This window comes from Crinia signifera, chromosome 6 (genome assembly GCF_055691185.1).
Source record: "Crinia signifera chromosome 6, ASM5569118v1, whole genome shotgun sequence".
In the NCBI taxonomy this organism is placed as follows: Eukaryota; Metazoa; Chordata; class Amphibia; order Anura; family Myobatrachidae; genus Crinia; species Crinia signifera.
Genome location: NC_139222.1, coordinates 168,960,479 through 169,029,562, shown reverse-complemented (window position 1 = coordinate 169,029,562; position 69,084 = coordinate 168,960,479). Strand labels below are relative to the sequence as shown.

General features: G+C 44.4%; 1 protein-coding gene across 2 annotated transcripts; it reads right to left on the bottom strand.

The window, feature by feature from the left end:
* Positions 1 to 24,551: 24,551 nt before the first annotated feature.
* Positions 24,552 to 64,946, bottom strand: USH1G (USH1 protein network component sans). Of its 2 annotated transcripts, XM_083148054.1 has the most exons (4): positions 64,666 to 64,946; positions 38,132 to 38,515; positions 30,506 to 31,345; positions 24,552 to 26,535 (listed from the first exon to the last, which is right to left on the bottom strand). In XM_083148054.1, the coding sequence occupies exons 1-4, from the start codon at positions 64,827 to 64,829 to the stop codon at positions 26,532 to 26,534; spliced, it is 1,392 nt and encodes a 463-aa protein (XP_083004180.1). In that variant the 5' UTR covers positions 64,830 to 64,946; the 3' UTR covers positions 24,552 to 26,531. The 2 variants fall into 2 exon arrangements, with proteins under 2 accessions (XP_083004180.1, XP_083004181.1); XM_083148055.1 differs by lacking the exon at positions 24,552 to 26,535 and having other exon boundaries at positions 30,502 to 31,345.
* Between the last annotated feature and the right edge of the window lie 4,138 nt (positions 64,947 to 69,084).

The window sequence follows — 69,084 nt, the reverse complement described above, 5'->3', positions numbered from 1 at the left end:
AAATGAACTTTCTTCTTCTAAAGTGCCTTGCTGGCTCAAGTATTGTTTATCACTAACTGCCACTTTAAGAAAGTATTCAAGTGTGTATTGTTTCCATTTATGAATTCTATTATTAAACCTGCACGATTTAATCCTTCATCCTCTGGTCCGTCTCCAGTTGCTACACACCACACGACTTCATCCAGCCCTTCAGTTGTGACAATAATTACACTCCGAGACCCCCTTCCCTGTCTGGCTGAACTGCTGTAAGGTGCCAGGAGCAGGACTGTATGTCCCTGACTCCTCCTACCCACTGCATAGAGAGAGCCCATATAGCTCTGCCTCTCTCCATAGTTACACTCACGAGTTCCCTTTACCGCCTTGTATCAGTGCCGCTATGAGCCTAGTGTTTATGTGCAGTCAGAGGAGGGGAGACCCCATGAGCCTGCTCTATGCAGCGGGCTGGAGGAGGTGGGGCCACATGGGAACTTTGGATAACACATACAGCGGAGCAGAGGTGGTCGAAGCCAATGCATATGAGCATTTGGAGGGGGCGGGCCGCCACCCGGGGACATCAGCTGCTGCTGAGCTATATAATGAACTCATGTGTATTGTGTGGGCGGAGCAGGCTCACTACACCCGCCCCGAATCTTTTGGCCTCACTAAAGTCGGCCTCCAGGGAAACTTCCCGGTGAATATAATGACCAATCCGCCCCTGCTCCATGTACTATACTACCTCACTCATCACAGTTACCCAGGGTTGCCTACTTTGAGTCTCCTCTCTGGGAGAAGCCCGGAGAGGTGGACTGTTAGCGGCACTTTGGGGTGGGGGTTGATGTAGTCAAACAATGCGATTTGCATCTTTAGTAATTTACCGCTGTGGCCAGGCTGGATTCAGGGGGTTCTGGCGGTAACCGAGAGGGTTGCCTACCTTTCTGGGGGGCGGGAGAGGGACCTGATTTTCAGGGCATCTGGCCATTCCGGGAGGTTAGGAAACCCTGCAGTTACCGCCATATTATACAGAGCAATCAGAGTGGCCGCCATATAATAGAGATCATGCAGTACCCACCATATAATACAAGGATAATTGCAGTCATTGTCATAAAATACTGCAGACAACATCATAGTGACCAGCAGTGGCGTAACTAGCTTTTGGGCGCCCCCCTGCCGTTAAAGGGAGGGCGCCCACCCACGCACCCCGCCGCACCAACCCCCGCCGCAACAAACGCCGCCCATGCAAACCCCCATCCCCCGCAGTCTTACTTACGCTCAGTACGCGCTGGTCCCGGCTCCCTTCTTCTGCTATGAGGACCACCACAAAATGTCCGCCCCCATGCAGCAGACAGTTTCAGAGAACTGTCTCCTAAATGGGGGCGGACATTTTGTTGTGGTCCTCATAGCAGAAGAAGGGAGCCGGGACCAGCGCGTACTGAAGACACGGACAGGTAAAGACTGCGGGGGATGGTGGCGGGGTGTAACTATAGCACTGCAGCCCCCGGCGCCCGCACATGCACAGCGCCCCCCCCACCCCCCGTGGTCGCGGGGGCTGCGATGCTATAGTTACGCCCCTGGGGACCAGCATATATAACAGAGAGCATCATAGCGATCAGTACGTGGCAGCATTGCTGGGCTTGCAAAGCAGCAAAAAACCACTCCATTGCGAGTCAACCAGAATGTGGGCCAAAATACAGAAAGTATCACAGTGACCCCCATATGATGCAGTGAGAATCAGTAACCTCCATTTAATAGAGTGCATCAGTGACCACCATAGAGCATACATCAGTGTCTGTCATACAATCAGAGATAGCTGCAACACCTGAGCTGCAGAGCCGACTAAGTAATTAAGGGGGGGGTTTGTCAGAGAGCACATAGATTATATATATATATATATATATATATATATACTGTATATATACACACACACACACAAGCATGTTATCAAGCATGTAATATATATGCTGGAACGATGGCCTCATGTATGTATATATATGTGCTTTGTGATCACAACAGGACTCCTTGGTTAGCGCTGCAGCCGCCCATGGATACAATACATACAGTAACAGCACAATGCTACTGCCTTAGGCATTGGTTCATGTTGCACACACTACTTGACTTCAATTTTACAAATACTACAGCTCCAAGTCTCACAAAATTTGTAGTAAAGTGACCTGAAGTGAAACAAATAATAATCATCAAATGACTTACAGTATAACAATGCACATATAGCAGGGTTGCCTATCCTCCTGGAATGGGCGGGAGGGTCTGCTTATCTCCATTGAACTAGAACTATTGTTTGAGAAATGTACTATAGTATATTATGTATATGTACTGTATTATACTATGCACCTTACTGTGTGAAATTTAATTTATCTTTTTATTGTTAAAAAAAGAAGAAAATATAATAAAGAGAGATATGATAAAAAAAAATAACACTATGCCCTGCTCACCCCTAATTGAATTGACTCCTAAAGCTGGATGCACACCAGGTGATGTGTGTACCCATCTCCATCGTGGGTGATGGGTCCAGCCTAGGCAAGTACATACAGGCAGACATTGCAGATACCAGATGTAGCATGTTAGTTACGTTTTCCATTGGCTCCAACAGGGGAGGTCACTGAGGACATGTGGGAGAGTGCATCGTCAGTGACATAGCAGGTGCACACTAGACAATGTGCCCAGTATGTTGGGAAGATCACTAGATCAGATTATGTAGTGTGCATACAGTTTACATCTGTATTCCATAATCAGAGAGAACTTAGAAAACCATACCATTTAAAAAAAATCCTTATTCAAAGTATCAATAGATGGCTAGAACAGAAAAGGTAGGTGTTACTGGTAAACTTGGAAACCCCCCCTCTATAAATCCTGCGCCTGTCCGTGCAGTAGATAAGGATTAGGAAGACACAAGTGGTAATAGATGTAATAAGAAAGCCCCATTTTATTTCAGAATGGTCTCACGCAGTCTAAACTAGGAGATCAATTGATTTTAATATGAGATGACATAATTCTCTATCTCTGTGAAGTGTGAATTGCCTTAGGCTTTATTTAAATCAATTATTTAGCATATGTTACCTGCTTTCAAAACGCATATGACATACAATACTTGACCTGTATAAGTATTTTTAATAGCATGTTCTAATTAAAATCACAAACTGTCAGCTTTAACTCTATTTTAGCAAACGTTGCTGCAAAGCAGCCATTCTGTACCGATGCATGCTATACAGGGAACACTATCGGGAGTATTTACTAAGATAGGAGTTCTAATGAAGATGGGATGTTGCCCATACCAACGAATTAGATTCTACTCTTTTATGTAGCATCTTCTAGAAGATTATAGAATCTTATTGGTTTTCCATTGCAACATCCCATCTTAGTAAATAAACTCTTATAAGTACAACAGCTACTGACATATATGTTTCATCAGCTAATAATTTTTTGGTGTGAGCAACAACCCTGAATTTGATGATTCAGGTGTCATCCTATAGGGTGCGATAAGATGTACTGCTATGAAGGGTATGCACAAACCCCCTGTTGCGGACCCCTAACTGTCCTGGTAGACTCGTGAACTAAGGATTCACCAATAACAGCCACGTTTGAAGGGGAAGACTACATCCACCCTAACCTTGGTGACGCCTGGGCTTATGGGTGACAAGGCTGCTACAGGAGGCAGGGATACCAAAAGCGTAACTGGCTACACATGCCTTCAGTACAAAGGAGCAAATACAACAATGCAAGAAAATGATACCATAAAACACCAATAATAAGCGTAACAATACACAAGATGGAATAGTGGACAGATATGCCCACTGATAAATAAATGCAACAATGCAATAATGGTACAAGAAATAATAAATGCAATCAACCCCTGACTTATCTGGAAATGGAGATCACAAGAAGCACAGAAGCGGAGCAGGCTGACAAGTTGAGGCTGGAACCTGGAGCAAGCTGACTGAGGCACAGGCACAAGGCAGGACGCAGTATACAGGACCCTGGAACACTCTAATGCTGGAGAACCACACAAACAAAACTATAACTGGCATCTGTTCCCAGCAGACACAGGCCTTATATTAAAAGTGGCACCCTGCGGCGTGTGACATCTGCCACCACCACCTGCATTGCCCGGCCACAATGGACCCGACACTTCCGCCCGGGCTGATCGGCTGCTGCCGGAAAAACATGGCCACCGCCTGCAGTGTTCCAGAGCCTCTGGCACTGTCACTGATAGCAGCACTGCCGGAGGAGGGACACAAGCAGCGGCGGTGTATCGGCTGCCTAACATGTGCACTAACGTTGCAGAATTTTTATACGTAGTCAGGTTGTTGAGGAATAATTCATCAAAGTCATGATTCTTCACATAAAAACGCTTTTTCGTTTTAATGTGTAAATTGTGGCAAAGCCTTTGCCAAGATGTTTAGGCCCTAAACTCAGTTGATATAATGAATACTTTATAACACTTTTGGGATATACAGTAAAACTTTCAACACAATACCTTTTTTTGCTTGATTTCTGAACAACATTGCTGACTAGTAACTTGACTAGTAACTTGACTAGATGGGGGAAATTTACTAAGAATACGAATGAATACGACTGCATACATCGTATGCCAAGTCGTGTTCCGACTTGGCATACGAATACGAATGTCCAATCAATACGAATACGAATATTTGTATTTTTGGCATAGTAAATGCCAAAAATACGAATACACCCAAAAAATTTGTATTTTCGTAGGAAAATACGATTTTTTTCTACTAAATCATCTTAGTAAATTTCCCCCGCTACGTCCATTAATAATGTTAAATTCCCTTAAAGACGGAGAGGGTACTGACAAATGGTAGAGCGCCATTCTGACTCTTACATTTTTTAATATCCATCTTTGGGCCTTTATTCAGATCTGATCGCAGTACAAATTTGTTTGGAAAATGGTCAAAACCATGTGCACTGCAGGTAGGGCAGATGTAACATGTGCAGAAACCCCTGCTTTATATAGCAGTTGCTCTGACTCTTACATTTTTTAATATCCATCTTTGGGCCTTTATTCAGATCTGATCGCAGTACAAATTTGTTTGGAAAATGGTCAAAACCATGTGCACTGCAGGTAGGGCAGATGTAACATGTGCAGAAACCCCTGCTTTATATAGCAGTTGCTCATGTATACTTACCTACCAATGTATAGTTTCAATCTGTGTTTTTTTTTATACAGAATGTGTGTGCATAGGCAAAATCTGGGTGGCATAATGTGAATTTTGGCTCATAGGCCCTTATTCTGGTTGGTGCGGATATTCCCGCATTCTTACGGAGCGGTCCGCACGCTACGGTGTTTTGCCGCATGCGGCCATCGTCCGTAGAAACGCCCACGTGTCCTCCGCATTCGGACGGACTCACTCTTTAAGAACAGGGCGTGTTTACGGACGACATACAAACCATGCGTGTGCGGGAGAAACACTCCGATTCTGCACGGTATTACAGAGTATTACAGAGTATGCTCGGGAATACCGCATCCAAACGGGAGCCAAGCGGTGCTACCGCACGTAAGCGGAGTATTTACGCCAAACAACCCACTATTATGTATCTTCTGCAAGACATCACATGACCCACTTATTCAAATACCTATCCTCATAAAAAACTTCTTATTTGGAATTGGAATCAATTATATGCCAATATATCCTTACAAGCATGCCTAACACATGCATTGCACACATTAACCCTTACAGCAATTGAAGTGCAATGGTTTCAATTAAAGCACTGACAAGCGTCCTATTAGTGAGTAATGAGTAAAGGAGTCGATTCTATTGGGTTCAGGTGTTAATGCTTGTAGTCATTAGGCGTACGTTCGCCTACCGCATGAACGAGTGGTGTCCGCTAAGCAATAGTACACTTGTGGACACCGCACATTTCTGCCCTTTTTGATCGCGTGCATTCGGAGTGCTATCCGAATGTACGCCCCCCAACATAAGTGTACTCCCCCGTATCCGCCCATGTTTCCGCCCCGTTTTGCCCACTTTGAAACTACGCCCATGTGTCATTCCGCATGACGCCCATAATACGCCCATATTTCCCGACTGATTGCGGGGAACAGTTTTGGACGGGATTTGGCCGAACTGGTACGGAGTCAAGGCGTGGCACATGCGCGTTGCGTTCTCCACGCATGCGCAGACGCCGAAAACACGCGATCCGAAAGTATGCGGTAAAGTCCGCGTCAATCAGAATAAGGGCCATAGTGTGTGGCATAATGTGAATTTTGGCTCATACTGTGTGGCATAATGTGAATTTTGGCTTATACTGAATTTTGGATTTTAAAGTTTACGAAGATGGGAGTTCTGTTCAAGATGGGATGTTGCCCATAGCAACCAATCAGATTCTATTATCTTCTTGAAGGTGTTAAATAAATAGACATAAAATCTGATTGGTTGATATGGGCAGCATCACATCTTCAATAGAATTCCGATAAATTTACCCCTCCATGTGCCATAATATATAGTATAGATTTAGTAAAACATAGCTCAGAAGGGCCCTTTTGAGCAATAACTTTTACTATATTGCCTAGTGTGTATGGGGCTTAACCTGTTCCCATATTTATATTGTTGATGTAAAATTGATTTGCAAAAAAATAGAATGAGTATTATGCATGGGGTCGTGCACCACAGGACAAATGTATTAAGTCCTGTACACATTACGGGCCTTATTCTGGTTGGAGCGTCCGGGCCGTACGCGTACGTCCCGGGGTTTTTTACGATCTGCGCATGTGCAGATACGCTAATGCGCCGGCGGGAACACTCCACAACGCTTACGGCCGGTGTCTCAACGTGCGAAAAACCTGTACGCGAGCGTACGGGTAATGGGGCGGCATAGGGGCGTGTTGATGGGAGCGGCCGAAATAATGAGGGAAAATGGGCGTAAATATGGGCGTACACGGGGGTGTGCACCAGAAATGAGCGGTGCTACTACCGCACGATCGACTAAGGCACCGTTCGTTTCGGACACCAAACAGGCGGCCGCCAACCGCCAGCTAAAACCACCCCTACAGATACCGCATGCCAGCGTGCGCCTGAGTTGGCTAATTAACGCTGATTACTACTCAAACACATACACCTGAATGTAATAAGCAATGCTGCAGTCTATTAACTACAAACCATGATTTCACTGCCTGCAAGCCACACATGCAGCACGCAAACACATTGGAAGCTTATGTTTCTATACTTCTCCACATTTAAAGGTTTGTTTAATTTAAGGTAAGAATCTTTTTATACGCTAAGGTAGGTATTTGCTAAACAGACACATTCACTACCTGCTTTCATAGACTTTACGCAGTAGCACACTCAATCTACACAAGTCGACATGTGTCAACGTGTTCACTCTAATACTAACATAGGTTTTGTATTTAGGATACAATAACATAAACCACATCTAACACCTACAAAGGATGTTTCAGCAATGTTTGAAGCCCATGACCACTATTTTCCACACAATCTTTGTATAGTACCCAAAATAATGACCTGTACCACTATCTCATCTGCTATGATTTGGATTTGACTACACTCTGGATGTAAGATGCCACCAATCACATTATTGCACTCTCATCTCTCTAACAAAGGATTCCTACATCTGCTTATGACACTGTAAAATCATATATATTTAAAAAGTTAGGCATGTTTGTTCACAAGCTAATTTATCATGTTTGGCCCATTCACACATCTTTTTTTAGGGAGGACAAATATGCATTCCTACACAAATGTACCTTTTCACCCTTGTTTGTCTGCCTCACCCACTCCATGAGGAAAGCATTGTTCTGGACCTGCTTTTACCTACTACTGTAGGAGCTACCTCACCTGTACACAAACTGCTTTCTCACCTATTAAGTTGCTCTGCACATGTGCTGACACAAACTAATTAGCAGGGAAAAGTTGGATAGGAACATGGGAATGGCCATGGAGAGGGTTACACATGGGAAACTTCCACCACACTTCAACAAATGTTCAAAAATACCCTGGTCAGTAAGTACACATAAATCTAGTATTTGTTTCACACAAGAAATTACACATACCACAATTTTGTTTTAATTTGTAAAATAAATTTATTTGCTGTTCAGCATCACAGCTTGACACTTTAATGTGAGAAATCAAATAAACAAATAAAATAGACACACAAATAATAAAACAGCCAGAACAAGAGGTTGCATATCTCCAAACATGTGTTACCCTGCAAATGCAATGGTGAAAGAAATGGGGACACCAGAATACGTACTGCAACAACCAGGGTGAATACTAAGCAAGATACACACCACCAAAAAAAAAATATCCTGCATTTGTAGAGGTCAAAATACGAACTTTCATGCCCATGGCACGCAAATGGATCGATGGGCAACTCAGGAAGCGGATGTCCAGTGCAATTTAAACCTTTGGCCTCCAACCACAGAGGAAGTGAACCAGGTCTCATTTGGGCCCTTTTTTGCCCCTTTTAGATGGGGCCTTGGGGACAGGGGCCTTTGGGTCAGCTGGCTTTCGGCGTCTTCCCCTAGTCGACACAGGAGGGTCAGCCGAGGTGGAAGGTTGGGGAGCAGCTTGGGGTGGGGCAGCAGATGGGGGATTGTCCCTTAGGGACCTGGCGGTGGACAGCTGCTCCGCAATAAGTTCATTCTGGCGGCTGAGGTGTTGGCCAATGCTTAGCATGCCAGCCGCCAGAGTTTCATTAATGCGGTTCAACGCCTCAACCTGCAGCTGGTTTGTGGCCTTCCACTCCGCCAGAAAATCCGCCACCTGCTGCTGACGGATCGCAGCATCCACCCCTTGCTGCTCGATCCTGTCCAGCGTCACCAACAGGCTCTCACTCAATGTCTCCTGTGGCTGGGGCTGGGGGCGACGTCTTGCTGGAGGCTGGACCACCTGCTCCACCTGTGGCTCTGCAGAGGAAGATGCTGCCGGTACATCCTGACTTTCTGCTTCTGCTAGGATAAGAATTGAAAACAATGTCACCATCACATACGCAATAAAAAATATCTTTCTAAATACAATGCATTACTGTGACTTACCATCAAAAGCAGCAGCAAAGACCTCCGCCGGGAGCTCACTGTCCATATTGGAGATCCCCCTGATCTCCCCCACATCGATGACGTCACAGGAGTCCAGCTCCAGGGGGGTATACTCCAAATGGTCAGGCATAGGACCGCTCCCGGTGGACATGCTGTGGTTGTACCGGTCAGTCATCTTCCTCTTCAGGGCACTTTTGAAGTCAGTCCACCTACAAGTTTAAAAATACAAATATCACCATGAGATATGTGCACCACTGTGCTACGTGTAGGGTTACCACCTAGTCCCTTTAATTCCGGACACATGTTACTTACACAGGTTCTGTGGCAGTTTAAAATTAGGTGAAGTGGAGTCTTGAAGTCAGCCAGCCACAGAACCTGTGTAATTAATATGTGTCCGGAATTAAAGGGACTAGGTGGTACCCCTAGCTACGTGACATTTCCTAGTGTGGGTGATCTTATGTTTTTTTGCCATGTGTGGCCAAATATTTCTTTGATGGACAAAACCATGTGCACTGCAGGTGAGGCAGGTGTAAAACCCCACCCAAATCTGATTATCTCTGCACAAGTAACACCTGCCTCACCTGCAGTGCACATGGTTTTGTCCATCTAAGAAATATTTGGCCAGAAAGAGTGAACTAGAATAAGGGCCTCAGTTCCTGCTGGAGACTGCTGAAAAATTGACCTGACAAACACACTAACCTTTTCTTCACCGCGTCCCAAGTTCTGACCACTGGTGCCACCTGGTTCACTTCCTCTGTGATCTTGTCCCAAAGGTTTCTCCTTGCACTGGCACCCGGCTTCCTGGTTGCCAATTCAATCCATTCGCGTGCCCTGGGCACTAGAATTCGCATTTCGGCCTCTACAAATGCAGGGTTTCTCCTTCTGGTGGTGGTATCCTGCTCAGTCATCACCCTAGATGTTGCAGCACGTTTTCTGGTGGCCCCAGCTCTCTCACCATGCACCTGCTGGGTCACACCTGTTTGGAGAGATGCAACCTCTTGTTCTGGCTGGTTGCTTGGCCCTTGTGGAGCTGGTGGAGGTTCACCAGGGCCTGTTACTGAGGGGCCCGCTTGATCTTGCAGGCGACTCCTCTCTTGGGCCCTCCTTCTCCGCTCCTGTTCCCTCTTCTGTAATGCTTCAAGCAGGGATTCTGCTTGTGCTCTCTGCAGAGCGTCCTCTGCTGCTGAATCGTCAGAGTCAGACATGTTTGCAGCAATTGTGGGCTGCATCTGACTGAATATTTATATGTTAATCTCCCGCCACGAACAAGGGGGCGTATATTTTTCCCCGCAAGGTAGATGCAAATTTACGCCGATATTTCCCGCCGATAATTGCCGCTTAAATTACGCAGGTCTCAATGCACCTGATCAATCACCCGTATATGTATATACACAGGTTGTGGAGCATTGTGGGCTACATCGTGAAATGTGTGCACCTGTCATTCCAATGATGAGTGTTGTCAGCTGGTATCTGTTGGAGTTCGTGTATGCTTTGTGAGTCACATTTCAAAACATCACGTTATAATGCTTTCCTTACATATGTAATGTGTATGAAATTGTCATACAGCAACATGTTGCATTGTGGCCCTTTAGGCAGCGTAGTTATAAGTAGAGGGTTGCGTGTATTATTTTCCGCCTACTGTATATACAGTACTCCTCTCCATGCATATCGGTGTATCGTGCCCCCTTTAAGCAGCGTAGTTATAAGTAGAGGGTTGCGTTTATTATTTTCCGCACACTGTAAATACAGTACTTCTCTCTTCATTGAATGCATGCTGTTGGTTGTGGTGTGTGTATATCGGAACGGTCCGCGTAAGTTTCTATTCGCATCCAGTTTGTTAATGTAAGAAGGATTAATAAAGTTAATACCAAACAAACAATTTTTTCGACCAATCAGCAAGCACCAAAAGTGATATATGTACCTGCAATTAATAACTGCGCCATTGCCAATATGACTTGTCCAAGAGCTAGGCCCTTTTCCACCTCAGAGCTTTTGGCCCTGGTGGAAGTGATGGACCGTCACCTGGGGCCCAGGGGCCCATATGTCAGTAATGCCGACAAGCGGCGGGCGTATACTGCTGCCCGCCGCCTCATCTTCTCTACGACCGGCGTCCGCAGAAGCCTGGGGCAGGTTGAGCGGCGCTGGTCAGACCTGCGCCGGCGGCAGCCGGTTTTACTCAGCAGCCTTCGCCGCCATATTGCCCGATGTAAGTTTTGATTACTAGTATGTCAGCGTTTTTTAGCAATGTTTTGTGTACTTTTTATAAATATGTTCCTGAGTATGGGGGTGTATATGGGGTGTATATGGGGGGTATATGGGTGTATATGGGTGTATATGGGTGTATATGGGGTGTATATGGGGGGTATATGGGTGTATATGGGTGTATATGGGGTGTATATGGGGGGTATATGGGTGTATATGGGGGGTATATGGGGTGTATATGGGGGGTATATGGGTGTATATGGGGGGTATATGGGTGTATATGGGTGTATATGGGTGTATATGGGGGGTATATGGGTATATGGGTGTATATGGGTGTATATGGGGTGTATATGGGGGTATATGGGTGTATAGGGGGTGTATAGGGGGTGTATAGGGGGGGGTTTAAGTAGTTGATCAGTTTTTGGGTGTAGGATATCAAATAGTTTGCATGATAAATGTCTGAAATATCACAGCAATGATAATTTTGAAGGTTATGAGCATGACTAATGTGAATTTTTCTTTCCCCCTTTTTTATGAAACCCAATCTTCGATTTCTATGCCATCAACATGAACATTTCAGCACGGGCAAGGGCACGTATGGAAGCCCGGGAGCAGGCAGCCCGGGACCAGGCAGCCCGGGACCAGGCAGCCCTGGAGGAGGAAGAGGAGGAGGAGGAAGAAGAGGAGGAGGAAGAGGAGGAGGAGGAGGAGAAGAAAGAGGAGGAGGAAGAGGAGGAGGAGGAAGAAGAGGAGGAGGAAGAGGAGGAGGAGGAGGAGAAGAAAGAGGAGGAGGAAGAGGAGGAGGAGGAAGAAGAGGAGGAGGAAGAAGAGGAGGAGGAAGAAGAGGAGACACTGGGTGCAGTTTGGACCCACACCATTTCCCCATCCCCTTCCCCCTCCACAACCCCCACCCCCTCCACAACCCCCACCCCCTCCACAACCCCCACCCCCCCCCTCCCCACCCCATTTCCTACCCCCCTACACCTCTCCACCACCCACCCCCAAACCTCTCCACTCCCCACTCACACCCACTACCTCGGGCCAAAATCCAGGACCATCCTCCTTGCTCCTGCCCCCCCCAACCACTGCACAGCCAACCAGCGGCAACCAGTATGGCTCAAGTAGCCGTAAGTAAATAATGTGTCTAATGTTGACCTACACATTTCTACACATAAACAATCACAACAACCACATATGTGTATCCAACATCAACATTAGTTGCAACATATCACTGCAGGCCGACCATGAGGTGTGTCCTGTCCTTCTCCAGGAACAAGGCTCCCCTTGGTGGTTTTTTTGAGTGTGGCCATGCCTCACCCCTTGAATAATTGACATAACAGTACATCCAATGAGATATCCGACATTAGTGGTGTGGTAGTTATGTGGCTCCAGGTGTTGGGTAACTCCAGTTCCCAGCATGATGTGCAACACAGGGCCGGATTATAATGGAGGCGCAAGGGGTCAGTGCCCCTGGGCCCCCCTCTAGCTAGGGGCCCCCTGTGGTTGTCATGTATTTTTTAAAAATAAAATGTTTAAGTTATGTTTTTTTTTTTTTAGCTAAATGTTTTGTGCATGGGTGGGGTAGTGCTGCAGCTTGACCTATCTGCCAATGTGACAATGATTTATGGTGCTGAGCATCGGGAGCCAAGGCACACTGATTGCACAAGTGTGCAGTGCATTTCTGGGAGTTGACTAAGTCCCATGACACTTTGCACCAGAGGACAGAGGCTGAGAAGTTTGTGCTGAGCTCTGATTGGTGGAGCTCATTACATGCTTCTCAGGTCCATGGAGAACAGCAGCAGCAGCTTAGTCATAGGAGGGTTTTTAATCAGAGGCAGCACTAGGACTGTGAGGTCTCCTCCAGAGTAAGGGGCAGAGGGACAAACACAGGCTTTTCATGTGGTGTGTGTATATATATATATATATATATATATATGGGGTCTATTATTATTCCGAGTGCCGCCAACCCCCTGTCTATATATATATATATATATATATATATATATCCCCTGCAGGTAACCATTGACCAAGTTTATTCTGCCTTTACTCTATGTTTTGACAGTATAATATTCGCCCATGCAGTGTGCGGCCAGTAATGACAAGTGCAAGGGGACCCCCCGCTCTAAAGTACCCCGGGCCCCCCAAAGGCTTAATCTGCCACTGGTGCAACTTAAATGTAGAGATTGTTTTGGTAATAGTGTGTGAGGCCATGCGGATGCATGCTTTACAAACATAGCTGTAGGCCTATAATTTGTACAGCAATGTCCTAAATTTAAAATAGTAAGGAGTGCTTAAGCCACAACAATGTCATAACCCTTAAATAGCACAGGCTAATTGTGAGGTTAGAGGACAGTCCCCCAAAAACAAAGTACCAATTGGGATACAGCATACATTCATTGATGAAGGAGTAATTGAATTAATGTTATTTACTATGTACAGTATGTGTGTGTTAACATATTTTTTTTTAGTACTGTGTTTACAGCAGACCCATCTTCAATGTAGTTTCTAAATGTATGTGGCCTTCACACATAACTCTGAACTTTTTATTATGTACGAATACAACAAACATTTGTGTATGTTATATATTAATTTTTTGTTTTATCCCTTCATTACAGACACTGAACAGCAGCAGGAGGAGGTGGCAGCCCTCATGCGGGAAATCATGCTGACCCTGGTGTACCTCCAGCTCCTTTTTGGCCTTCTGGAGGCCCGCCTTTAATTTTTTATTTATCCCCCCCCCCTTTTTATTTTTGTATCCAATAAAAGTTTGATTACAGTTCGAAATTGCCTGTGTTTTTAATAATAAATATGTTAGAGGGCGTGTAAGGGTAGGTACATACAGATGTGTACTGTAAGTTATACTTGTAATTTGAGGTGAGGGGTAATGATTGATGTGTGAATGTGTGTGTTTTTGAGTAAAATAACACATAGTGAAAATGCATGAATGTTTAATGTTGTTCGATTAAAACATCACACATAACATCAGGGTAGGTATACATGTTACACATTTTGGACAAAGTAATTACGTACATAATTTAGTACATATACAGAAACACCAACATAACTTGATTTAAAAGTAACAGCAATATGGGGACACATAGATAGTGATTAAAATGACACATTAGAACATAACAAATATACATGTAATGTGGGTTCAAATGTTGTTTTATTAGGTCTTTATTAAGGTAGACAATTGAGTTAATAGAAAACAATAAGTGAATAACAAATAGATTAATTAATCAATTGTCAGATTAGTAGTTGAGAGGCAAGATTTGCAGGTCCATATATGTGAAGGGTATGCCAGCGTGCATGGACGTACGCTCACTCTCACGAGTGGTGACATAAGCTGAGTTTTCCATTGAAAACAATAGGGACCCGTCCGTGCAAACTGGCGTACGCTCAGATCTCCGCAAGAAGGCGGTGGGGAGACGGAGGAAAGACGGCCGTAGACGGCGCCGTACGCTCAGTTGTACGCCTGTTGTCGGAGTGCAAGGGCTGGCCCGTCCGCGTACGTTGCCGTACGCTCATTTGTACGCCACTCCCCTTCTACGGTATTTCTGGCCGTACGTAAGCGGCTGATTTGTGGGTGGACTTAACCCTAACGGCCGCGTACGGCTAGCGTGCGGTAATGGCGAACGTACGCACGTTTGGCCGCTCCGAGCAGAATAATGCCCTCCATGCTTTTTCTGAACTATATCGTTTTTGAAAAAAAAAAAAAACCCTGTGTAGTTGCATGCTCAATATTGTTAATATTGCTCAATTATTGAAGCTCCAGTTAACAATTCTGCTCACTCTACAAACCCCTCCCCTTCAACAGACCTCGCACCCATTATGGCTGCTTTGTGAAATTTCCCGGGCTGGTTTTCCATCCCAATCCGCCCGAGTCCACACAAGCCTGTACTGCACATGAGCAATACGGATTCAGTATTGAATCCCGGCGGTCGGGATCCCGGCGTTCAGAATCCCGACGCCGGAATCCCGACAGCCGAAATGCCGACAAGGGGGAGACGTGGATCGCCCCCCCTTGCGGGCTCGCTGCGCTCGCCACGCAGCGGGCCCGGGGCCTCGCTACGCTCGGCACGCTATTTTATTCTCCCTCCAGGGGTGTCGTGGACACCCCAGGAGGGAGAAAGTGTCGGCATTTCGGCGGTCGGGATTCCAGCGTCGGGATTCTGAACGCCGGGATCCCGACCGCCGGGATCTTAACTGCATCCTGAGCAATACAGCTCTGGAACGTGTGCAAAGTACCAAACACGGGTACTTTTTGACTTGTACCACAACACCATTGGGCAATGAATCAGGCCGTTGAGCCATCTAATGGTTTAACCTCTAGTTACAAATAATGCACATATACACATATTCATTCCTATCCTCTGGTTTATTCTTTGATGGCATACCTACATTAAGTTTTGCCCATTGTAGCTCTCATACTGGAAGTGGATGTATAGTACATTTATCAAGCACTTATAACTATAAGTAAACCACTAGTCCTCACTGAGCAAGCTGGACTGCTTTCCAACAAAATTAAAAATGGGTGATCTGCAACCTCAAGTAAGTGTCTCCCACTGTCCCGGAATCAGTGTCAACACAAACGAGGAGTGTAACTAATGGGACCTACAGACGTAGCGATTTAGGTGCATTTTCTAAGCGATCTCACTTGATCGCTCAGTATGTAGGGGTCATAGCGATGCGCTATCACCTGGCGATTAATATCAAGCATATACTGGATATTAAATCAGTCAGGGCCAGTGTTCTCACAGAGTGCTGCATGCCGAACGATCTAGCATCGCTCAGAAAATCTCTACGTGTGTAGGCCCCATAACTCTTCTACATGTGAGGTCTGCTGACTTATCTTGGTGCTTTACTGATATTGTCTTCCAGAAACATCATCCTATGATCAACCCAAACCACCCCCTAGATTTGCCCAAGCCACAACCAATATCCTTACCACCAAAATAGGAACTATAGTGTGATGTAGGATTTATTTAGTGACTCAGAAGTCTAGAGAGAATGCATTTGAAATTAAATGTCAAACAGAAATGAGTGAAAGACGGATCTTGATATTACTTACATGTCCGCTACATAAAGAGAAAAAAAATAAGTTTATTCGGTACTTATGTATTATCTGGGCTCCCATGTTAAATGCACCCCATTTTTTCATACCCCTACTATCCAACTACGCATGGAATTGATTTTATATAGTGTGGCGAGTGCAGCGAGCCCCCGTGCCCGAAGCGTGACGAGCGCAGCGAGTCCCGCGAGGGGACGCGGTCTCATAAGAAAAACGGGAGCCCAGATATTACATAAGTACCGTTTATTCTTTTAAACAAGTACTGTAGTTACTAAAAGTTCCATTTATGTTATCAGTTCCATCTTTAGAAGTGTACTGTACCTAGAGAGCACTGTCAACATTGTAGAAAGTAAAGAAATGAGGACTAAAGCAATTTTCACACCTCTGTGTCCCGCCTACAATGTAACTTCTCCACAGGATGCAAAATTGTCAGCACTGCCCAAGTTTCTGTCATCCCTACCGTCCCTCCCTGTCTCAGTGTCTCACCAGACAGACAAGTAGAACAGGAAGTGGACATAGAAAGGAATATAATGATTACAGTGAGTCAAAGACAGATATAATTAATATATTAAAAATAGTTTAATTCAACATGACATTTGAAGTGAGAACAAATATACACGTTTGATAAAGAATGTTAGGATCCATAATAATATTTTAATATATAAAATAGTCAGATTTGAATACCTGTTTTGTTTTGATGAATATTTGCTGTATAGAGGAGTAAAATAACACTACATATATTCATGGATACAGTAGAATTTCTTATCAGACAATGAAGACAAATACAGTAGTACATACTTGACAATTCATTCCTCTTCTGGGTCACCATCAGCTGAAGCTGGACTATGAAATCTGAACATGGCTTCTGACACACATATTTGCAAAATTCAATGAATGCAAATACTTGACTAGGGTGACAGCATATAGGGTCCTCTTAACGTTTAAATGGTGGCACACTCTTTAGAATGGACTCATGCATCAAAGCCGTTTTATTACTTTCAACAGAATAGTGCAAATAAGGGCAACAATGAGGGTCCATGATGGTGTTAACCATGGATGTAAGCCAAAACACACACTTGATGGTGACCCTCATTTTATTCTCTCTGCCACAATAGTCACAAGCTACAGAGACAAAAAGCCCAAAGTTGTGGTCCACAATATGTGGGTAAGTACACATTGGGGCAGATGTATGAAGGGTCGTTATGGGGGAGAAGGGGTATCAGCACACGTTATGTGCACTATACCGCTTCTCCCCCATGTATGAAGCAGCCGGGCTGTGGTACAGGACAGGGGCGCTATCTAAATGATAGCAGGCCGAATGTATGAACGGTCAGCATCGCTGACCGTTCCGCCCGCTGCTGCTTTTGGCTTTGCCAGCAGCAGGCTGGCAAAGCCCTATCTAAACAGCAGGGACAGTGCTGTCCCTGCTGTTAGGTCTGGGCTGCCCTGGGGAACTCACGTGAGCAGCGAGATCCCGCGCATGCCCAGTGCAGCCGGCCGGGGGACAGGAGACAGCGCATCAGTATTAACTGATGCGCTATCTCCAGGAGGGGACATCGCCGGAGGGGGGAGTTAGCGCTCCCACGCTTCGGCGGACAAGATGTTATCTTTCATTATTTTCTTCCCACAATGCACTCTTGCTAAGAGCCACAGCTTTATAAATATTACAACACCACACCTTGATCATTTTATATATCTTTCGTGAGCCAAACTGTAGGAGACATGCTGCTTGTGCATCGGATTCGCAGAAAATGCATTTGTCAAAGAAAAAAGTACACAAATGACATCTAAAGTACAAGAGCTATTTTGACAAATTATAGTATATTTTGGATTTTTAAGGTTAGAAATCATAAAAAAAAAAATGGGTACTTGTGAGTTATCCGGGCTGCCGATTTTGTCCTTAAGTTTGGTTAACTTAAGGACACCCGACCGACGCGATGCCCACGATTTAGCTCCAAATCGGGGGCATCGCGTCGGTCGTGGCCGTTATAAGGGGCCGCGACGCGATGCCCCCGATTTCCCATAGACAGTAATGTTAAAAGACACGATATCGGGGGCATCGCGTCGGTCGTGGCCGTTAAAAGGGGCCGCGACGCGATGCCCACGATTTCCCATAGACAGTAATGTTAAAAGACGCGATGGACCCGATTTCCCATAGACAGCAATGTTAAAATAAAATTACAATGTGAAATTGGGCAATATGTTTTAAAAAAAAATGTTTCATGGCCCCCCACCACCGTTAACGCCACCCCGCTATTGACGCCAACCCGAAGCGTGGCGAGCGCAGCGAGCCCGCGAGGGGCGGCGGTACGCGTCCTCCGACCTTTTCATGCCCTACTATCCACTAGGGCGTGGAGTGAGAATAAAATAGTGTGGCGAGCGCAGCGAGCCACCGAGCCCGAAGCGTGGCGAGCGCAGCGAGCCCCGCGAGGGGACGCAGACACCTGTGAAGCCCGCAAGGGCACGCGGATACCTGTGAAGGTGTCCGCGTCCGCTCGCCACGCTTCGGGCTCGGTGGCTCGCTGCGCTCGCCACACTATTCTATTCTCACTCCACGCCCTAGTGGATAGTAGGGCATGAAAAGGTCGGAGGACGCGTACCGCCGCCCCTCGCCACGCTTCGGGTTGGCGTCAATAGCGGGGTGGCGTTAACGGTGGTGGGGGGCCATGAAACATTTTTTTAAAAAACATATTGGCCAATTTCACATTGGAATTTTATTTTAACATTGCTGTCTATGAGAAATCGGGTCCATCGCGTCTTTTAACATTACTGTCTATGGGAAATCGTGGGCATCGCGTCGCGGCTCCTTATAACGGCCACGACCGACGCGATGCCCCCGATTTCGGGCGCGATGAAAAAAAATCGGCAGCCCGGATAACTCACAAGTACCAAAAAATGTTTCTTTTCTGTAAGTGTACTTAAATTGTGTGCTTGAAATTGATTTTGAACATTGACAAAACACAACTCACCCCCAAAAATCCCAGCTCTAATTATGTCTGTTTTCTGTTAGACTTCCTATCTCGGCTCCCATTACATTGGCCGCGTTGTATGTTTAATTTAGGGAGAACACCTGGATCCGACTTTTTAACAGCAGCTCTCATTCTGAGCCGAAAGCATGAAAGAATAAATTCATTGCCTGACTTTATAAAATGTACAACTTTTGTGAAAAAAAAAAAAAAACAACATTCTTACATTTCACAAATTTGGACCAAAATTGTTGTTGCACCCCGGCCAATAAGGTGTCTATGTGTTACGTCTTGTATGTAAATAAAGTGGACTGAGATAAAATACCAACCTATCAGCTCCTGTCTGTCATGTTACCCACTGTGTTTGAATGTTAACAAGAGCTGATTGGTTGGTACTTTATCTCTCTACAAGACTTTAGTACACAGACCCATAAAACTCTACTCTGATGGGGGCACTTATGGGAATCATTTTGAAATGGTTCACTATATTGTAATGAACCACTGAGGCTTGAAGTGCACATGTGATATACTCTCTTATGGTGGAATTCAAATTGGCACAATATGCCATCATCATGTGTTTCCAGTAGTGCTGACACTGCAAATTTTCTCTCACAACTCTTTAGGGTGCAAGGAAGAATTTGCAGGGTCATCTGGAACGGTACACCACGTTGCGGTCGGGAACTACATGCCCACCACAGAAAAACAGACCTTCATGCCATTTGTGTCATCCAGTAACATATGTAAATGCACTGTGTATACAAACAATATGAACACTAAAACGCCTCTCCACTTTATAAGGACATGTCAACATCTACACATAGCACCATACATACATGATATAACACTACAAATGTCCATATGGCCGGACTGATTATTTTATTCCACGGACAAAGGATCAATTGTCTGCTCACCTTGTCACATCATTAACCCCTTCCCGACATTTGACGTACATTTACGTCATGGTCGGGATGTACTTCCCGACGCATGGCATAAATGTACGTCATGACTTTAAAGTGTCACCGCGTCTATAGACGCGGTGACAGAGGGACGATGGCTGCTGTCCCTGACAGCAGACATCTTCCCTCATGGCCCATCCCCCCCATCGGCGATCGCTGCGATTGGCTGTTCAAATGTGAACAGAAAATTGCAGCGTTTTCTGTGTTCTGTGTATAATTTTGTCTCTGCTGCCCCCTAGTGTCCAAAAAAATTAAAAGGAGGTTGAAATAATGATGGTAAAATAAAGTAGACATATGGTCTTTGTTAGTTATTAACTATTTTGAGTGGTATGATTATTTGTCTCACAAGCAGAAAATGTAACATTTTGCAAAATGTTCAATTTTTTTTATGACATTTTGGTATTTTTCACAAAAAAAAACAGACTGTATCGACCAAAATTTACCACTAACTTCAAGTACAATGTGTCACGAGAAAACAATCTCAAAATCACTGGGATAAGTAAAAGCAATATAAAGTTATCCCCACATAAAGTGATACATGTCAGATTTGAAAAAAAGGGCTCTGTCAGGAAGGCAAAAACAGGCTGCGGCGGTAAGGGGTTAAAGATAACAGTACATGTCAGGACCACTGTAAAAAGACATACATCAGTTATAAAAGCTTGAAAACCTAGAAAACATCAACTCCAATATCTCTGCAGTATAAAGACATGGATAATGCAACCTGTGGCTGTTGTTGAGCTTTACCTCTAACACCGTACCAAGTACAGCTGCTTTACAGAGACACTGGTGCTGGGCAGGTGCCATCTCTCCACTGCAGGATGACATAACCACTGCACATACATATCCTGACATATTTTTTTAACTTCCCTTCATAACATTAAAGAGGTTCAACTAACAAAAATCAGATGAAACATGTATCTCCTTATTACTTGTAAGTAAAACCACCAAACTTTTCACACCAGGTGTGTAGCCAGATCTTTGTGGAGGTGCCGGATGACGCTCCAACAGTCGGGATTCCGACGGTCAGTATACAAACGTCGGAATCCCGACTGTTAAATGCCCAATAGTGGGGATCCCGACTGACAGCGGCTATTCTACCTGGTGGCGACTCCCATAGAGATAATAGAACTTGTGGCGAGCACAACAAGCTCGCAAGGAGCATCTTAACGCTCGCCCCCCTGCTAGAGTACCGGCAGTCAGGATTCTGACGTCGGTATACTGACCATCGGTTTTCCAACTGTCAGAGCATCATACCAAACCGGGCTCTGTACCAACATTTGGAAGGGGCACCTGTCCCTATGCTTCCAGAGACACCTCTCCTTAGCAGTTGTTATGTCACATTGGGCTGTCTGTATGCATTATATAACACAGTAACCCCAATTCAAATTATGATAGTGTCCCCTACTCATAGGACGAAATTTACTAGGATGTGTATTCTACTTCACATGTGATGTTGCTATGAGCAACCAATCAAAATCTACTTCTTATTTATTTAGCACCCTCTAGAAGATAGTAGACAGGATCTGATTGGTTGCTCATAGCAACATCAAATGTGAAGTAGAAAACACATCTTAGTAAATTTCCCCCATATAATGCCACATTACAATGCTGCTACCAGTTCATATGATGTCACACTATAGTGACTCCACTTTCCATGGTGCTACATAGCAGTGGCCAAAGTTTGTAAGGGTACCTATGTATCACCCAATGGTAAAAAAATTATATGACATATGTAACTTTGAAAGGGAAGAAGATGTTCACTGATATGAAAGCCTTCATTTATCCACTGACATTTCACTTAGAAGCGCAGTAGTGAGGACACGGAGGTGCAGATGTATGAAGCCTGGAGTAGTGATAAAGTGGAGGGCGATAATGCACAAGACAATCAGCTCCTAACAGTCAAGTTACAGACTGGGGTTGAAATTAACAGTTAGGAGCAGACTGGATGCTGCATTATCACCTTCCACTTTATCACTTCTCCAGGCTTAATATATCTGCCCCTGAGGGAGTGGTGCTGGAGTTAAAAGGGGTACAGGGTTTAGGCACTCGTGCCCCCCCTCCCCTAGTGTAAGCAGGGAGGTTTAGGGGAGAGGGTATAGTTACTTACTGAGCCCCTGTGGATTTTCCAAATCGGTTGTCGGGTTAATCTTTTGACTGCCGGCATCTCCACCACCGGTATATATTTTATTTATATATTTATTTCTTATATAGTGCAACAAATTCCATTATCCTATGTTTCCCCTCTAAAGTGATGCAGGTACCTTAAGTTGCTGAATTGATACTGGGTAGAGATTTGTTGCGGTAACAATATGTTACAGACTGTATAAACAGTATAAGAAGCCAAGGAAGTAGTTTAAAAAGGAAAGCACACAGTTTACAAAGAACCATTCAACTGTTGGCAAGTAGGACACCTTCTTAATAAATTCCCTTTCTGTCTCTCTGGAATATATTTGGTCACAATCTATATTACTAGTAAGCCCGCTCGAAGCCAAAGCTTTGAAAGCTAGTCTGCTACCTTCTGTGTTTGTGCATGTGTGAGAAAGAGACGTATAGCTTCACTCTCTGCCAGCAGATGGCAGTGTTTTTGAGACTCACGGACACAAGACATATATACAGTATATAGATGATACGAATACCAAATACTTATTGGTAATCACAAATCCATTAAACAAATCCCTTTAGCTTGATACATTATATATTTTATTATTCATTTGTACATCATCAATTCAAAAGCTACAGTATAGCAGATTATACTGCATGCAAATTCCATTGCAATGGTCTGAAACTAGTTACCAGCCCATCAAAATGACAGAACAACAGAACAGTAATATCAGGGCAAAACAGAGCAACACCTGAACTGGTCTGTTGGGCGCCATCTAGTGGCTTTCGGCATGAATCCCTCCACAGAGGCGAGGAGCAGTGTTATGGTCCATACACACTGGGAGATTTTGCCTAGCGTTATGGACACCGATGATGGGGAAAATCGCTAGGCTGAAAAACGCTCGTTTTTCGCCTGTTTTAACGATTTCCCCGGGGTGGTCAGCTTTCCATAGCGGGACACTAGGGAAAGCCACCCACTACGTGGCTCATCTGCTGGTATTACCAGCAGATAAGCAGCCGGGCAAGCGATGGGCAGCTATGGAAAGCCATCCACTATGTGGCTCATCTGCAGATAAGCAGTCACATCAGCGCTCATTGCTGCCCCGTACAAACTGGCCGGTCAAATGAGTAAACGGAGCGGCTTTCAGCTCAAAGTCGCCCATTGTGTATATGGGCCTTTAGCCTTTTATTATATAGGATAAACTGCTTTGAGGCAAGGACGCCTCTGAAACCTGAAATTGAATAAACTAGAAATGTCAATTTAACTTACCAGTGGAAAACACTGTGAATGTCCTCAGACAATTCAGGCACATAAGAGCTGTAGGCAAAGTTGGAGAGGCTGGTTTACAGAAATCATAAAATACATCCTACTGTACATAGAAGTTCAGTTTTATGCCAGAACTGTGGTTACCTGTTTCCACTAATGTTCATTGGGACAGATTTAATAAGAAGAGAGATGCCATCAGCAGCCTGCACTACTCGCACACCAGCCCATTACCGTGGTTGACTTCTGCTCACACCTCTTCAAGCAGAAATCAGCCTCTGAAGGCAAATCTGGTGAGGATATGCAAGAAAGGAGTTTTTCAGCTACATAAGTGTCGGCACTATTATATTACATAAAAAACTGATTAAAAGGTCTACGGTGTCTGCAAGTGGAACAAAGCCAGCCAAGGGCCCTTATTCAGATCTGATCGCAGTACAAATTTGTTCTCAAAATGGGCAAAACCGTGTGCACTGCAGGTGGGGAAAGATGTAACATGTGCAGAGAGTATTAAATTTGGGTGGGGTGTGTTGAATCTGAAATGTAAATTGCCATGTAAAAATAATGCAGCCAGTATTTACCCTACACAGAAACAAAATAACTCACCCAAATCTAACTTTCTTTGCATGCTACATCTGCGCCACCCTGAAGTGAACATGGTTTTGCCCATTTTGAGAACAAATTTGTACTGCGACCAGATCTGAATAAAAGGGCCAAGCTTTCAAAGTAGAAATAGATTCATAAGTACTTGGTCACTGTGATTAGAACAACCCTAATCAAACCATATGAATCCGTTTCTTATTAAGGGATGATGCAAGGCCAATACAGTGTGAAATATATGCTTTCTTTTATAAAGAGCAAATATCAAGTACTAAAAATGGATGTACGGTATTACTGCTAAAAATGTATATAATAATATCCTTACAGTTATATCATATATTCAAACACATATAGACAAAAATTAAAATAGTCAGCAATGATATGCAAAGGGTTAATAGAAGGATCGTCCACAACAGTCTCCAGTGTCTTTTATTTATAATAAATACTTAACACTGGCGTCCCAGCAGGGTTAAAGATATCTCATATGTCTCTTAAGCCATGTACACAGGGCGATTCTTCTAAATGATTTTGACAACATCAGAATTGCTTAGGTTTGCCTGAATTGCCCGTTTGTACACATCGGGCGTTAGCGATGCGTGGCCCCGCAACATTAATATCGTCCAGCCGAATAGACACCAAACAGAATGGACAGATAAAGGTGTGTAGGTGTGTACCCAGCCCTGACAATATGCTTCCAAATGCTGGAGAAGATACAAAATCAAGCATTTGGATAAATCTGTTAAATCAATGGATTGTATAGTTATTGTCTGTTTTCCAGTGGCTGGGAGCCAATAGTTGATTGTCATGCTGTATAGTTTCATAAATAACCAGATTGTTGTTCCCACCAGACAGATTGGAAAGATAAATCTTTAGGTGTGTAACCAGCTTTGCAAATGGTATAAGCCTTTTAAGGTGCCCACACACTAGAACGATTTTTTTGTCGATCGGCTAATTTCTGACCAATCGGATTCACGCTCCAGCGGATCTTTTGCTAAATCTTATGATTTAGCAAAATCGCTGATCTTTCCAGTGTGTGGCCACCTTTAATGAAGGCTACAAAGCAAGCAAGTATCCATCTTTTATAGAAATAGCTCTCAATCAGGGTTATTTAATGTTTAATGCTTGGCAAAGCTAATGATAAAAGTTGTGTTAGTTTGGCATGCTGTTTAGTTAGTAAAGGTAACAACCCTGTGCTGAGGTCCTGTAAAATCTGTGTATTAGTTCCACTGATAGCACTGTCTGCAGTGTTGCTGCATCAGATACTGTAGCTGCAGATCTATTAGTGCACAGTCCTGGATGTGACTATGTGATAAGGGTGTCAAACCTGCACTCAATTCCACATAGGATCATTTAATTATCACGCTGTCTGCGGCACTGCTGGTTCAAAACGCTGCACAGCTGTCCAAAGAGCTAGCTCGTATGTACGATGTGGCTGTTCAAGGAGACCTGTCAAGGAGAATGTAGCCTTGAGCACTGGAGATCACTGGTGGTTAAAGCTTTGGGGGGCAACAGGAGACTTTTTCAAGACCATACCTAGAAAAGATGTAGACTTGCTCGCTTTGTAGCCTGCACTAACATTCTTATGCCATTTGCGGTTACATGTTAATTGATTTTTATAAATTCAGTAAATATTTTAAGCTATTTTATCCTAGTGCCATCTCTTAATAAGAAGCGGTTTAAGATGTTTTGTATACAATTGTTCTAAAGGTGCCCATACACGGTACAATATTTCCGTGAGGTTTGAACTAGATCGCATTTGATTTTCATGCGAATTGCATGGAATGCAATGCGATGTGAAGCCAATTTAAAAAGCATGGGCTGAACAGACTTTATGTGCCGTGGGATGGGATGCCCGTGAAAGCGCGCATTGCACAGCACCCTCACACCGTGTATGGGCACCTTTAGCGTAGTGACCAAGTACTTTTGAACTGGTGCGGATGTTGGAAACTGTTTTGCAGTTCTGGCAGCTAACTGAATCGGCCCCATCGACTGTCTCTGTTACTTTATTTAGGCACGGTATTGCCCATGATTACAATGCTCAAAGAGGTTACCTAAAGTTAAAAGACAAGTTCAACAGTAAAAAAAATATGTATACAGTAACATACAGCACAGGTAATTTCCATAGGAAAATATAATAAACAGAAAGGTTCAGCACATTTTCTGCAGCTTTAATATACATCACACTGTGGATTCTGGATTTCCTGGTATAGAGGTAAACGTCCTTGGCACCTAAATGAACTATAAGTTTGTGGAGAGTAGTTGTGGTTCTCCTTGTGTGGCATACATTTGGCGAAGGGCAGTCACTAGCTTAGTAAGTGGCCGCTGAGTTTTCTGGCACTGTAGCTGGGTCCTGCTTACTCAGTAGATGCCACTACCTGTAATGACAAAAGTCCAAACACATTAAAATAATTCTGGGAGCAACCATGGACAAATGTATTGGTTTACTACATTTGACCTTTTCCCCATAGGCAAAATTAGTTTTTTTTCAAATTTGCCATCAAAATTCAAGTCTTATATGTCCCAGCATAAATTAACAGAACTGAGGGCCTGATCCAGGGATGGGCACAGTAGCACAGCTGCTGCGTCTTTGTATGCAGTTGCTGCGCTAAATTTTGCTAATGCCGTAGGAGGCATCTGGCGTAAATCGATGCCTCCTCCCAGCTTTGGGCTCCCTGAACTGGCCGGTGTTTTGATGCTACTGGGGCCTCGGCAAATATGAATGTTCCGAAATGGTGGTCATTGCCACCCAAACAGCCATAACATGATTCAAATAGGGAGGCACCGTGACTGGCATAACAGGCAGAGATCTGCACAATATAGATCCTGCATATACTTACATCTGAAATTGTCAGAGATATACAAGGAATTCATCTACAGTATCTCTGAAACAGGCCCTCAGTTGGGTAAACTAGCAAATAAAAAAGTAACACTCCTTCCACATTTTGTGTTACAGCAATATTCCAAAATGAAATAAAATTTATTTATTCCCCTTTAAAATTCTATATGAAATACCCCATAATGACAACGTGAAAAAAAAACATTTTTGGAGATTTTTGCAAAGGTATTCAAAATAATAAACTTATAAATCCCATGTACATAAATATTCACAGCCTTTGCAATGAAACTCAAAACGGGTGCCGGACGGCTCCCTAACAGTCGGGATTCCGACAGTCATTGCGCCGATGTCGGAATCCCGACTGCTCCCTCGTGGGGGTCCACGGCCCGCAAGGGGCTTCATTGCCCCGCTGTGCAGTCGGGATTCCGACGTCGGAGAAATGACTGTCAGAATCCCGACTGTCTGTGTGTCATACCACACCCCTCAAAACTGAGCTTAAGTGCATCCTGTTTCCACTGATCATACCTGAGATGTTTCTACAGCTTAATTGGAGTCCACCTGTGGTAAATTATTTGATTGGACATTTTTTTGGAAAGGCTCACACCTGTCTATATAGGAGGTTCCACACTTGACAATGCAAATCAGAGCACAAATCAAGCATGAAGTCAAAAGGAACTGTCTTGTAGACCTCCAAGACAGGATTGTCTTGAGACACAAATCTGGGGAAGGTTACAGAAAAATATCTGCTGGTTTGAAGGTACCAATGAGCACAGTGGCCCCAATCATCTTTAAGTGGAAGTTTGGAACACCAGGAATCTTCAGAGCTGGCCTTAGGTCTAAATGAGCGATCAGGGAAGAAGTTGACCGAAAACCCTATGGTCACTCTGTCAGAGCTACAACAATTCTGTGTGGAGAGAGGAGAACCTTCCAGAAGGACAACCATCTCTGCAGCAATGCACCAGGCCTGTTTGGTAAAATTGTCAGACAGAAGCCACTCTTTAGTAAAAAGCACATGGCAGTCGCCTAGAGTTTGTCAAAATGCACCTGAAGGACTCAGACCATGAGAAACAAAATTCTCTGGTCTGATGAGACAAAGATTGAACTCCTTGGCGTGAATGGCAGGCATCATATTTGGAGGAACCAGGAACCGCTCATCACCAGTCCAATACCGTCCATACAGTGAAGCATGGTGGTGGCAGCATCATGCTGTGGGGATGTTTTTCAGTGGCAGGAACTGGGAGACTAGTCCGGATAGAGGGAAAGATGAATGCAGCAATGTACAGAGAAATTCTGGATGCAAACCTGCTCCAGTGCGCTCTTGACCTCAGACTGGGGTGACTGTTCATCTTTCTGCAGGACAATAACCCTAAGCACACAGCCAAAATAACAAAGGAGTGGCTTCAGGACAGCTATGTGAATGTCCTTGAATGGCCCAGCCAAAGCCCATACTTAAATCTGATTGAACCTCTCTGGAGAGATTTGAAAATAGCTGTGCACCAACGCTTCCCATCCAACCTGATGGAGGTGGAGAGGTGCTGCAAAGACGAATGGGCAAAACTGCCCAAAGATAGGCGTGCCAAGCTTGTGGCATCCTATTAAAAAATAAATTGCTGCTAAAAGTGCATCAACTGAGTATTGAGCAAAGGCTGTGAATACTTATGTACATGTGATTTCTTAGGTTTTATAGTTTTAATCATTTTTAAAAAATCTCCCCAAAACTTCTCATGTCATTATTCGGTATTGAGGAAAAAAAATGAATTTATTCCATTCTGGAATATATTACGTTTTATCTAAAGATAGTACATAATGCAATGGTTTCATTTTATTTGTGGTTACAATTTTATTACATATATAATATTTTATTATTATAAAATAGTAAGGTATTACACACTCTGCTTTTGAAGGAAGAAATCTAAAAAGCAGAGAGGTGAACTGTGCAAAAAGGCACATCCAAAGTCTGACCTTCTTACATTTTATAACATCCCCATTAATTACACAAAACATTTTAGTTCCTAAAATACTGTTTAGTTTACACTCATTTATGGCTTAATTCATGGAGTCAGAGCACTTAACTACCTTTATTACATATAGTACTTTTATGTGCTTGATGATTTGCTTTAAATTGGCTGGAGTACAAATGTATTTCACAAATGAACTATAAGTGGAAGGTGCAATATATGTTCTATTAACAGCATCCAGTAAGACCCAAGTTTTTAAGTTACCCAATTACCACCACACTAAATGAACTTTACACATGTCCACCCACAAACAGCAAAAGGTCATTAGGATACACCATAAGAAATATGATTAGGTCTAAATTGTAGTGTGCTAAAGGACCTCAGGGAGGAGAGGGGGTGGAGAGAGGTCGGAAGAAGGGTCCCAAAACAATGTTCCCTCTAATTTTACGAAGGCTGTGTGCGGCAAAAGATTTTGGCTGTGCAACTTTGGAAGGAAATTTAAATTTTTGTGCGTCATTTCTATATAACTGGAAAATGACGTTCAGCATTTGTGTTAACTTTACTTCAAAAGGATATTAAACATTTAAAACACAGAACACAATGTAGTTAATGGGTGAAACACACATTGAGTCCACAACTGCAAAAAGGGACCACTACTGCTTTGTGCACTCTGTTGTAATGTCTTTGCGCACGCTGGTCGAGTTGTGTGCGCGCACAGCTTAGAGGGAACACTGGACCCAATTCGGGCTTCGCTCGCCACGATTCGGGCATGTGGCTTGCTCCGCTCCGCTTGCCACCTGGTTACTAAAGGCAACCAGTGGTGGCATGGTTAGTGAAGGAGCAAGCCCCCCCCGGCCTTGCTTCTCCCCCTAGGCGTGGAAGGTCCTTTAGCCCACTACAATTTAGCATCTACCTAAGAAATATGGGCAGATTATTGAGAATGCACACACCCTGAATGATATTAAGAACTTCTGGCTGACTGACTAAATAATCAAAGGGAAGATCCTCTGTACATTTTTACCCAAAATGCTCATGCCTACACACTATACAATGAAACAGTCTGACCACTAGATATTGTAGAGTGTGTGGGTACCTTTGGTACTGTACTGCTCTCTGCAAATCAACATGATGTGAATGTTCTACTATACTCTGCAAAGCGTTGCAGAATATGTATGTGCTATATAAAAAACTGTTAATAGATAAATAAATGCACCTTCTACCTCTCTTCTGAAACTTGTTTTGCAGAAAGAAATCTATCTTTTCACTAGGGAGGCTATAGCCTCAATAATTCCCCTAACAATGTACGTTGCTGGGGCAAATTTCTGCTTAAGCACAAATCTAGGTAACTATGAGGCAAATGTAAGAAAAAAAAAAAAAAAGAATTGGTGAAAAAAAAATAACGACAGATGCAAAATCGCATTAATCATTTAGTCATACCCCTTCTAATCGTGTGCTATGAAAGCTTAATAGATTAAATAAAAAAATGGTGTATTAGAATGATTCCAAAAATGCAGCACAAAAGGACTACAAGGGTTACAGTGTAACACTTACATCTCAGTATCTCCCATGGCCATGGGTCTCTCCATTGCCTGCTTCCTCCTCTGCACACCATCTAGAATCTTTTTGCGAGGTCCCAGTGGGATGCGAATACTTTTGAGATCATGGTCGGAGCAGAGTATGAGGGCTGCCAAGTCGATCTTCTCATCTTGAAGTAGAGAGACAAACTCAGACATCTGCAGTGAGGCCAAAAAGGTCTCCAGGGGGGTGGTGTCAGGCTCCTCTTCATCATCCAATAGTAACTCCTCCTCTTCCCACGGAAGAGTCTGCTCATTCCTTCCCTCTAGACTGCCAGCACTCCCAATGCTATCATCTAAACTTGGAGATCGCTTAAGTCGACTGCGCAGCTTCATCTCCTCACCTCCCACGTTGAGTCCATTATCCTCTTGTCTACCCATCCCAAACAGCCCACTGCTTAGATAGTTTCTCCTGAATACCATGGTGCCAAGTCCTGGTCTGGTGAATAGAGAATCATGTCCAGAGTCTGTGCTAACCTCAGAGTGGGCAGAGTCCACGTGAAGTCCAGGGTCACTGATTGCCCTGGATAGTGAATCCGCCTCATGCATAAACATGTCACGAAGATGGTGGCGTCCTCGGTCCCGGGGACTGGCATATGTACCTTGCTTTACAAACATAACATCATTGCCTAGCTGAAGTCCAGAGAGTGAGCGCACACTTTTCCTACCGTCCTCATATATCTTAAATGTCCCATCATTCTGCTTCCTTTTCTCAAGCTTCTTCTGCATCTTCGTTTTGCCCTTTGTGGTACCGGCAGCATGAGAATATGGCATGGTGGCAAGTAATGTGGCACTCGGGATGCGCTGGCTCACTGAGCTGAGGAAAAGAGAAGACAAAAGACAATACTTTATAAAAATGCACATTTTAGAGCCTGAGTGAAACGCTCATGTTGCTGGCGTAGTTTTTATTTAAACACCCCACTTTGTAAAAGTTCTGCGATCTGTGATGGGGAGAGGGGAGCATGGACACAGTTTTTCAGAAACATTGCTGCATTTAAAACAATTCAGTTTAGGGGGCACAACCTTTCCATTATGGGGGTCATTCTGATTGACTCGCTAAGCTGTGAAGCCTGCAGCTTACCAAGTCCCTGTGACACTGCCCCAGCGAATATCCCCTCGTATGCATAGAAATGTGCATGACCAAACTCCGTCGATCGGGGCAGGGTTTTTTGGGTGGGTTTTTCAGACCTTAATGCAGGGCTGGGAATTCCCAGGCTGGGTGTTCACAGAATAACTGTGCATGCATGCGGCCGGTAGTACGCAATGCAAAAGGCCATTCTGTGCAATCCAGCAACTTTTTTTTTTTTTTTTTTACGCTGGCTGTATGGAAGTTCATAGACAGGAACCTGGTGGGAGGTAACTAGATGTTTCCTGGGAGTGTCAGGGAAAATACAGCCATTCCCAAGCATTTTAAAGGAAGTCATATGATGTCAGCTCTGGCCCCTAATCAGAATGTTTCCATCGTAACCTCCGAATAAGTTCTGGACTATGCACAGATTGCACACAGTGGGAAAAATCATTAGATGGTGAATGGCTTGCATGTGGATTTGCTGCTTATCACAAGCAATCAGGTCTGAATAACCCCCTTAGTTGCAACACAATGTGACCAGGATGCACCAGGAGACTGTGCTGATTAATTAAATAAGAAAACACAAAGTCCTGCACCACGGATAGATGGACTAATTGTAACCAGTAAGACCAGACTGATTTAGGGATACGATCCCTTCCCGTCTATTGCAGCTGTTCTTGTGGGGATAGCTCAAAGCCCCCAAGGAACCAAAAACGAAAAAAAATGTAGAAATAGAACTGCGCAATATCAGGGAAATATTTAAACAGTATTAATTGCATTTTATTAATATTTGCCCTCAATACATGACATAATAACATATCACATCAAACATACATATAAGAATAAAATAACAATAATATTAAAAGAAGAGGAGGAGTTATACACAACCGGTTGTGGCTATGAACAGCATGCAGAGTAATATCGATTAAAAGCTGATTATATTAGTTAGACATGCACTTCCCTTGAAACTGATAATAGTCAGGTTAGAATAACTTTTGCTTAATTGAAATAGCTGGTCAATGATGTCATTTATTGAGGGCAAATATTAATAAAATGCCTTAATACGGTTTAATTATTTCCCTGATATTGCGCAGTTCTATTTCTACATTTGAATAATTAAATGTGTGACACTGTAAACTGTGTAAGACCAAGTCTCTGATTCTGCATACAAAGTGCTACGATGCAGCAGACATTTTTTTTTCATGCCAATTACAATTTTGCTTCATACACAGAGATATAAAAGTATCATATCAAATTAATCAGCAGTGTACTGGTATGTACATTATGACCATATCAAATTAATTGGCAGTCTACTGATATTTACTAGCTACATTGCACTGTGACCATGGGGGTATTCAGTTAAGTACTTATTGCCACTTTAGTTTGAATGATAGAAAATGGTTAAATGTACAACGTGCAGATTTTTTAATAATCAAAAAATCCGGCACGGTCGGACCACTGGTTTTTGTCGAAATTGCAGCCGTTTTTGATGGATTTAGTCATTTTTCACTAATGCATTTTAGAATTTAAACCGAATCAGTGAAAAAAAAAAAAAAAAGGTACTTGTGTATTATCACGGCGCCCATGCCATGGGACCCGATTTGAGCCTTTCCCCGGGCTTGAGTATACAATTTTAATATCGCGTCGCATTATAATGGCATGCGATGCGATCATGTCCGATTTGGGCTTATTCCCATGCTAAATGCCCCCCCAGACCCGATTTTTGATTGTACACTCACCCTGATGGGTAATGACTATGTTAAATGCCCCCCATTGTTAACGCCACCCCGAAGCATGGCGAGCGCAGCGAGCCCGCGAGGGGCGGCGGTACACATCCTCCGACGTTTTCATACCCCCACTATCCACGTTGGCGTGGAGTTGATTTTATATAGTGTCGCGAGCGCGTCGAGCCCCGTGAGGGGACGTGGAATATATGTGAAGTCATCCGCGTCCCCTCGCCACTCTTCGGGCACGGTGGCTCGCCACACTATATAAAATCAACTCCGCGCCAACGTGGATAGTGGGGGTATGAAAAGGTCGGTGGACGCGTACTGCCGCCCCTCGCGGGCTCGCTGCGCTCGCCACGCTTTGGGTTGGCGTTGATTGTGGGGTGGCGTTAACAATGGGGGGATTTAACATAGTCATTACCCATCAGGGTGAGTGTACAATCAAAAAATCGGGTCTGGGGGGCATTTAACATAGGAATCAGACATCTGGGTGCCTGTACAATTAAAAATCGGGTCCAATCGCGTCGCATTGCATGTGATGCAACGCGATTTTTTGGTTGTACAATTCCCTACGATGGAAAATGTGGGCGCCGTGATAATACACAAGTACAAAAAAAAGAAAAAAGTCAGAAAATGGCCGGAATTGAATACTAAATAACCCGCCCAAAGACGTATTTTGCTCACTCACTCCAGGCTCCTCCCTTCATTGCTTATTGAAGCTAGATGTATGCATCTTTATATGGAGTAGGATGTTGGTAAAGTTTACTCATGCATCACAAAATAGTTAAATCTCACAGATCCCATAGAATGATTACACCTCAGTGGAAATGATCTTACCCAGCAGCAGGTAGCGATCTTGGGAGTGTAGCTGCCACCGTTGTTTCTCTAAATACCACAATTACAAATTTAGCCCAATTCTAGGATGCTGGGGAAACTATGGTGATAAATAATTAGGAATGGACACGGGTGTGCACATGTAATGCCCTTGTCCTGTGAGAGGAGGAAGTCTCCAGGAGTCATCACCAGATACAGGTGAGAGAGAAGCCCCGTGTAGAGATGGCTGCAAACATCGTCATACTATAACTGTAATTCCGTAAGCAGCGGTATAGTGAAAATATGCATGTGTTGCAGCTGCCCAGATATCTATTTAGATAAATAGTAAAGGGGATGTGCTGCGATCTGCAAATATCTTGTGGGTTCCAGTAATAGATCAGTCGCTATAAACTGGTTTGGCTCATTGGAACTAATTAGGTGTTTTTGAACTACACAGGAATTTTGTGATGGTGTTCTGTGGAATGGTTACTTGCATGTGTATCATTTAAACAAAACAATTTGCATACATATATTATATATACTAAACAATGTTTGCAGGATCGTTTAATGGCCTAAACAGCATATAGACAATGGATTGTAATTGCAGGATATTTCTATTTACACCACTATCACAGTAGTTTCTATTGGGATGATCCACTTTTATATGTAAAGTCCCAAAATGGAACTATAAATACATAAAGGAAGGTTTCTTTTCTGAGAGTGGCATCATGCTTATAGAAAAGGTGCTGTCGTTTATTCCAGTCACTATGCATACATTTATTTAGGTATAAATAAATGTATCATTGGTGGGTATTGCAGTTTATGGATTGAATAGGTTTTCGGAGGGTGGAGGTTAGGAGTCGAGCAGGGGTCCAGGACTGTCGGGCTGACCCTTCGTGTTCAGGCACTAGGATACGTGTTGTGAGCACACTATCCCTCCAGGATTCCACCATATACAACCCCCCCTTCTCATTTGTATATGGTGGAGGACTCTACCATATACAAACCGCCCCCTCATTAGGACAATTAGTGGGCAAGGCAGCCCCGCATGCTGGATCCTTATCGCTAAAGTGCGAGCATTTCGCTACACAATGAAGCGCTCACACCTTACAGGCAGCAAAGCCAGACCCAGGCCAGCCATGTTCCAGGTCACAGCGGCTGTGTGAGACATCAAGCATCCTCCACCCACTCCCACAAAACATCTCATCCCACCTTTGCAACGCCACTTCTAGCTCTGAAACTGCAATCAGCCATGATCGCAGTTTCAGGGCGCATGTCCAAAGATCAGTGGATAATGATTTTCACAGATGTGCGAACAGGCCTGAAGCAAGCACAAAGTACATCTGTACCATACGTTCTATATTTTATTTGTAATTATGTAGCTCAGATTGTTCCCAAGGGTGTTATTAGCTCACAAATAATGATTACATAGTTGAATCAATTACCATACAATGTATATACAGTATTATCCAATTACTAAGCAGATGAAAACACCCTAAGGGTAACTGTACAAAGCAGATGTTCTGCTAATGGTTTTTGACCAAACAACCACATGAAACAAAGGCGAAGAATCACAATGCATACACCAGCCTGGTGTGATCTATTCAGACAGTATTAGAAATGTGGCGCCACAGTGATGGGTGTTCATGGGCAGTTACTGGGTGGGGTGGCTAGTAGCACGCACAGAAATGGGCCATTTAGTGATCAGATTATGGGTGTGTCAGCGACATGTCAATGCAGGTGGCTGTGTTCTCAGATACACAACCACAAACACAACCACAAGCATAAAGGCCCCCATACACTATGCGATATGGGAACGATTTCACCCGATTCGGATGAATCGGGCAGTGAAATCAGCCCAAATCGCACTTGTAGACATCCCCTCTGATCCGATGAGCGGTCCCGTGCGCATCGGATCGGGGTCAGGAGGTCGGATGGGCTGCACATAAGATTTGCCAAATCTTATGTGCAGCCCAGCCCCGGAGCCGTGTGGGGGACAGCAGGGGGTTGGGGATGCCAGCTATAGAGAGCCAAGCAGGGGGAGGCTGCATATGGCGCCGGGCTGGAGGAAGCTGTTGCGGTGGGGTGACAGCGGGAGGCGAGCAGGGAGAACTTGATGACATGACGCTGGCTGCCGGGCAGCGCTACAGCGGTGGGAGCCGGGAGGAACAGGGAGGAACAGATAACTTGAAAAAAAAATGCCCATAGAGATGACTAGCAAGCCATTGATTGGCTGAGGTCTCAGCCAATCAATGGCTTGCTAGTCATCTCTATGGGCTTTTTTTTCCTCCAAGTTATCTGTTCCTCCCGGCTCCCACCGCTGTGGCGCTGCCTGGCAGCCAGCGTCATCAAGGCCTCCCGCTGTCACCCCACCGCAACAGCTGCCTCCTGCCCGGGTCCCTATGCAGCCTCTCCCTGCTCGGCTCTGAATTAGCCCGCTGCCATACCCCGCACGGCAGCTCCCCGGGGACTGCATATGATAAATCCATGCGATTTATCATATGCAAAACTTGGCACATCAAGTGCCTAATCGTGTGTCCCCCTCCTGGGGAGCTGCAGGGGAAATCAGGTCTGACTTGTCCCTAGGACAAGTCGGACTAATGTATGGGGGCCTTAAGAGGCGTGGGTCAAATGGAGAAACTGCATCTACTAAAAGGCTGTTGCAATTTTTGATGGTGCGACCAATGTTGACATATAAGGATGCACCAAATTGGTATAAAGCAGTGTGTATAGGCAAAAAAAGTGGGTTTCTGAGCCATTTACACAAGGAGTTTGTAGGCCATTTGTATCTGATACTTCTCTTAAAGGAGAATACTGGTATAGCAATATATTAAAGGGAACATTTTGGTTTCATTTTATTCAAAAAGCAATAATATTTATTAATTATAATAAAAGAGCAATATTAATTCAATGTTATATGTATTTAGAATTTTCTTATGTTGGAAGTAACGCATTACTTTTATGGCTACATAAACAGTGTATGTATAACTAAATATAATATTATTATTATAATAATAATATTGTTTTCTTAATAAAATAGAACAATGTGGTGCATGGCCTGAAACAGATTGCTCAAACATCTCACCGTAGGGGCACCGCAATGTGGCACCATATGGACTGGAGGCACTGTACTGTGGCATAATATGAACAGGGGACACTGGATGTCACTGGCAGCCCTACAATGTGACATCATGTATACTTGGGAAAAATGGTTTAAAAAACTAGGACAGTACTATGGGGCATAATATTAACTAAGAAACTACTATGATACGGAATGTTTTCAGCAAGACTGACATTTTGAAACCTTTACTTTCTTATGGTAGAATATTCACAAACTTTATATTATGAATGAAATTATTTTAAATATTGTATAAATGATATTCAGGCTGTGTGTATAAGGTGTATATTTAACACAAAGGCATTCTGTGCTTCGACTTGGGTCACACCTACATTATCGTACGCAAATATTTAAAAAAAATCCAAAATATTGTACTTCTGGACCCAAGTTTTTTTTAGATATGGGAAATGCCACCAGTACTGCCATTAGTGGACCTGAGGGATCTTGAACTTTAGTTTCAATGTACAGTACATGACCATTTTGGGAACATTGGGCCAGATGTAGCAGCTTCAAAGTGGAGAGTGATAAACAACCAGCCAATCAGCTCCTACATACCATTTTTCCAGCCCAGCCTGTGACATGACAGTTCAGAGCGGATTGACTGGCTATTTACCTATCCATTTTAACACTTTTTGAAGCTTGATACATCTGGCCCATTTAGTGTGTGCACAGAGAGTGAGTTTGTTGAAGAACCATCCAGTCTAGAAATTGTAGTTTGGTCATTCTTCCTCTGGTGCGGACACATTCTAGCTTGGAATTACATATTAACAAGCTAAAAGATGCCAGCCAACCTCTGAGCATGCTATGCCTGGATTTAGCAGTAATATATACTTTATACATTAGTAACTGTGTAGTGTGGTGGAAAACATGAAGTACCTGGAGAAACTGGAGAAGCTCATGGTATCAGAGTGGTCAGACATCTCTTTACGGTAACGCCTCTCCATTCGCTCATGGTGCTTGCGCTGCAGCTTTGCACAGTCACGAATGCGTTTCTCTGCCTCTCGGAATGCTCGGTCTTTCAGCTTAGACACCAGCTTTGGATTCAAACTGTTCTGCTTGGCTGCAATGGAGTCTAGATAGCGGACACACTCCATGTGACCCTTGGTAGCTGCCATGTCCAGTGGGGTGTGATAATCATTATCCAGGCACCAGATATTGGCCCCGAAGGACACCAGAAAGGACAAGCAATTGAGGTGGCCATTGGCAGCAGACAGGTGCAGAGGTGTGTTTCCCCAAATGTCACATTTATCAGGATCCCCCCTGCAGGAGATAGAAGAGGTAAAAAGATAAATAAGTTACACATTACATTTTTTCCTTTTTTTTTAGGTAATTATTTTAGCAAGTTTGTGGGTCTAATCTGAATTCACAAGTTGGAAATAAAGTAGAATATAATTTAGAAATCCCCTTCATTAATTGAATATATATATATATATATATATATATATATATATATATATATATATATATATATATATATATATATATATATATATATATATATATAAAAAAGATATAGGGTGCACTTGATGTGATCCTCCACCTCAATCAACAATTAAATGGTAGACCATACAATTAAAATCAGTAACATTTATTAGATCAAGACAGACACGGATTCCATAATCCAATTCTTCCAAAAATGATACCCGACGTGTTTCGTCATAAATGACTTCATCAGGGGTTAAGTTCTCTAAACCATTTGAAGTTAGGTTTAAAGATTTCTTGATAGTGTTAAAAAATATGGAAAAGAACTCTTTTCCCACAGGATAAGAGAATCTCAAGTAGGATTAAAGGATGATATTTCCACTAGGTATAGTGCAATAACCTGGGTATGTATGTATGTATGTATGTATGTATGTATGTATGTATGTATGTATGTATGTATGTATGTATGTATATATATATATATATATATATATATATATATATATATATATATATATATATATATATATATATATACACACACACATATACATATACACACACACTAGACAGGCAGGAATGGGCGGCACTCGGAGGAGACTTTCAAAGGTTTAATGGTGTGAGGCAAAACCAACGTTTCAGGGTGCGATAACCCCTTTGTCAAGGTGCTCAAAGATAAAATATATATAAAATCATACAAGGTAACACTTACTGCCTAGGCATATTTGTATGTTTTTCCCAAGTGCAGGGAGAAAATGGCGGTACTTGTTTCCTAGAAGGGCGCCCACGATATTGATCTTAGGCATCGCAAGAAAAAAAAATCGCGTCGGTCGCATCGCATGCGGCCAAAAAAAAAAATCGCATTCGATGCGACCGACGCGATTACCGCGATTTTACATAGGGAACAATGTTAAATGGCCCACAGACCCCAAATACCCACCCTGAAGTGTGAAATGGCCCCCCCAATTGTTAACGCCACCCTACGATCAACGTCAACCCGAAGCGTGGCGAGCGCAGCGGCGGTACGCGTCCTCCGACCTTTTCATACCCTCACTATCCACGTCGGCGTGGATTTGAGAATAGAAAGTGTGGCGAGCGCAGCGACCCACCGAGCCCGAAGCGTGGCGAGCCCCGCGAGGGGACGCGGAACACGCTCCCGAAGCGTGGCGAACCCCGCGAGGGGACACGGATTACTTAACATGTATTCCGGCTGCGCTCGCCACGCTTCGGGCTCGTATTCCGCGTGCGCTTGCCACGCTTCGGGCTGAGTGGCTCGCTGCGCTCGCCACACTTTCTATTCTCAACTCCACGCCGACGGGGGTATGAAAAGGTCGGAGGACGCGTACCGCTGCGCTCGCCATGCTTCGGGTTGACGTTGATCGTGGGGTGGCGTTAACAATTGGGGGGGGGGGGGCATATCACACTTCAGGGTGGCTATTTGGGGTCTGTGGGCCATTTAACATTGTTCCCTATGTAAAATCGCTAATCGCGTCGGTCGCATCGCATGCGATTTTTTGGCCGCATGCGATGCGAACGACACGATTTACATTTTACCATGCATTTCTATGTAAAATCGCGGCCATCGCATCGGTCGCATGTACATGCGATGCCCACGATGGGCGCCGTTCTAGGAAACAAGTACCAAAATGGCTGTATGCTACCCTACCACCCAATTATTCCCCCCCCCCTCACAACACTCTTTTTGCCCCATGTTTTAGCATCTGCACTCAGATGCTACCCATCTCCTCCCATTTTGACTTTCCAATCCATGCAGATGCAGCCATCTTTTCCATGCAGATCTATGTGCTTACAAGTAAAAATAGGTTCCTTTACACTTTTGCATGGAAAAGCGAAATGTTCAGGTTCTACTCATATGCTCTAGGGTTGTACAGGAGTGGCTTTGTGCATCACTTCACCCAAGCAGGTAAATTATTTGTTCTCCAAAAGCTGCAAGATCAAAATCTTTTGTTCTCAGATATTAGAAGTGACATGAACATAAGCATTTGTGCTCCACAGCTTCTGTCAGTATCAACTATGGAAACAAACAAACACTAGGCTCTAACACAGATTCCTGCTAATCTCCTTCATGCACAAGAAAGAAGAATCAATGTTAATACAAAGTAGCTTTCAGCAGAGTTCCTACAATATGTACTCATACTCATGGCTGGTTTAACAGGAGTTTGAGGGCTTGTCAGAATAGCATATGAAATATTTCAACTCAGGTATGTTTCCTAACTGATCTGGCATTTGGCAAGAGCTCAACCGATCTGGTGAACAGAGTGCAGTGTAAGGAACTACAGGCTGTCCTCTTACCTTATCTTTTTGCCCCTCGTCTTCTTGAAATAGTTGTGTACCCTCATATGCTGTCCTTCTTTATGCCAAAACCATTTTAAGAATCATAAATTACATTATTTCACATTTCATAACATACATAGCTAACTAAAAAATTGGTGTATGTGGGTCTTCATTTAATTTAACAGTACCACCAAGATTTAACTGACTTTAGATCAGTGGTCTCCAACCTGTAGCTCGTGAGCTACCAATAGCATACGGTCATAGTTTGGGTAGCTCGCCTAGCTGCAGTACTGCTGTGATGAAGTGCCTGAAATCAGGACCTGATGCCAGGAGCCACAAGGCAGGAAGCAAGAACCCAGAAGCCACCGGCAGCTGCAGAGGAATTCAGTGTCATTGTCCCATCGCAGAGCAGAGGCTGCTCGAGGGACCCCTGAAGATGCACACCACCAGGAGCCACTGTTGGGAGACTGCAGAACAGCGGACACTCCCACAGAGATAAGTGGGAAGGAAGTTGGGAGTCACTGTGAGATGAAGAGGGCATTCGTTGGAAGTTGGCCAGGTAGGTACGGGAACCACATGAAAAATTAGCAGATTTTTCTAAAAACATTTTTAGTAGCCTTTCATGCGGTTTCATTTTTCTCAAGTCCCTTACACCCCAAACACGGTTGGCGAACACTGCTTTAGATGGGTCAAGTTACCTACTATTAGGAGACCCTTTGGCAAAAGGAAGAGAGCAGAGTTAGTCAGAGGTGAAGATATTGGCAGTGAATGGCTACATGTTTAAAGCAGCAATCAGTTATAAGGAGGTTGGTTTTGCCTTGTAAATGATTTGCACTTTAGCCATTCTTGGCCAACATTGCACACCTTCGGCAAACATCACACAATTATTATCTTACATGATTTTGTGTGTTTTATTTTTATATTATAGTAAATAGTACTAGCATGTTCACATACAGTGCATGGCAAGCTCTGCCAGTCTCTCCCCCAGTGTTTGTAGCTCTACACCTGCATAGGTTACCTGCAGTATAACAGTTTCATGCACATGCATAATTAATGGTGCTGGGTTAGTGAGATGGAGCAATGTAACTGAGCTCATGAGAGACAACTACGCAAGTCACACACACACACACAGCCATTGCTGCCTATAATGTGACCTCTGCACACATGTATCTACACTCCCTATACTTACTGTATAAATATATTTATATACACACACACACACACACACACCAGTGACAGTATTTCCTAATAAAATTCCACTAATCTGTCATTACTGCGATAATCTCATTCACTGTGCATGTTGACAGCTCTTTGTAGTCGCAATCATACATGAGTCATCTTCCCTGTGCCTTGACAACTATACAACACAAATAAAGTGGGATTTGGTCTGTACACCCCAATTTATCAAATGTATGCAAATGCACGATACAGCTGTGACAAACCTAAGAGCATGTACTCACATTATGGAAAACAAATCACAAAATCATATAAATACAAACTTAAAAATAATGTGAAGTCTGTAATATAGCTATGTAATATAATTTCTGGAATAAAGACAATGTTATTTGGGCATATAAATGTATGTGTGTGTGAGTAAGATCCACACTCTGGGTCTTATTTTGAAGCTTGCGACTATCTCTATTTTTTCCCAGAGCCTCACCAATCTATATTATATATTATATACAGTGGAGCAAAAAAGTATTTGGACAGCCACCGATTGTGAAAGATGACCCACTTAAAAAGATGAGAGAGGTCTGTAATTTCCATTTTAGGCACGCTTCAACTGTGAGAGACAGAATGAAGAAAGATTAAAAAAAAATAATAAAAAAAACAGGAAATCACATTGTATGATTTTAAACAATGTATTTGTATATTCTTGCAGAAAATACATATTTGGACACCTACCAATCAGCAAGATTTCTGGCTCTCACAGACCTGCTACTTCTTTAAGAAGCTCTTCTATCCTCCACCCGTTACCTGTATTAATGGCACCTGTTGGAACTGGTTATCTGTATAAAAGACACCTGTCCACACCCTCAAACAGTCAGACTGCAACCTCTCCACCAAGGCCAATAAGCTGTCTAAGGACACCAGGGACAAAATTGTAGAGCTGCACAAGGCTAAGATGAGCTACTCGACAATATGCAAGCAGCTTGGTGAGACAGGACGACTGATGTGTATTAAGGAAAGGATGAATGGGGCCATGTACCGTGAGATTTTGGCCAAAAACCTCCTTCCCTCAGTAAGAGCATTGAAGATGGAACATGGTTGGGTATTCCAGCATGACAATAACCCCAAACACACCACCCGGGCAACTAAGGAGTGGCTCCGTAAGAAGCATTTCAAGGTACTGGAGTGACCTAGCCAGTCTCTAGACCTCAACCCAATTGAAAATCTGTGGATCGAGTTGAAAGTCTGTGTTGCCCGGCAACAGCCCCAAGACATAAAAGAGTGGGCCAAAATACCTGCTACAGTGTGTGCAAACCTGGTCAAGAACTAAAGGAAACGTTTGACCTCAGTAGATCTATATCTATATATCTATCTGCCTTACATTATACTGGGGAATAAAATTAGACACAAAAATTAGACACAATAATTTACAGAGTGTGAAAAAGGGAGGAAGCCTCAGGCTTGAACTCCCAGGGCTATTTTATTAGAGCCCCTTTTTGTTGCCTGGTAAATTGTTAACGGGTGCTAACACAGGGGTTTATTATAGGAGTTCTATTAAAGATGGGATGTTGCTATGGGCAACATGAATGGTTGCTATAGGCAACATACCATCTTCAATAGAACTCCTGTAATGTCCAGTTTAAATAACTTTTTAATGAAGTCAGTGGTATCGCGAACATAGCTATCGCCATTGATTACCAGTGGTTTGTCAACATAAATTGCCAGGGGCTGAAGTAGCAAATTTCTTGCCAAAATGATCGGTCTGCCAGGTGGGCGAGTGCAGGACTTATGGATTTTGGGAAGGGTGTACAGGATGGGGCAGACTGGGTGGTCAACACAAAGATAATCAAGTGTGTCTTTGTCAATCCAACCCGCTGAGAGTGCCATCCGAATGGTAATGTCAACCCTCCTTTTAAAGGAGGGGATGGGGTTGTTGGAGACTAACAGATATGTTAGTATCACTTACTTGTTTGACAATGTCAGAGTGGTAGTCTGCCCAGTTTTGTACAACCACAGCTCCACCCTTGTCGGTAGGCCCGATCACCAAATTGGTGTTTTGTTCTAAAGTTTTAAGGGCTGCCCTTTTGATATAGGTAAGATTGTCATGTTTACTCATGGTGCTAGTCTCTCTTAAGTCTCTCTCAACAAGATGTGAATGTCTTCAAACTGGCATAGGAGGAGGTTGGGTCAAATGTTGAAGGTCTCTTAAGTTTGGGGATTGCCCCGGGATCTTTGGAATCTCCAAAGTGTTCACGTAGGCCAGTGGTGGTGAACCTCAGGCCCGGGGGCCATATGCGGCCTCCATAGCCGGTCTGAGTGGCCCTCCTACCCACCCAGTAGCTTTGCCGGGAGTCTAGTACAGGGGACTTCTTGCGAGAGGTCGGTAGTTCTTGCAAGATTCCTCTTAATTAACAGCAACCGGAGACTGTCAGTCCTATTCAGCGGCAGCCGCCGGAGCGTTGGATGGCTGCAGCAGGACAATTTATAACAGAAATTTTTACATATGGCCCCTGAAGGATTTTTCCACCATACAATTGGCCCTTGGAACAAAAAAGGTTCCCCACCCCTGACGTAGGTGAATCTTATGGCCGAACTTGAATAAGTCGACTGAAGTGTCAAAGGAATCATGTGAAACAGTGGGAACAAAGGAGAGTCCTCTGGACAGCAGTTGAACCATTGCAAGTTCCAATGGAGTGTTCGACAAGTAAAAGACTAAGTCTCCCCCTGGGTCTTTGCTTTGCAGCCAGTATTTCCCTTTCCTCGGTGGAGTCTGCGCCCCTTCCTCTTGGTTGTCGAATTGGGCGTGTTAAACCAACCTCTAAAAAATCCCCAGTGGGTCGGGGATCTGCTGAATAGTTATCAGAGGCCAAGGTAGAAGAACCAGTGCCTGGTCAGGGATGGGGAGGGGGGGGGTGTTTGTTGAATTGGCGTCTATTTCTGGGGAACCTCTGGAGCTTACCAGAGTTGGGTTCACCGAAGAGCCACCAGTAGACCATATGGTTCTGGTAGTTTGCAGTAACAATAGCAAGTTTGTTCCGCTTAAACGACACAAGATCCCTCTTATAGGTCTCTATCTGAGATCTCAGTTTCTCAATTAGGTTTGTGGATCTGTGGGATTTGATTGTCACCAAAAGTGCGAGACCGAAGTTGTCCATTTCCTGTTTTACCTTTTTTAATTCTGTTCCCACCTACTCCACCACAATGACCATTAAGTCGAGACAGTACTTATTAAGCACCCCGCACCAGCGACTACAGAAGGAAGGATTATAGCACCCTACATTGGCTATGTGAAACCCCCTAGGGAAATACTTCTTCCGATGGTACTCTGATAGAAAGTGTGAGATCAGTCTCATGTTTACGTAGTCTGAACAAGCGGTGGTATAAGTTGGTGGGGGATTCAGTGGGGAGGATATCAAAGTCTGCTTGGCCAAAAAGCACTTTCTCAGTGTCATCATTAGTAAGAGACACTATACCGTGTCAATAAATTTTCATCCAGAAAGTCAAAGTTGCCTGTAGCCATGTCAAGAGAAGAAGGTAAAGTATATAAGTATCATAGAAGAAAGTGTCATGGTTTGTGCTGGTAAGAACAGGAGGAGTCGTGGCTGCTGTAAGTAAATAAACAAAAGTAAGTAAGTTTTGTTTACTCTGTTACGTCTTGATAAAGGGTGAATACTCGGAACGTTGACACACTTGACTAGTATTGTCTGAGTTTTGTTGTACTATTGACTGCCGCCGTGCAGTACTTCTGAAATCTCCAGAGTGCCATCTACATTGTTTGGAAATATATATGTATATACACACACACTGAGTGGCCAAATTATTATAACCACTTGACACTTATACGCAGATCGGCCATAACTAGAGGGCCTTAGAGTCCGAGATAGCTATAAAAAGGGAATGCAGGACAAGTGAAGCATCAATTGCACTGTGTTGCTTGCGAAGAATTGGGCAAAAAACGTGATTTCACAGAATTTGAACGCAGGATGATTGTAGGCGCTCTAACCATAGAAACCAGTGTCAGCAAAACGGCTGCAATTGTGAAGTGTTCGAGGTCAGCAGTTATTAATGTTTACAGAAAGTGGGGTCTCAAGTCAGGCTACTGAATGCTCGAGGTGAAAGGAGACCTACAGATGGGGCACTTCCCATCCTGGCTGGCGGATCGCCAGAACGTCCCCGCTGGCGACCCGCCAGCAGCCTCGCCAGCGAATATACTGAGACGTGCGTGCGTCTCACGCGCCTCTCAGTCTCCGTCGCCAGCGCGACGGAAACCCTGTCCGTCTCAGGAAGACGGACAGGGTTAGGGGGGGTTAGGGGGGGGGTGCGGGCAGGCGGCGGGGACCCCGGGTTACCTCCGGCAAGCCGGCGTGGACCCGGGGGAACGGATGGAAGCGCTGTCTGAAGGGGACGCGCGCGCCTCTCGTGCGCGCGCGTCCCCTTCTCGCCATCGCCATGGCGCTGGCGGGGGATGGCGGCTGGCGACGCCAGCGCCATCCCCTGCCAAGATGAGACCTGCTCCATCTGTAGCTAGAGGCTCTCCATAGATTGATTTGATGGAGGTATGTAAGAGATAAGATATATATCATAGTGTGATATAGTCACAAAATTTTATTTATAACACTTATTAAAAGTAAAACAAAATCACAAATAACAAATAGTAAGCAACCCAGTTGCTATGAACGGAGAAGATTTAAGTTGGAAGTTTATCATATTCTTGTGCAGTACTGCCTGAGGAAGGGACATTTGGTCCCGATACGCGTTCAGCAGCAGCCTGAAGTGTGTCACTAAAGGTGTATCTTGACCAGGCCTGAACTTTAGAGCACCTGAGACCTTTTGGTTTTTCCGGAGAACCGGGGTCATTCCAGGATAACAAGATCTGTTCTACAGGCGCTTTAAACACCAGAATCTGGTAAACTTCCACCTTAAATCTTTTCCGTTCATAGCAACTGGGTTGCTTACTATTTGTTATTTGTGATTTTGTTTTACTTTTAATAAGTGTTATAAATAAAATTTTGTGACAATATCACACTATGATATATATCTTATCTCTTACATACCTCCATCAAATCAATCTATGGAGAGCCACTAGCTAGGCGAAGAAACCAAAGATAAGGAGAGTATTATTCGCTTTATTATTATCTATCAATGAATCTATACCTTCACTGTGTTTCTTTTTTGGAACAGTGCCAGCGCACAAGATCACTTATTCTTTGCATACACTTAAGCCCACCGTTACTAAGGGAGTAATGCAGCCCACACACGCACCGATTCCAGCGTGCGTTGTGAGCTTAACTAGCACACACAGCATCGCATCGTATGCCTTGTGCATACGATGTGCATGCGATGCTAGAAAAAGCTAGTACAAAAAGTATGTGCAGCACATACTTTTTGTACTGTACGATGAGGTGCCGCGGGAGCGCGCACCCCATCGTACAGCATCGCACCGCCGGCATCGGCGCGTGTGTGGGCTGCATAACTGTAGTGATCAGTGCTGGCTGCAGGCATTAGTTTTCAGCGCATAGTGTCTAGACTCAAAACCAAACACACTGAAAGGAGACCTGCCCGAGTGTCCAGTCCAACAGAAAAACAACAGTACGTCAAACTGCGGAGAATCTTAATCAAGGAGCAACTGTGAAGGTCTCTGAATGAACTGTTTGCCGCATATTACACCGTATAGGCCATGGAAGCCGACGATCCGTTTGAAAGCCTGTATTGTCTGTCTTGAAGAGCAGACATCTCCAGTTCGCAAAGGAATTGGACAGTAGATGACTGGAAAAGGTCATGTGATCCAATGAATCGCGTTTTCAATTACACCATGCAGATGGCAGGGTGCGAATATGGAGAAAACAGCATGAAAGCATGGACCCCAACTGCATTGCCACAACACTTCAAGCTGGTGGAGGCAATATTATGGTTTGGGGGATGGTTTCTTGGCATTGTATGGGTCCTTTGATTCCTGTGGAACAAACTCTGAATGGCCAAGGGTATTTGAGTGTTATCGCAGATCAAGTACATCCTGTTATGTTAATGGTGTACCCTGCCAGGGATGGATACTTCCAGCAGGTAATGCTCCCTTTCATAAAGCTGCCATTGTCCGCAGATGGTTTGATGAGCATGACAGAGACTTTACCTTGCTTAGTTGGCCTGCACAATCACCAGATCTCAATCCAATTGATAACCTGTGGGATGAGATCGAATGGGCCATCAGGCAGCTGGATCCAGTACCATCAAATCTTCAGGAATTGGAAAGTGCAGTTCATAGGATGTGGTCTCAGATTCCTCATACCACCTACCAACATCTCATAGAGCCCATGCTAAGAAGAATCCATGTAGTATTACGGGCAAAAGGTGGTCCAACATTGTATTGAAGGGGTGGTCATAATAATTTGGCCACTCAGTATATGGATGGATAGATAAGAGATGTACATACGTACACACACACACAATCTGTCCAGAAAGTAATGAGACTAAATTAGGGAAAAACTATTTTTTTTTAACATTCATATACAAAGGGTTAATAATCTTCAAAGTATGACCCTTGAGCATTGATACACCATTGCCAGCGTTTCTGCCAAGCTTGGTACACCTCCTGGAAAGCATTAAACAGAACGTCCTTGATCGACCTCATCATGGCTGTTTCTACTTTGTCTATGGTCTGAAAACTGTGTCTTATTAGGCCGCATTTGATCCGGGGGAAACAAAAAGAAGTCAGCTGGGGCCAGATCTGGACTGTAGGGTGGTTGATGTGTTGTCACGTGGTTGGCCAAAAAATACCTCACTGGCAGCTATGTGTGAGTTGGCACATTGCCAGTACCTGGGTCCTCCATCAGGACAAACTCCTTGCCGAGGCAGTGGATTCTGCTTCCTGTATAATGCACTGTTGCCAGTTTAAGCGGTATGTAGAAATTCCTTGTGGACCACACCCTTCGAGTCAAAAAAGTATGGATTTGGTCTTTGATTTGCTCATTCATCCCATTTTGGGGTGAGGCGGCAATTATGTGTGCCACCCTGCACATGCTAAGAAGTTTGCAGGAAATCTCCATACACTTGTCTTTTTGATCAGAAGTCAAAATCTACTTTTACCTACCAAATTTCCTGCGTTTAAAACAAAACTTGATGGCATATCATTGCTTGATCATACGTTCCATTTCGAATCCTCGACCGAGTTAAAAAAAGGACACTTTGTTTAAAGCTCGACTGTAAAGGCTCACAGGCAACTGCCGCTGAAGGTAATGTGTAGCTGAGACACCCCTCCACCCATGCCGCCATGCATCTGTTCTGCGTGGTGTGAAAAAAAAAAAAAAAGTGTCTCATTACTTTCTGTAAAGTAATGAGACCGCCACCCTCCTTCAGAACAATCATCTACCGTGGTGTACAATCAGTAATATCATATGCAAATTCCAAAACCAGGCACTCACGGTTTTGGCAGCCAAAACCTGTGAGTGCCTGCTTTTGGAATTTGCGTTAAAGTTATATTTATATACAGTATACACACACACACACACACACAAACAGTATGATAAAATCCCCAAAATGTTCTTGTGCTCACAAGTTACATCTAAAACATAATGATGTGTCAAAAGATGTGAGAGAAATTGGTCCTAGCAAAATACTCATCACCAGGAAGATGAAGATGGTTCTAGCAATGACAAACATAAGCAGGAAAGCACCTAGATGTTACCTAAATTCCAGTTCCTTGTCTGTGGCATTTTAATCTGGTCAATCATCTTTATTTGCACCACTGCCACAGCCCTTCTCCCTTCCACCCGTCCCTTATACTTAAATGCGACATTTCCTCATACCTCCTCTTCAAATAGTGTCACTGTGAGCCAACGCATATGTTTTGGGGTTCGAAAATTACCTGGCATTCCAAACACTTTGAAGACTAGGCTGGAGGACATCAGCAGGAGGATATTAAAATAAGGTGGGCGGGCTCTACTCTGTGGGATGCAAAATGGACAGGACTGCGGGAGAGATGGATAATAGAGAGAGGGCAGAAGGGTGGATGTGCACTGCAGAAAGGAGGGGGGGGAAGGGCTTGAAGAAAAAAATATATACCGTTAACCCTTTTTCCCAAACCTGAAATTAGTCCAGGAGCTGGAGACTGGAGCACTTTAATATTGAAATCCCAGGATAACAAAATGCTTTCAGGATTGGAATCCCTAGACAGAGACAGTCAGAATGCTGACAAGAACATGGCTGACAAAATTCTTGTAGGCACAATAATCCCAGTATGTCAATGTCGAGCCCATTTACATACATATTAAAGCATTTTAACAATGTCTGCAATAAAGCTGTAAATATGCTGATTTTCCAAGCATTCTGCTCTGAATATTTTGGGATACTCCTATAGATTCTTTGGGATGTATAGTAAGTATATTGTTGTGCTGCCTAGGTACTTTTCTCTTGAGAACAAGTTGTCAAACGGGGTCCTAAAGGAACCCCAACAGGTTGTGAGTATATTCATGATTCAGCAAATGTGGTTCTATCAAATTAACGAGGTGCTAATTAAGTCACCTGTGGCCAAGCATGGACACACTTACATATGGATCGTAGGGGTGCCTTGAGGACATTGTTTAGGAACTGGCTGGCTGCGGGAGCGCGTTCCTAGAGATTTATCTCCTACAACACAAAAAACACACAGGCAATATGATTGCTAAGCGACCATTTAGCCAGCAATAATGGCTTAAATCGTCCCATGTGTACACAGCTTAAGAGATCTAGGTGTGTGTATATGTGTAGGGAAGATGCAGCTCCAAGCAATGCATCTTCCCATTTCCCGGTTGACATCTGCACACGCTCTTACTGCAGGCGTTGCAGGTGTCCCACATGGCTCTCGCCAACTCCTGGGCATGGGCACTGCCATGTTCAGTCGGATCAGCTGACCGCTGCACCACCAATGTAGATCTTTTTCCCAGGGTTCCAGTTAATCAGCATCTAGCTGTGCCCTATGAAGGCATTAGCAAGGCATGATAACTTCAGACCTGGCAGTCGAGATTGACAGAACCATGCACAGATCAGCGAGTGTGTAGCACAGGGATTTGGGTGTTTGGTGGGGCAGCATCTACCGGCTCGCTAGGCTCTGCATATACACAGCTTAGCAAGCAGGTTTGAATTGGGACCATAGTACATTTGGAGAAGATGAGGAGCTGGGCAGCAGCAATGAAGATAGATTGTAGTGTCAGACGTGTAGTGTGATGCATTTGTCAGGAAGCCCCACATACAAGAGATGCTGACTTTCATGAGGGTAGTTTTAGTTGAGTGCTAGACTGAAATGGGTGAAACAGATAGTGGGAGGAGCAAAGACAGTAAGGCAACACTGGACAATAAGCTCAAGGAGTTTGGAGAGAGAGATGTTTCTATTGTTGGAGAAAGTGTCAGGATCAATGGTAGGTTTTTAAGAATAGTGTACACAAGACATGCTTGAAGGCAGAGGGGACAGTGGCTGATGAGAGGGAGATATTGAGGAGGTGGGCAAGATGGGAACAGAAAGTAGCTGGAGGTTACCAATAGGTAACTGTCCCACGTGCTACTATAGGTGGCTATTCTTGTGAGGAGCAAGATGTCTCTGGAATGGTTGCTGGTACATTGCTGTAGTGAGGATTTCCCCAATAGACCTGGAGACATTTTGGGACATTCCTCCAGCGGTGAGGATACAATACTCAAAAACACTGCAAAAAAACACCAGCAAAGCTGGCCATACATTAGAAAGACCAACTTGGGAACCAGATTGTGTCAAAACATTTACGGGCTATCATTTTCTACTATTAATAAAATAAAGTGTAAAAATCATACACAACATCCTTTGGAACGTTCACTTTTTTTTTTTTATGGTCGCTACTGGTGTTTTATTCTGTCCTATTAGCTCAGTTACCAGATTTGGGGGGTCCAGGATAGTTTTCCTACTTTTTCCATGCATGTTTCCCAGGTTGTTTTTTTGTAGAAAAGCCACTCACCCTTGCAGTGCGTACTGCAAATAGGCATTTCTATTTAAAGTGAATGATACAAACTACTTGATTTCAAACCTTTTGAAAATTTCAGATCTACTTTGTTTAACAATATGCATAACTTCCAACTTTGAAGTTACACTTATTTATTCATTGCATGTTGTATAAAATACAAAATTTTAGATGGTCTACTGCCGGCATTCCCAACCACGGTCCGCAAGGCACACCAACAGTACAGGTTTTAGTGATATCCAGGCTTGAGCACAGGTGACTTAATTAGTACCTGAGTGATTCTGATTAATCCATCTGTGCTGAAGCCTGGATATCACTAAAACCTGCACTGTTGGTGTGCCTTGAGGACCGTGGTTGGGAATGCCTCTCTACTGTATATAACTCACTACTACTTTTGAAATATGACAAGACACATTTAAGCTATCAGATAGACTGTAGAAAAAGCATTACTGGCCTTTTTATGGATAAAATGAAACCAAACAAAATTAGGACTACGTTCCCCTAAATTCCAAGGATCGCATGCCCCCTCCACTTCCACTTGCAAAATGTGCCAAGTATTATGAGAGCATTCATTGTGCCAAAGGACACAACAACTCATTAATTAACATTCGCTTGATGCTAGGAACATTAATATATTACACAAGAAACGCTGAGAAAAAAACAGCCGCTATTTAAAATAGACATGTAAAATAGTTACATGCATGTTACATGTACACACCAGTTATCGCAAAACCCCCCAAATATAGTGGGACCCCTCACTTACAAAACTCAGGGTTCTACCGGACCTATTTCTGGGTCCAAATGGAACAAAGCCTCCTCTTCCCTTTACGCCTAGCATGGCACATACAGAAGCCTGCTCCTCTCCCCCACATGGCATATACCATGAGCCGAGCCTATTTTTTTTTTTGGTAAGCAAACATAGATTTGGGCGCCCCTGACTGTCTATTGTGGGTCGGGGGGGGGGGGGGGTTGTGGAATCAATTGGCCCACTCACATAAAGCAAGATAGAAATATACTAGAGAATACATAATCTGGAAATGGACAGTGTGCGCCGAACGCACACGCTAAAAATTTATGGTTTTATGGGGGAAGAGGCATGGCCACATAATAGTACTAATTCACATTACACCAGTAGGGGGAAATTTACTAAAGGAAATATTGTAAAAAAATAGGTGTATTTGTATTTAGAAATACACTTATTTTTGACATTTACTATCCCGAAAATACGGCAATTCGTATTCGTATTGATGTCCTATTAATGTCGAAAACTGACATCTTTTCGTCAAGATGCCAGTTTCAACATCAATTGAATATGCCCCTTTGTTGCAAATCCTTTGCAGTTTGCAATAAAACTTTTCAATTACAGTCTGAAGTCTGAAACGCATAGACATCACCAGACTCTGGGTTTCATCCCTGGTGATGCTCTGCCAGGCCTCCACTACAAATGTCTTCAGTTCCTGCTTGTTCTTGGGGCTTTTTCCTTTAAGTCTTGTCTTCATCAAGTGAAATGCATGCTTAATCGGATTCAGGTCAGGTGATTAACTTGCCCATTGCATAACATTCCACTTATTTACCTTTAAAAAATTATTTGGCTGCTTTTGCAGTATGCTTCGGTTCATTGTCCATCTGCACTATGAAGCACCGTCCAATGAGTTCTGAAGCATTTGACTGAATATATGCACAGATAATATTGCCCAAAACACTTCAGAATTCATCCTGCTGCTTTTGTCAGCAGTCACATTATCAATAAATAGAAGAGAGCCAGTTCCATTGGCAGCCATACATGCCCACGCCATGACACTACCACCACCATGCTTCACTGATGAGGTGGTATGTTTTGGATCATGAGCAGCTCCTTTCTTGCTCCATACTCTTCTCATCACTCTGGTACAAGTTGATCTTTGTCTCATCTGCGTCATTGTTTTGATTTTTCAGCCTAATGATGGCTTGCTTCACTGATAGTGACAGCTCTTTGGATCGCATATTGAGAGTCGACAGCAACAGATTCCAAATGCAAATGTCACACCTGGAATCAACTCCAGACCTTTTACCTGCTTAATTGATGATGAAATAATGAGGGACTAGCCCACACCTGTCCATGAAATAGCTTTTAAATGGATTGTCCCATTACTTTTGGTCCCTTAAAAACTTGGAGGCACATCTAAAAACCATTGTAATTCCTACACTGTTAACCTGATTTGGATGTAAATACCCTCAAATGAAAGCTTTAAGTCTGCAGTTAAAAGCACATTTTGTTTGGTTCATTTCATACCCATTGTGGTGGTGTATAGAGTTATGTTGTTGTCCCAACAGCAAAAACGTTGGTTTTGAATTAATAAAAAATTTACAGTAATTAATTTTAGCGCAAAAAAGGGGGTTTTGAGTTCCAAATACGGTACGCAGCGCTAAATTTAAATAACATAAAATGGTGTGAACTAATAATGAACAAATCAATGTGCACAAAACATAAAAAGTACTTCCCTTCCGTATATTCCAATGGATAAAGGCAAGTAGAACGATCCTTTTTCAAGTGAATAAAATAATTCTCAAGGTGTGTGCTCCGTTTTTTTCATGAGTGTCCCAATGTTATCATAAAAAATGAAAAAGCATACATTGTGTAAGTAAATTAAGTGAAAAATAAATGAAATATAAAACTCTACTCTAAAGTGCTTTGAATCTAGAGTATTCTTCTTTTATCCTAGGAGACGCAGGTGTTTGTGAAGTATTTGCTTTTCCTGGTTTTGTATTAAGGTATATTCCAGGGGCGTACCTTCTACTCACATAAATAATACATGATACAATCCCATAAAGGTTTATTTTAATATTGCCCCTTAAATTCGGCAGACAAGGAAGATAAGTAAGCGTACCCCCACTCACTGGTTACTAGATGGAGTTACTCCTGTAAAAGGTATCTTTCTTAGGAATTTTTTATAGATGTATTTTTTAAAAATAGGGTCAATAACTTGTGTAAGCGTACCCCCTACTCACATACGAGGTAGCAGATGAAAACACATAAAGGTATCTTTAAGATTCTAGTTCAAGGAGGTTACCCAAAGGGAATTGCGTACCACACTCACAGTGTTTTAGAATGGTGCCAGATGCATCAAGGTATCTTTTAATGTGCAAATCCCCCTGTATTATAACAGGCTTGGATCTCGCAATGTGGATTTATAGTAGAGCCCAAAAAGAGAAAAAAAATATATGTATGTAGACAAAAAAAAATCTTTTAATTCAACAAACTGTCCATAGTTGGACTGAAAATACATACAATTATGTAATATATTAATATAGAAAGCCACCTGATAGCAGTGTGTGTACATATACGGTGTAATAAAACAAATCAATCCCGCTGGTTCAGTCCATATTTAATAAGAGTTTAACAGTTTTGGCACCATTCCGTGGAAGCATATGTTCCTTTCGGCATCACGTTAAGTCCAGCTTGGACTACTCACTCCAGGTGAGAAAGAAAGACTACCGATTGTATCATCCTTGTGGAGAGTTGTATGTATGTATGTACGTACTTGTTGCTACTGCAGTTTGGAATAAAAAAGCTATTTTACAAAAAAAGCGATAAAGTGGAGAGTGAAGAACTACCAGCCAAGCAGCCCCTAACTGCCATTTTACATGACAAATTACAATTAATAGCTGGTTGTCTGGTAGTTTATCAATGCCACTTTATAAATCTTAGTATATCTGGCATTTATGTGAGGGGAGTCCATTAAATACCCACACAACACTTTAAACAACTGATTTTTCCTTGCATTTGAAAGTATTGGACATCACATGGAAGGGACTCCAGAATTATGCTGGGTACACACCAGGACGACTAGGGCTCGATCCCCACAATCTAGATCCAATTCCGATCAATTGGATGTAGATTGTGTGCTGATTGGGCCCTTTTCTGACCTGCTGTGGACCGATACCGATCCGATGCGCGGTCCCGCGGGTCGGTCGTTATTGAGATCCTACCTGCTGCAGGTAGGATCTCAATGACGACCATACAGCCGGGTGCGGGTCGCCATCGGATCGGACCCGCTCACGGTGCACATCGTGAGCGGGTCCTGCCCCCCCGCGTCACCGTGAGCGGGTCGGACGAGACACTGACGACCCGCTCACGATGTGCATCGTGAGCGGGTCGTCCTGGTGTGTACCCTACATTAGAGAAGACTGAGGAACTAGCAACATACAGAGGCAGCATTATTGGGACCACTAATTTATTGTTTTGGTTAAGAAACAAAGGGGGTGGTACTCCTGAGTATGTAATGAGTAGAGACCGGATTATATGCATTTGCATATGCATTTGCATATTTGCCCGATTTTCAGCAGAAATTGCATATCTGACCTAAATGTCCTGATGGTGCATATTTGGCATAGCGCGGTCGGCGCGGAGCGTTCACCCTCACTTCCTGACTTTTTTTTTCTTTATGTGAGGAAACGCCGCTGATAGGCTGACAGAATCGCCCATCAGAGGAATGGATTGAGCGGCCTGTCAGCGCGGCGGGGGGTGGGATGTGGGTGGAAGAGCTGATACGCCGCAGTGTGTACTGTAGGCTCTTCCAGTTACATCCCACACCCTCCGCGCTGACAGGCTGCCCGCCGCGCTGACACGCGGGGAATCACTGCGCGCCACACGGGTGCTGGAGGCCCCGAACAGTGGTGCTTCTGGACAGAACACTGACCTCAACCAACGGATGGCAACGGTGAGTGTAACTTACAGCACAGTTTCTGCTGGGGGCATTATGCGTGTTATACTGCTGGGGGCATTAGGTGTGTTATACTGCTGGGGGCATTAGGCGTGTTATACTGCTGGGGGCATTAGGCGTGTTATACTGCTGGGGGCATTAGGCGTGTTATACTGCTGGGGGCATTAGGCGTGTTATACTGCTGGGGGCATTAGGCGTGTTATACTGCTGGGGGCATTAGGCGTGTTATACTGCTGGGGGCATTAGGCGTGTTATACTGCTGGGGGCATTAGGCGTGTTATACTGCTGGGGGCATTAGGCGTGTTATACTGCTGGGGGCATTAGGCGTGTTATACTGCTGGGGGCATTAGGCGTGTTATACTGCTGGGGGCATTAGGCGTGTTATACTGCTGGGGGCATTAGGCGTGTTATACTGCTGGGGGCATTAGGCGTGTTATACTGCTGGGGGCATTAGGCGTGTTATACTGCTGGGGGCATTAGGCGTGTTATACTGCTGGGGGCATTATGCGTGTTATACTGCTGGGGGCATTATGCGTGTTATACTGCTGGGGGCATTAGGTGTGTTATACTGCTGGGGGCATTATGTGGGGTATACTGCTGGGGGTCATTTACTACTTACTAATTGTATGCTGATTTAAATAAAAAAAACTATACTTTATTTTGTATTTTTTATTTAGCATATTTTGACGCTTTTCATGCATATTTGCATGCATATTTCGAGCTTTTTATGTTGCATATAATCCTGTCTCTAGTAATGAGTCTTTCTTTTATATCGTTTTTAAAAGAGAATGTGATACCAATTCTTTCATCTGCTTACTTTGCCATAGATTTATGCTTCTCCCTTGTCCCTGTATATGCTATATACAGGAATAGAAACACATTTTGCATGTTTGTCATCATCCCAGCACATAATCATTTATTTGTTAACTGCCATGAATCCTTATGCTAGAGCATTACTCTACCAGTGTTTGCTAGAATGCTTGGGCCAGATTTTTGCTTTGCATCAAAAAGAGCAATTCAATTGTTGCACTGTTCAGGCGCAGATGCCTATCATTTCTGCTCACACACTCCTGAGGTGGTGAGCAGAAATGTGCACTGAAGGCCTGATTCTGGTTCTCTCGCAAAAGTAAATTCTCACTCTAATGGGAAAAACCATGTTCACTGCAGGTGGGGCAGATGTAACGTGCATAGAGAGTAAAGGCCCGTACACACACTACGATGTCTTCTTAATGATGATGAACGACCCCATTATAAACCACCTCCTGAACAACCCAGAACGACTTCGTTCAGGGTCGTTTAGGAGGTGAATCTTTTAACATCGTCTACTGTTTATGCTGTGAACGATGGACGACTACCAACGATGCGCGTACCCGTGGGTCGTTAAAGACCATAGCCATCGTCAATGCATGCAGGTCAATTTGGCTATGGTCGTTAACATTCTTTGTTTTTTTAATAGAAAAGGTCCTGCATCGTTTGTGGTCGTTTGTCAGCCGTCGTGCACCAGTGAGCACCTGCAATGCTGAGGTCGTTCATTTTCACTTCAAGGGTGAAAATGAAAGATGGTAGTTAACGATGGGTCGTTACTGACACATCTTTGTGTATGTATGGGCCTTTAGATTTGAGTTATTTTGTTTCTGTGCAAATCTTTCTCTATCTGCACGTTACATCTGCCCCCCTCCTGCAGTGCACATGTTATTGTCCATTAGAGAGAGAATTTACTTTTGGGAGTGAACCAGAATCAGGCCCTAAGTCTGGCTTTTGGGTGCCCAAACTGCATTTTTCTTGTAGCACCCAATACTTTTAGCACCCAGTACAGACAGGTTCACCTTTTGTATTTGGACTCAGCAAAAACAATAAGTAATGGGTATCCAAAAACAATTAAATAGCTTGATCGGGTGGCCATTAATTAACTGTGCAAAAAAAAAAAAAATTGAATCAGGCCCTAAGGGTGAAAGCTAAAGTTTATATACTGATTTTGGCCAATCTCAACAGTGCTATTCAAATGTAGCTCTGTTTGGGTGTGTCTTACTGTCGGGTTTGCATTTCAACTCGCACCCACCTTAGGGGTAAGCTAAAATCTGAATATGGCAACTGAATAAGGCTAATTTTTTTTTTTTTTTTTTTTTTTTTACTGATATAACTTTCAAATATGTTTTTAAACTATGTTTGTAGGCTACTTCCATAAATTAACCAATACTTTCTGATGATTTTTTGGAAAAAGAAAATGGTTATGTATGTGGTTAATTTTATGTATTGCAGAGGTAACCTATTTAGCACCACTGTGGTAAATAGTTACACTTTGACAGTACAAAAATAAAACCCTGAGAGCTACAGTGGAAGGAAAAGGACCTCCAACATAAATATAAATGTGAATATTAATTGTACATTAATAAATGACCTTTGATGTAAAATAAACAAACAAAAAAAAAAAGCCCTATTTTCAAATTAAACATGAGGTTGCAGTTTGTGTAAGAGAAGCATTGGCCCAGTTGCATTTTTATTACTGTATTATGAGATTCCATAAGGACATAGCTATAGTGGGTGTTGCGAGGGTCATTGCTATGGAGCTTATAGGCTTATGGGGCCTACACACGGGGCGTTTTCAGGGCATTTTCTAAGTGATCTCACTAAATTGCTTAAAAAATGCCCCTACGTCGCACTGTGTGTAGGGGCCATAGCGATACGTGACCCTGCGCTTTGCTATCATCCAATGATTAATATCCAGCATGCCAGCTAAATTCAGTTAATTGCCAGTCAGGACCAGTGCGATAAACAATTGAATTGCCCCGTATGAGAGACTTATGGTTTTATATACAGGTGGAGTATCCCGAAATGCTTGGGACCACGAGCATTTTGGATAAGGGATTATTGCGGATTTCCGATATCCCCTGGCATCCGTGGCGGCCTTCGTATTCCTCTCCAGCAGCATGCCGGGTCCCAAGGATGCATTGTGCAGGTGCGTCGGTGACGAGGGGTCCGATTGCCGCCGTGGACACTGGGGGTCGTGGTAAGTAAAAAAAAAAAAAAAAAAAAAAAAAAAAAAAAAAAAGGTGGGGGGTGGAATGAAATATTCTAAATATTTCGGATATGGGATACCCAACATATATATATATATATATACATATATATATATATATATATATATATATATATATATATATATATATATATATATATATATATATATATATATATATGTAGATCCTGCTATAGCCTCCCATAATGTGTTTTTTGCCCACATTTCCAGATACTACAGGACATAAAACAAACATTAACTGGTAACAGCCCACAGAAACATATTACAAAAGACTCCAAAAGGACCTGCTGCTTAACTAAATCAGATAATGACTGTAATTGTTACAATTTACCAGCTTTCACTCATCCTGCAAGCACAAGTACAATGCAGGTGGTTTGCCCTGCCCAGTGCAACCGTGGTATAGCTAGGTGCCACGATGCCCGGAGCAAGGGCATGTTCGCGCCTCTCCCCCCCCCCCCCCCAATTTGTAGTAGGTGAGGCTGCTGCGCAGTGAAAAGTGGGTGCGGCCCAACAATATGCCACACACCGTAATGCCCATTGCACATTTTAGAGAACTTTGTAATACCTATTACACACAAAGCCACAAGCCATAATGCCGGTTACACATAAGGCCACACATGATGCCCATTGCATACTATATAACAAACCGTAATGCCCATTACACAATAACCCACACACCGTGATGCCCATTACTACACACACACACACACCGGGATGCCAATTACACAATACTCCCCCACACTGTAATGCCAATTAAACATTATGCTGCACACCGTGATGCCCATTACACTGCACACTGTGATGGCAAATACACAATCCCGCTCACACCGTAATGCCCATTACACTCCACACCATGATGCCCATTACACATATGCCCCCATACTACTACTAGACACAGCTATGCCCCCACAGTGCCAGACACAGCTATGCCCCCACAGTGCCATATATGCCCCCACCAGTGCAGACAAAGACAGTCACAGAGTCACTCACTCACCAACAAAATAGATACACGGTGCACCAGTCCAGGTTTAGGCTCAGCTGGTAAGGACTCCACTCAGGTCGGGTCAGGTCACTTGAACAGGAGGTGAAGTTGAGGACTCGGAGCAGAACGGACTGAAATGGTGCTGCATTCAATACCCAAACCCCCCCCCCCCCCTCAGTGACCCCAGTGAGTGACAGAGCCTCAGCCTGAACGCTCAAGCCGGGTCCCTCCTCCGTCCTAAGGGGTGACCAACCCCCATAGCAGAAGGGGGAGGCACCCGCTCCGGACACTGCCAGGCCAGCCTAGCCACCCTGTGCAGTGTGCACATCATCCATGCCGCCCTGTGCGCCGCTCGCAGCCTGGCTGTCAGTCATCCACTGACAGACAGAGAGCCCGGCGCCGTACTCTGCAGGCGGGGGAGAGGGCAGAGGAACATCTTTTTATTTCAAATTGATAACACACAATGCATAGATTTTGATTTCTAATTTTACAGGAAAAGGGTGTGAATTGGCTTCCCTTAATTTTAGAAATAACATTCACGACATATATATGATGTCACTAGAGAAAAACTAGGTGATATTAGGATGGCCATCGGTGGGCTGTTCATCAATGGTTACCATTGATGTTGCAATCAGCAATAACCATTCATGGCACATACAATTATTTGGTGCTGCTCATCCATCGATGGCCAACGGGGAGCTGTGCTGAGCAATGTGCCAAAGCACGGATCGCTCAGCACATATCGCTGGCACACATGCGGTGAACCAGTGATGTGTGTGGGCCAGTGTTCAAGTGTTTGGGAACAATTTTTTGATTGTCAGTTGCTCCCATACATTTCCAGGTTTTTGTTCCCACCAGATAGATCAGACAGAAAATATGTACGTGTGTACGCACCTTAAGAAGGATTTTGTCAGAAAGAGTGAACTAGAATAAGACCCTTTGTTTCTGTACAGGGTAAATACTGGCTACTTAATTTTTTTTTCACTGCAATTTAGATTTCAGTTTCAAACACACCTCATCCAAACCTAATGCTCTCTGCATTTGATACATTTGACCCACCTGCTGTGCACATGGTTTTGCCATTTTCAGAACAAAATTTGCCCATGCGATCAGATCTGAATTTGGCTCATTGTACAGATGTGTCTGTAAGTCAGGTACAGACTAGACAACATTTTAAATGAGTTGCTGATAAGAAAAATGTATTATGACAAACCCTTGAAATGGTTCGGTGTGTATGCACAAGTTTGCTAACAGCGTTCTCTGTGTCTGTACTATATGCAGCTCAATCGGAGGCGAACGACAGCTATATTTCTGAATGTGGCCATGATGATATTTTTTGCATGTGTGTAATACGTATATGCATATGTGTGTATGCACAATGCCATATGTTTTGACAGGGATACGGTCATTAGGTCGACCCTATTAAGGTACATTGGGTCGACCACAGAAAGTCAACATGAGTTTTTCCTTTTTTTTTTTTTGCCGACTTGTCTGTACCATCCACAATGGTGTGGTGGGGGAATAATACCGTGTGCCAAGCGCAGCAAGGCACCATGCCTGAAGCATGGCGAGGGGACACTGTACACTTAAGGCCCATATACATTAGTCCGACTTGTCCTAAGGACAAGTCAGACCTGATTCTCCCGGCAGCACCCCGGAAGTGGTCACAGGCAATAGGGCACTTCGTTACTTATGTATTAGCCGGGCACCCACTAAGCAAATAGCTTAGTGGGCGTTTCTACGTAAGAAAAATCGCATTGCATCGCATGCAGTGTTTTGCATGCGATCGCATGCAATGCGATTTTCCTATGTAATTTATTCACTGCTCTCTGGCCTTGGGCGGTGCGATGAGATCGCATCACCCGCAAAAATCAAATGCAATTTTGTAGGGTGCGATCCTCCCAACCTTTTCATACCCCCACTATCCACGCCGGCGTGGAGTCGACTTTGGAGTCGACTGTGTGGCGAGCACAGATAGCCATGGATCCCAAAGCGTGGCGAGCCCCACGAGGAGACTGGAATTACGTTACATGTATTCTACGTCCACTTGCCACGCTTCTTGCTTGGTGGTTCGCTGCGCTCGCCACGCTTTATAAAATCAACTACACGCCGACGTGGATAGTATGGGTACGAAAAGGTCGGGATGCCGCATTACGCTGCTCACCATGCTTCGGGGTGGCATGGATAGTGGGAATTGCTTAAATCCCATTGTATGTCATACAAGTGTATACTACATTAAATGGCATTGCACCCTATAAAATCGCATGCAATGCGATTTCCCTACGGTGCCGTACGTATGCTAATTGGACGCCCGGCATAAGTACATAAGTACCGGCACTTCATGTGGCTAGTTTTGCATGTGATAAATTGCATGCAACTCCTGGGGAGCTGCAGATGGATGGAGCAGGGGGCGGCGGAAGCCGGCGAGGGGACCAGGGAAAGGCAGCGGGGGAGGGTGACCAGACAGCCGGGCGGAGGGAGCAGCGCAGGGAATCGAGCCAGTCAGGGGAAGCTGCTGAGCGGCTGAGAGTGGTCTCAATGGCTGCCTATTAATTTCTATGAAGTGCTCCACTGCTCCCACCGCTGGCGCTGCCCGGCAGCGTATTCTCCTGCCCGGCTCCCGTGGATTCCTGCGCCACCCCCCCTGCTCTCTCTGCTTGTTTTTCTGGTAGCCGGCGTCTCCCTCCTGCTGCCTTCCCCACCAAACTCAGGGCTGCACATAAGATTTACCAAATCTTATGCGCAGCCCATCCGACCTCCCGACTCTGATGTGCAATTTTGTGATTCATCCGAATCGGGGGAAATCGTGCCCAAATCACATAGTGTATGGGGGCCTTTAGATGGTGTCCATGTCGACATCCAGGACAAAAACCATGAAAAACCCATGTCGACATTTTGAAAGGGTTGCCTACCTGACCTCCTTCAGGGAGAAAATGCTCTGCTCCTGGACTTCCCTGGTAATGTATAATTGCCATCACCTTTGTTGAACAGGTTAATTGATCAGAAAGGTGTTTCACCACAGGTGATGGCAATCATACATTTCCAGGGAAATCCAGGAACAGAGCATTTCTCCCTGAAGGAGAGGGACATTGTCGACCTTCTGTGATCGACCCAATGTACAGTATGTAGACACTATGACCCATACCCGTTTGGGCAATCAATGGAAATCGTTGACAACATAGGCGTGCACAGCACATTTCATTAGGGGGTGCACATTTCATTAGGGGGTGCACATTTCCTTGCCGCACCCCCCCCTAACCCTGTCCGTCTCCCTGAAGCGGAGACGGACAGGGTTCCCGTCCCCCCACCGACGGGAAACTGGAACGCGCGTGCATGTGAGACGCACGTGCGTTCCAGTCAAATGGAGCGCCTCTCCGCCGGCGATCACCAGCGGACAGATTCTGGCGATCCCTGGGCAAGAATGACAGGCGCTCCATCTGTACTTGATTGATGGGCGCTTGTTTTAATGGAATATCAGTTCTAAAAAGCAAAAGTATATAAGGGTGGGCACAGCATTAGGGGGTGCCTGTGCACCCCTAACACTCTATGTGCGCACGCCTATGGTTGACAACACTGCATGGTATGCATGTCATTTTGTGTGTACCCATCATCATCACACACACACACACACACACACAAGTTACGTAACATGATTCCATAGTTCCTTTGTACACAACACAACAGTGTGGTCAGCGATCATTAATGACAAGCCGCACATAGGAAGCCATGCACCCTGCTCAGCACACCGGGGGATGGAGAAGGGTTGGGACACACACTGCTACCACTACTACATGCAGTACAAATAGTTCTAGGAGTCACTAGTAGCGAGTGTGTAAGTATCTCACCCCCTGCTGACAATCACTCGCAGAGCCCCCAGATGCCCATGATAAGCCGCCCACAGTGTCGGGGTCATTCCATCCTCATCGGGCGAGTTCAGGTCTCTCCTGGTGGCCTCCTTCAAGACGTCCAGGAACCCGTCCCGGGCTGCACAGTGATAGCGCCCGTCCATCCTGCATGTCACGGGGTCACCGAGCTGCCCTCACCTGTCAGGACACGGCCCGGTGTCACCACGCTCCCCCTTTCTCCTTCTGTGTCACCGACGCCGCCGAGCTGATGGCTAACCGCCCCCCTCCCGGTGTAACAGGAGCCGCCCCACCCCCCCGGCTGTCACTCACACAGGCACCGCCCTGATTCCGGCCAGTTGATAGTATCATATCGCTAGCGGTGTGCGGGATGTCAGTGTTCTCAACAAGTGTATTTATAGCATATTTTGCTCAGTCTTATTAAACAGATGCTGGCACACAGGCTTTACATAGGCTGTAAGTATAGTTCTATGTGTGTACATGTTCCTACACATTACTGTAGTTCCGTGACTGGGTCAGATAATGTGTGTCTTATTATTCTATGGGGATGGGGTCCAAAATACTTAAAATTTTCTTGTGTGGAACAATAAGAAATGAATCTAAATCAGAATATGAAATTATGAGGATTTATGGTGCATATACACTGAGGGCGGGATGTACTATGACGAAAATGCGGTAAAACCCCGTTTTGCCGCATTTTTAAATTTACTAAAACCCGGCCTCACCGTCTTCGGTGGGCAGGGTATCGCCACCTTTGGGTGGCAATACCCTCTATTGCCGCCCGCTGCCCAGCGTCCGCACCCCCCTCCCCTGTCCTCCGTGCTGCTCCTCCACCCCCAGCAGCATGTCACAGCGGGTGTGGTATATTTCCCCGACAGTCGGGATTCCGACAGTCATTACTCAGATGTCGGAATCCCGACTGCACAGCGTGGGGAGCGCAATGAAGCCCATTGCGGGCTCACCACGCTGTGGGCACTGTGGCGAGCTGCGCTCGCCACCTATTTTATTCTCCCTCTATGGGGGTCGTAGACCCTCACAAGGGAGCAGTTGGGATTCCGACGTCGGAGGAATGACTGTCGGAATCCCAACTGTCGGGGACCCGTCCGTCACAGCCGGGGATGTCCTTCCAGCTGCAGGAGGGAGGAGGAGCTGCTGTGGACCCTGCAGAGCCCAGGAGGTGATGGAGACCCCCGCAAACCACAATACAAGTATCGAACTTCCTGCGGCGAAAGTGGCTCCAAGCCTGGAGCAGCAGCTCCATGTCCGGCCCCATCTAGACGGACGCCCGTTGCAGGTGCTCCGCACTAGAGCGGGCCGTTCGCATCTGGCAACGGGTCAGGCGTCTTCTCGAGTAGCGATACCGAGGTCCTCCGGGAGGGAAGGGTTTCAACCCTGCTTCCTGCTGCTGGCGCCGCTGCCTGTCAGTGTGAGAGGTGCAGAGGTGGCCGGCATCAAGACAAGATCAACAAGGTCCCTCTCTGCACCTCTCACACTGACAGCACCTGTACTACATCCTGAACCCGGCGCCCCCCCCCCCGCAGCGATTGCTCCTCCAAGCAGTGGTGGGGGCTGCCGCACGGTGGCTACGCTACTGCAGCCGCATATGTTAGTACATATGCGCTAGCATCGCGTATTAATACATCCCGCCCTGGGTGTTTTTGCCCAGCGATGATGGGGAAAATCGCTGGTCTGAAAATCACTCAGTGCATACACACTGAGCAATTTTCGCCAGTCTAAATGATTTTCACAGGGGTGGACGACACTCATAGCTGGACATTATGGAAAGCCATCGACCCAGTTGCTCATCTGCTGGTAATACTGGCAGATGAGCGGCAGTGGCCATCGATGATGTGGGAGTAGCATCAGGGCTCACCACCGGGCCATACACACTGGCCCACTTTTAAACTGAAAACAGCGCAAACGACAAAGCAGACCTGCTTTCAGGTCAAAATCGCTCAGTGTGTATGGGCCTTCAGTATACAGCTCCACTGAACAGACCTGGGAAATATCAGGGCTGGGTTTTTATCCTGATCTGCCCGTGGATGTGTGGATTCAAGGTGAAATTAGCTTGTGAAGGATGCAACAGGGGTTATTCAGACCTGATCGCTTCTCTGTTGATTTGAAGAGCCCTGTGATCAGATAGCTGCAACCCCACCAGGATGACAGTCCGCCCTGTGCAACCTGCAAAAGGCTTTCAGCGAATAGCTGCAAATCCATTTGTGTCCTGCTCAGCCAGTGCGATAGAAATAGGCTGATCGAGGCCGGAGCACATACCCTCCATGAAAACGCTTGGGCACGCCTGTGTTTTTCTTGACACTTTCCAGAAAATGGACAGTTACCACCCAGCGATTAGGTCTAAATAACCCCCAATTTCAGGTGCTGTTGTCGTCGTTAAAAAGCTGCAGCAATGGCACATTGCTACCTTCACATCTAATAGGATTACAAGTATAAAGGTGTGTAAGTATACAGTGTATATGAAACATTAATCAATTTTGTGAATGTACAAACTTTGATTCATTTATAAAATTATAAAAGATATTGTATAAAAATTACCTTGCAGACTATGTGCCCGATTCAGACCTGCTCGCTGGGCGACGTGTGTTCGGATGTGTATGGGCACACATCTGTTCGCTAACGCCTGCACAGAGGAGAAATCCTTCCATGGTTATTCACCATTGAAAGTTTTATACTCCTCTGTCTGGAACTCGCAGCCGCTGCATGACCCAGGAGTCACTCGGCGGGTGTTTGTAGCAACGCAAATTTGGGGAGGACGCCACCATCATGCACCCACCCCTAGTAGGCAGGGGAACTTTCGCTGAGGCCCACCCAGCATTTCTATGGGCGCGACCAGTGTTTTTGTGGGTACGCCTATGAAGTGCCAGGGGGTGGGCGGAGGAAAACTTAGCTAAAGACCTGCCGAGACCTGCACATGCGCATTAGAGACTATGGGCCTTATTCTAGTTCACTCTTTCTGACAAAATCCTTCTTAAGCTGTGTACACACGGGGGCGATAGGGGCTGAAATCGCTGGAAATATGGTTACAGGTGATGCTAGCAATATAGGGCTGAGCAATATATCTCCCCCGTGTGTACGGGGCTTTAGATGGACAAAACAATGTGCACTGCAGGGGGGCAGATGAGTTATTTTGTTTCTGTGCAGGGTAAATACTGGCTGCTTTATTTTTACACTACTTTAAAGTAAAACCCCACCCAAATCTAATTCTCTCTGCACAAGTTACATCTGCCCCACCTGCAGTGCACATGGTTTTCTCCATCTAAGAAGGATTTTGTCAGAAAGAGTGAACTAGAATAAGGCCCTATGTGCATGAGCCATTCAGGCACCATTGGAAGGGGCAGAGCCAGATTAAGGTCTAAATGGGCCTGGAGCTGAAAATTATCAAGGGCCTATTATGCGCAATGATAGGGGTTGTGACCAGCACCTAATAATGTAGGGGGCTTGACCAGTGTTCTGTTTGGGTGGTCTGCTCATGGGTGTGTCTCTATTTGTGTAAATACTTTTTAACGGTACTTATGTAGTATCTGGGCTGCCGATTTTGTGATTGTATGCCTTACCTTAAGGCATACAATCAGATGCGATGCGATGCGATTCGATGCGATTTTGCATAGGATTCAATGTTAAGAAGGTCCTGTTCATTTCCCCACTATCCAAGTGGGCATAGAGTTGATTTTATATAGTGTGGCGAGCGCAGCGAGCCACCGAGCCCGAAGCGTGGCGAGCGAAGCGAGCCCCGCGAGGGGACGCATATTTCTTAAAAAGTATTCTGTGTCCCCTCGCGGGGCTCGCTACGCTCGCCCCGCTTTGGGCTCGGTGGCTCGCTACGCTCGCCACAGGTTTATATCCAACTCCATGCCCACTTGGATAGTGGGGAAAGGAAAAGGACCCCTTTTTCCCATTGAATTCTATGTTAAAATGGACTCAGACCATTTTAACATTGAATCCTATGGAAAAATCTTGACCATCGCATCGCATACGATTTGGTCGCATGCGATGCGATGCGATCCGATCCGATTTCTAAATCGGACGCCCAGATACTACATAAGTACCCTTTTAACTAATTATATATGCCTGGAAAAGGCAGGGGGCTGGCATAGGAAAAATGCAGGGAGATATATTGCAGGGTGCCCTCCAAAGGTGCACCCGCAGGACACCGATGTCCTAAGATACTTGTGGGGTGAGGCAGCACTCCAGTCATAAATAAAATACTGAAAGCCGAAACTTGGTAGACAACATTTCAGCACCTTTTATGTGGTCACCTAAGTTTACCACACCATATACCCCTTGCAACACAATAGTAACCCTCTTATACTGTACTTGCCTCTTACACAATATGCCACATGGAATAAGCCAAAATTCACACGGACTGAGCCAAAATTCACACTT

Excerpts from the sequence above, each read along its gene's own strand:
- USH1G (XM_083148054.1), bottom strand. The coding sequence starts at position 64,829 with ATGGACGGGCGCTATCACTGTGCAGCCCGGGACGGGTTCCTGGACGTC. Across the intron at positions 38,516-64,665 it reads CGAGTGATTGTCAGCAGGGG|GGGGGATCCTGATAAATGTG; the intron begins GTGAGATACTTA and ends TATCTCCTGCAG. Across the intron at positions 31,346-38,131 it reads AGCTTCTCCAGTTTCTCCAG|CTCAGTGAGCCAGCGCATCC; the intron begins GTACTTCATGTT and ends TCTTTTCCTCAG.